This window comes from Zonotrichia leucophrys, chromosome 3, assembly GCF_028769735.1.
Source record: "Zonotrichia leucophrys gambelii isolate GWCS_2022_RI chromosome 3, RI_Zleu_2.0, whole genome shotgun sequence".
Taxonomy (NCBI): Eukaryota; Metazoa; Chordata; class Aves; order Passeriformes; family Passerellidae; genus Zonotrichia; species Zonotrichia leucophrys.
In genome coordinates this window covers 112,563,817-112,634,396 of record NC_088172.1, presented here as the reverse complement: position 1 = coordinate 112,634,396, position 70,580 = coordinate 112,563,817, and the positions used below count along the sequence as shown (strand labels likewise).

Sequence of the window (70,580 nt, the reverse complement as noted above, 5' to 3'; positions counted from 1 at the left end):
TGTTTCCACCTGGCCAAATATAATGTGCTGTCTGCTGTGGAATTTTAAGATCTCCTACTGTTTCTTCCAGATCTAGGCTGCCTAAAAATCTTCATTACATAAGGTTTTTTTTAATAAATCTGTATTATTTAAGCACAGCTGAGAAGTTAAAATAGTTCAGTCCTCAAAGCCCACAGGACTGGGAAAGGCCCATGAAACTATTTTAATTTAGGCACAGTTTTATCAATAGAAATCTGTTTAAACACTAAACCAGAGACAAACAACAAAATCATGGTTTCTTCTCCCTGGTACCAAGGGGAAAACAATTAATGTAATAAAATATGATGAACTCAAATCCTTATCACCTGATCTGAATCCTTCTTTAGGCTCCCTAAAGCTGCCCCAGAGCAGCCCACGCAGGCAGGCTGATGTGGAGCTCAGGCAACAAGCCAGCCACAAAGCCTGGCTTTGAACTTCCAGATGTGGCTCCTTCCCTCCTCAAAAACTGTCCCAGCTTCCACAACACACAGCTGAGAACAGCCATCCTGGTTTAAAGGGCTGAGAACATCCACCCTGGTTTAAAGGGCTGGGAACATCCACCCTGGTTTAAAGGGCTGAGAACATCCACCTTGGTTTAAAGGGCTGAGAACATCCACCCTGGTTTAAAGGGGTCCTAACTCAGAACATCCACCTTGGTTTAAAGAGCTCCTAAATGAACACATCCACCTTGGTTTAAAGGGCTCCTAACTCAGAACATCCACCCTGGTTTAAAGGGGTCCTAACTGAGAACATCCACCTTGGTTTAAAGAGCTCCTAAATGAACACATCCACCTTGGTTTAAAGGGCTGCCTAACTCAGAACATTCACCCTGGCTTGAAGAACTCAGAACATCCACCTTGGCTAGATGAACTCCTAATTCAGAACACCCACCCTGGTTTAAAGAGCTCCCAACTGAATACACCCACCTTGATTTAAAGGGCTGCACAACTCAGAACATCCACCTTGGTTTAAGGGGCTGCCTAACTCAGAACATCCACCCTAGTTTAAAGGGCTGCACAACTCAGAACAAATCCACTTTGGTATAAATGGCTCCTAACTGAACACACCCACCTTGGTTTAAAGGGCTCCTAACCCCCACCCAACTCAGAACATCCACCTTGGTTTAAAGGGCTGAGAACATTCATCTTGGTTTAAAGGGTTCCTAACTCAGAACATCCACCTTGGTTTAAAGGGCTGAGAACATTCATCTTGGTTTAAAGGGTTCCTAACTCACAACATCCACCTTGGTTTAAAGGGCTCCTACTTGAATACACCCACTCTGATTTAAAGGGCTGCACAAGTGAACACATCCACCCAACTGAGAACATCCACCCTGGTTTAAAGGGCTGAGAACATCCAGCTTGGTTTAAAGGGCTCCAAACTAAACACATCCACCTTGGTCTAAAGAGCTGCACAACTGAACACATCCATTTTGGTTTAAAGGGCTCCACAACTGAACACATCCACCAAACTGAGAACATCCACCTTGGTTTAAAGGGCTGCTTAACTCAGAGCATCCACCCTGGTTTAAAGGGCTGACCAACTCAGAACAAACCCCTTGGTTTAAAGGGCTGCCTAACTCACAACTCCTTCCTAGGTCCCCTACTCAGCACTCCCTAAAACATGCACTGCTCTTGGGTCCTGGGATAAAGCAGAGGCCTGGCTGCATCAGCTGCACCCCAGCCAACACAAAAAGCCATTTACTGCTCCAAAAAACTGCTCCAAAGCCAGGGAGCCTGGGACAATGCTGGCAGGGCTGCAGCATTCAGCACCACGGGAAGTGCAGTGAACAATGAGGGTGTCCCACAGAGCTCACAGGAGGCCCTGCATGTGTCCCCTTAAATACAGGATTGTGGAACTGTCAGAGCCAGCTCTGGCAGCCCAGCCTGGGAGCTGCTCCCTTGGCACTGACTGGTTTGAGTGGGAAGGGACCTGAAAGCTCAGCCAGTGCCACCCCTGGGTCCCTGGCAGTGCCCAAGGCCAGGCTGGGGCTTGGAGCAGCCTGGGACAGTGGAAAGTGTCCCTGCCATGGCAGCAGGGTGGAATTCAATGCTGTTTAAAGCTCTTTCCCACCCAAAACATTCCATAATTCTATGATTCACCTTCCCCAGACGAGGGATGTGTTGCACAACAAACAGAATTCTGGAGGAATTTGAAACGGAGGATTCCATCTTTTTACATGATTCCATATTTCCACATGTCCAGCACATAACAGAAATAGCAGGAGTCACTGCTTCACAGCACAAGTTTGTCATCAGTGAAAAATGTCAGTATCAGTTTAGTGAGTGTCAGAAAGAGGCAATCAGTCTTGTGAGTGTCAGAAACAGGCAGCTGAACATACAGAACACAAGATTTTAATGTCAACACCACAGTCAATCCCAACAGATCCCGTTACCTGAATCACACTGACTAGTCTCTCAGGGCAACTTCCACTTTCCTGGGCTCACTTCCTTCTTCAGACATTTAAACCACGACCTAAGGAGAGGCGAAGAACACCAAGTGAGCTGTGCCTGTGAGAAAGCAGCGGTTTGCCATGGAAAAACTACACTGCCTCATTTCACAGCCCCAGCACGGTGCTGCTTGTGCCCTGGCTGCTGCTCCCGTTAACTGCAGACCAGGGGAGCCTGCACATCCCGGGTCTCCCGTTAATTATAGATCACTGCAACCTGCACATCCCGAGTGTCCCGTTAATTACAGATCAGTGGAGCCTGCCCATTCCAGGTCTCCCGTTAATTACAAATCAGTGCAGCCTGCACATCCCGAGTCTCCCGTAAATTACAGAGCAATGCAGCCTGCACACCCGGATCCCCCGTTAACACCGAAGCAATGGAGCCTGCACACCCGGATCCCCCGTTAACACCGAAGCAATGGAGTCTGCACATCGCGGGTCTCCCGATAACACCAAAGCAACGCAGCCCACACATTGCGGCTGCCTGCCAGCAGCTGTTCCGCGGCCGGGAGGAACACCGGAGCACGGCCAAACCAGCGGCCGCCCTCCCCCAGCGCGGTGACCCGGCCCCGCTGGGCTCCCCCCGGCCCAGCCCCGCCGTTCCCCCCCGTACCTGAGCCGGTGCCGGGGCTGCCGCGGCTCCCGGGGCTCCAGGGGCGGCCGGGCCGCCTTAGCCGCCGCCGCGCTCCAACGGTCCCGGCCGCCGCCGCGCGGCGCCCCGGCCAATCAGGGCCCGCCTCCGCCGGGGGCGCGCGGCCCCCCACCAATCCGAGCCCGCCCGGCCCCGCCTTCTCGCGCCTCTCAGCCAATCGGCGGCCAGCGCCGCCTGGCGCGCTCCCGCCTCCGCCACAGCGCGCCCGCGCCGCGCGGCGCTCACCCCGGGGCGCGGCGGGACTGCGCAGGCGCAGCGCGAGCAGCCCAGGGGCGGCCCCGCCCCCGGCCCGCCCTGAGGGGCTGCGGCCGCTTGAGGGGAGAGAGGGGGGCGGAGCGATGGCTGGGGCTGCGCTGAGGCTCCGTCAGCCGTGGGTCTCCTCACAGCCATCCCTCAGCTATGGCTGTCCCTCAGCAGCATCCGCTCCGCACCGTGTTCTATGGCTGTCCCTCAGCAGCATCCGCTCCGCACCGCGTTAGCCATGGGCTCCCTCACAGCCATCCCTCAGCCGTGGCTGTCCCTCAGCACCATCCCCCAGCACTGTGTCAGCCATGGCCGTCCCTTCACAGCCATCCCTCAGCACCGTGTCAGCCATGGCTGTCCCTCACAGCTCAGTACCGTGTCATGACTGCCCCTCATCACCATCCCTCAGCACCGTGTCAGCCATGGCTGTCCCTCAGCACCATTCCTCAGCACTATGTCAGCCTTGGGTCCCGTCACAGCCATCCCTCAGCACCGTGTCAGCCATGAGGCCCCTCACAGCCATCCCTCAGCCATGGCTGTCCCTCAGCACCATCTGCTCACCACTGTTTCAGCTAGGGGTCCTCTCACAGCCATCCCTTAGCACTGTGTCAGCCATCACTGTCCCTCAGCACTGTGGCTGCCATGGCTGTCCCTCACAGCTGTGAACAAACTGCCGTCCCCTCAGCATCCAGCCACAGCCATCGAAGAGCTCCATCCCCTCAGCTCCCAGGGCTGGAGCTCCTCTGCCATGGAGCCAGGCTGGCAGAGCTGGGAATGTTCAGGCTGGAGAAGGATCCAGGGAGATCCTGGAGCCACTGCCAGAGCCTGAAGGGGCTCCAGGAGAGCTGCAGAGAGACTGAGGACAAGGCATGGAGGGACAGACACAGGGAATGGCTCCCACTGCCAGAGGGCAGGGCTGGACGGGATCTTGGGAATGAGGAATTGTTCCCTGGCAGGGTGGGCAGGCCCTGGCACAGGGTGCCCACCCTGGATCCTTGGCAGTGCCCAAAGCCAGGCGGGACACTGGGACACCCTGGGACAGTGGGAGGTGTCCCTGCCATGGCAGGGGTGGCACTAGATGGGCTCTGAGGCCCCTTCCCACCCAACCCATTCCGTGGATCGCTGTTTCTATGGGCTGTGAGGGCAGCTCAGGCTCGTACAGACTGTGCCCCTGCAGGAGTGTCCCCTGTGCCAGGGAGGCTGTCACAGCTCCTGCCATGTCCCACAGCTCCTCGGCCAGCAGTGTTTCCAGTGAGGGCATCCCCTGCTCCATGCTGTGACCATCCCTGTGGATATCAGCATTCCCTGGGCACCGGGGCTGTCCCTGCTCGCCTTGCTGGCAGCAGCACCGATGCCGGCAGCGTTTCCTGAGCAGGATCCGGCAGGACGGGCCCTGTTCCAGGCTCTCTGTCCCCTCATGTGCAAATGTCACAGCTCCTCCTGCACAGCGCGGTCTGTGCCTGTTCCGGCTGTGGAGGAGAGGAGGAGCCGCTAGGAGCGGGAGGGAATGCTTTGGCAGGGAATAGCAAGCGAGAGGGGAAATTGCCGCTGCAGCTGCTGCTGTGGCGATGCTCATTGCGAGCGGCGCCAGTGACGGGGCTCGGAATTCCGAATTTGTCCCGGAATTCCGGAGCCAAGCGCACGGGTGGCAGTGGGGCCGAGTGAGGGAGGTGATTCCTGCTGGCTGCGTTTCCACCCCAAAGGCAGCAGCAGTCAAAGCGGCATTTGGAAAAGCCGTCTGCCGTGGGCTGCAGGGACAAGTGCTGCAACCTGCAAAAACACCAGATGGTGCCATGGCCTCGCTTATTTGCTCAGGCTTCCCCTCCTCTGTGGGCTGTGCCCATCCTCCTTCTTCCCAAGGGTCCCAGGGGAATTCGGCCTGGCTAGAAAAAAAGAAGTTTTACTTACTGAACAACGTGACAGAGCCGTTAATTAGTCACACGGATTAAAAAGAATAAATTACAGCCTAGTGATGCCGCCAAGATGCCACCTGAGGGCTGGGGTGGATTATTCCCACTGGCAGGTCTCCAACCCCCTCCATACTTAAAATACAGAATTGTTGATACTTTTAATGAATTCAGGGAAAAGAAATCCCAAGCTCTTGCACGTTCCTCAGTGCTGCTGATTTTACTGAGTTGTTAAGTGCACTCAGAGTTTTCCTGTCAGAAATCAGGTGAGTTGGTCACACATCTGTTTCCCCACATCCCTCCATTTTAAGGGTGATCAAGTTCCTGTCACTTGATACAGGTTTCTTCCCGTTTCTTTCTTTGCCCCAAATCTACAGTTCCATGCCCCTCAAGTGTTTTGGGACCCCAAGAATTGAGGGATCTGCAGAATTTATTAAGGCTAAGGAATAAACCAACATTTTCCCCTTAAAATATGCCAAAAGAAAATTTAACCGATACCCACAGCTTGTAAAGCCAGGCAAGTGAGGGGAAGGAAGAAGGAAATCCCTGAAAAGCCTCAGCAGGACCCAAGGCCATGGCCCCAGATGGTTTTGGTGAGCAGAAGATGGACCATGACGGGGGAGCATTTGTCCAGTGCCAAGGCGTTGGATCCTTTGTCCACCCACCCACCAGCACCCAAACCCACGGGGAAGAAGGTGGAGAAGAAGGTGAAGAAGAAGGTGAAGAAGAAGGTGAAGAAGGTGAGGAGAAGAATAAAGTAAAGAAGAAGGAGAAGAAGGTGAGGAAGAAGAAGAATAAGGTAAAGAAGAAGGTGAAGAAGAAGGAGCAGCCACTGCCCTAAAACCTCCATCTTGCTTTATATATATTACTGCGTTCTAAAACCCCAAGCTCTAAGTTTTCCACCCTGTGACATCCACACACTTCTATTCAAAGTCCTCACCTGTAATCCCAGGGCTCTCAATCAATTCTGGAAGCTTCTCCACAGCCTCAGGTCAAATGCAGTGCTCTCTTGAGGGTCTTACAAGAGGAATTACAAGATCCTACATTCATTTCCAAAGAGGGCATGGTGGGAGGAAGAGGAGCAGAATCCCTGGCAGGACGTGAGCCACAGGCAAGGATTTTGTCTGGTGCCATGTCCTGAGGGCACGGATATTCCAGTGCCAGGCTGGGAATGGGCTGTTGGGAGCAGCCCTGGATCCCCCTCTGAGACACTAAGGTGGACTTTTATACATATATATATTTATTTATATATAAAAAATATATATATATGTATCCACATGTGTCCCCCAGGGATTGTGTTCATGTAAATAATGATTGGTTTGCATTCCTTTCTGGAGGAGGAGAGAATTGATGGACTGTTGGTCCAATCCAGGGCCACTTTTGGAATTTATTAATATTAAATTTATTCAAATATTTATTAATATTAAATTTATTCAAATATTAATATTTGCATTTATTTATATTGGGGTCAAGCAATAAACTTCCCTTCTTTTCCCTTGGAGGTTCCAGTGTGCATTATTGGGAGCTGAAGCACAGGAGGGACAGCCCTTCACAGCCCCTGTGCAATGGGGAAGGATTCACTGACTGATGAATGGAAATAGAGATTGGCTTTTACAAATAAACCTTGGGTTTGCTGATAAATGAAACTGGACATTGAAAGATGAAAGAAACAATTGGGAAAACCCCTAAATTCTGTAAGAATTAAAAATTAAAAGGGAAGGTTATACATTAGAGGGAAGTCTCTGGTGTCAGGTGTTTTGGGAAGTCTGAACCTCTCAGGTAGCTCAGAAATGGGGAAAGAGAGAAGGGAAATGTGGCTGGGAAATTGGGATAAAAAGGATGCTGCGTCCTCCAAAAATTGGAGAGACCCCAGGGGAATGCCCATGGCCTCTCCCTTTATTCAGACAAAGTAAAAGGACTCCCGTGTGTGTCTCCTTTTTGGACACGAACCTCTGGTGTTTGTGGATTGATTTTCCTAACACGGAGCTGTGTCTGCTCCCAGAGCCCCCTCTGGTGCCACTCACTCTGGTGCCACCCAGACGGATGCACCTCTGCAGGAAGATTGGCACCAGCAGCCCTGCAGAGCGAGAAATCCCCCAGCTGGAGCTCCCTTGACAGCACCGGTGGATGTTTGGTCAAAGTGTGGATTCCATAGCTGGGAGCTCTTTTCCAACCTGAATGATTCCATGGAGATCCCACCCATTTATCATTTATCATTTATCATTTACCCCCACCCACCCTGGAGCACACCCAGGTGCTGGTCTGGAGCAGGGGCTGTGGCAGCTTTGGCTGTGTGGAGCTGCTGGAAAATCCCAGGAAATGAGGAAATCAGAACAATTTAAGCTCTCCAACTGCCACAGCCTTCCCCAAACCCTCACTCTGGGTTTGTGCTTCCCTGCAGAGCTCCCACCCGCTCTCCCCTCACGCTCCTTTCCCTCGTTTTTGTGTTTTTAAACATTATTACATCTCAGATCCAACCAGCTCAAATACTTTTTAATACATTGAAAATGTAAAATAAAGCATATACGAAGTACATACAGTATATATATACACATATTTCAAATACTTAAAATTCTTATGTAAAATATGATTTTTTTTTCTATATTATTTGTGTAAAAATACATTTTCAAATGGTGTCACCTCGATTTTGCTGTACAGACCCTCAAGCCCAATCGAAGTCCCTTTTAAAAAGGCAAAAGACAAAGGTTTAGGATTTTTTGGAACTACGTTTACAGGCCTGTTGTCCACACAGGAAAAGCCTCTGGGAAACAGTATTGGATTGCTTGTTTGTGAGAATTCCCGTTTTTATTGCATGAACGGCAGGAACGGAGCCGGTTCAGTTGTGCTGCAGTGACCCCGCTGGCCTGGCCGAGGGACAGCCCCGGTACCCTGTCACCACCCAGAACCCCTCCTTTGCCTGCTCCTTTCACATACTAAAATATATATATTATTTAAAATATATTACTGTAAGCTCTCCGACTCTAAGCGTTAAAAACCACCCAGGGCTGCTCGCTCCCGGCACCAGCTCCTGTCCCCTGTGCCCTGTGCCCGTGTCACACGGGCAGCCGGCAGCGCTCTGCCCATCCCTGCAATTACCTGCGATAATTAATCAATTAATCAATCAATCAATCAATCAATCAGCAAAGCGATGCCGCCACGGCCCCGCCGCCTCCCACATCCCCGCTGTGGGAAAGCCCGGCCCCGCTCTCCGCCCCTCGCACGGAGCCTCCCGGAGGGGAGAAAGCCCAGAGCCGCTCCCGATCCACGCCCTGCCACGGAGGGACTGGGCTGCCTCCCCTGAGGGGCCCTCCCGAGGAACCCTCCTGAAAAACCCTCCTGAGGAACCCTCCTGAAGGTTCCTCCTGAGGAACCCTCCTGAAAAACCCTCCTGAAGGTTCCTCCTGAGGATCCCTCCTGAAGGTCTCTCCTGAAAGTCCCTCCCAGTAACGACCTGACCAGGAACTGCTGCTCCAGCAGCTGTTTTGTGCAACCAAAATAAAAAATAATTCCACCTCCCCAACCAGTGCAACTGCTTGGAAGCTCCTCCTTCCTGTAAATTCCCGGAGGGAAAGTCAAATTCCACATCAAATTCCTTCCCTTGCTGCCCACCTGGCTCAGAAGCTGAACCCCCAGAGCCCTGTCCGTGGGTTTGGGGCATTGCTCAGGCTCTAATTCCAGTTCTGTGTCCTGAAAAGGGAAAGCGAAACCTCCTCCCTCGCCAGGTTCCCTTCCCTGCCACACACACCCTGACATCAGGCTTTGGAAATCCTGGATTTTTGATGCCACCGTTCCCTGCAGTGCCAATAAACCCATTGCTGGGGGACCAAAGTTGAATGGTCTAAACTCTGTCACGACATCCCTTTATTGTAAACCCCGTGTGGAGGCGCATTTAGTGTGGATGGGGAGGAGCCCAGCAGTGGGACAGGCAGGTCCCACCCCAGGAACCCCACAAAGCCAGAATCCCACACAGAACTTCCCGGGCTTTGTCCCCATTGCGGGGTTATCACACCCAGCCCCTGACCCCAAACAACCCCCTCACACCCAGTGCCCTCTGCTCACCCTCAGATGCCCCCCAGGCTGCACCAGGAGCGTGCTCAGACCTCAGTGGGCACTGAGAAATTGATTTCCTTCACAAGAAACGGAAGAAAAGTAGCCCAAGCTAAGTGTTGGTCCATGAAATGGAACTAAGGCACTGACAGGTGCAAACTCCCGAACCACCAGCACCACCCTCCCCTGGCCAGTGCCAGCCTGGGTCACCAGCCTGCTCCTCCTGGATGGCACAGCCAGATGGGCACATTCCCATGGGATGGCTCTGGGAATGGCACCCCTGCACTGCCAGGGACGGGCACAGCAAACCCACACTCAGCAAGGGCACCAGGGAAACCCAGCAGGAGGAAGCAGCCGGGCAGGGATGGTTTGGGCAGTGCCAGGGGAGCTCTGAAGAGCCTTTCCAGCAGCAGCTGAACGCCTGTGAGAGCTCAGGCTCACAGCTCCCTCCTCATCCTCTGCTTCCTCCTCTGCAGCAGCCTGGAAAATCAGCCTGAGAGGAGCCAAGGACAGACCAGAACTGACCCAAGCGTGCACAGAAACCTCTCACCCTCCTCCGAGAATGACTGTCAGCTGCAGGTTGGCCTCTGCCAGGCTGTGCCAGCCCAGGACTAGCAGGGAGGAGTGGGCAGATGCTGCTCCCAGCTCCAAACCAGCCCACGCTGCCTCCTCCCTCCCCAGGTTTACAGAAATGCAGGATTTCCTCTTCCAAGCAAGAGCTGGAAGTGGGAAACAGCAGGAACTGGCACAGGCAGGGGATTCTTGGGTTCCCCCACCACCGCCACGGCTGGGAGATGCTCGTGGGGACAATTTTGTGCAATGTTTAGATTTAAAAATCGAGTTAATTTCTAATCCTTAAATGCTCCTCACCAGGGGATCCTGAGCAGAGATGTTGAGTCACTCAGTGGGGTCACTGCTCTGCAGTGAATTCCAGCTGGCACAACCAGAGCAGGCGATGCTGAGCCCCTGCTGCTCCAGAGGCAGGCAGGGAAACGCTCCTGTGCCACAGGACCCAGGCTGGAACTCCCTTTTCCTTGGCAGCAACACCTAAATCACAGAGCCATGGAATATCTGTGCTGGAACGGCCCCACAGGAACCATCCAGTGCCACCCTGACCCTGCACTGACACCCCAACAACCCCACCCTGTGTGTGACAGCCGTGTCAGACACCCCAACAACACCACCCTGTGCACCCCAACAATCCCACCGTGTGCCTGTCAGACACCCCAACAATCCCACCCTGTGCCTGACAGCCGTGTCAGACACCCCAACAATCCCACCCTGTGCCTTGTCCAAAGGCTCCTGGAGCTCTGGCAGCCCTGGGCACCTCCTGTTCCTTGGAATACTCCCCAGGAATTGTTTTGCTCCCCACCACCAGTGCTGGGCTCCCAGGGAGAAGGGAGGGGAGCACAAGTACAAAGGACAGGGAAGGGAAGGCTGAGCACCCCTGCACCTCTCAGCTGCCCCACTGCTGGGGGAATATTGCTTCAGCTTAAAAAGGCCTTTGGATTAAAAGTGAATTCAGTGCTTTTCCATCAAAACATCCAGAGCTCTGTTCCCTGACCAGGATGCAGCGAGGCCCCCTCACCCTCACCCTCCCTGGGTGATTTGTGCTCCATCAGCACCCTCAGAACACGGGGCCTCTGTGCTTTCATTTCCCTCAGTGCAAGTGGAGGCAGCCAGGAGCTGTCAGGGAGCACAGAGCCACCAGCACGTCCCCAGTGAGCCCTGAGGGGCTGCCCAGCACCCTGAGCTCAGCCCAATTTGGTTTCTCAAACACAAAGAGCCACCCAAGGAGGCCCATCAGACACTCAAGTGCCTTCCCCTACACCCAGCAAATACAAAATCTTGGATAGAAACTGGAGATGTCTGACCATGGGGGTGTTTGGATGAGAACAAAACGCTGCCCAGAGCATGGCAGGAGCCAGGGTGACACTTTGTGCCCATCACCTGGCCCTGTGTCCCAGGAACAGCTGGCTCTGGGCTGTGGGATGGCATCTCCAGCCCTGGGAATGCCCAGCAGAGCAGATTCCTGTCTGGGAATGCCCAGCAGAGCAGATTCCTGCCAGCCCTGGGAATGCCCAGGAGAGCAGATTCCTGTCTGGGAATGCCCAGGAGAGCAGATTCCTGCCAGCCCTGGGAATGCCCAGGAGAGCAGATTCCTGCCAGCCCTGGGAATGCCCAGCAGAGCAGATTCCTGCCAGCCCTGGGAATGCCCAGGAGAGCAGATTCCTGCCAGCCCTGGGAATGCCCAGCAGAGCAGATTCCTGCCATCCCTGGGAATGCCCAGCAGAGCAGATTCCTGCAATCCCTGGGAATGCCCAGCAGAGCAGATTCCTGCCATCCCTGGGAATGCCCAGCAGAGCAGATTCCTGTCTGGGAATGCCCAGCAGAGCAGATTCCTGCCAGCCCTGGGAATGCCCAGCAGAGCAGATTCCTGCCAGCCCTGGGAATGCCCAGGAGAGCAGATTCCTGCCAGTTCTGGGAATGCCCAGCAGAGCAGATTCCTGCCATCCCTGGGAATGCCCAGCAGAGCAGATTCCTGCAATCCCTGGGAATGCCCAGGAGAGCAGATTCCTGCCAGCCCCAGGAATGCCCAGGAGAGCAGATCCCTGCAATCCCTGGGAATGCCAGGAGAGCAGATCCCTGCCATCCCTGGGAATGCCCAGGAGAGCAGATTCCTGTCTGGGAATGCCCAGCAGAGCAGATTCCTGCCAATCTTGGGAATGCCCAGCAGAGCAGATCCCTGCCAATCTTGGGAATGCCCAGCAGAGCAGATTCCTGTCTGGGAATGCCCAGCAGAGCAGATTCCTGTCTGGGAATGCCCAGCAGAGCAGATTCCTGCCAGCCCTGGGAATGCCCAGCAGAGCAGATTCCTGCCAGTTCTGGGAATGCCCAGCAGAGCAGATTCCTGTCTGGGAATGCCCAGGAGAGCAGATTCCTGTCTGGGAATGCCCAGGAGAGCAGATTCCTGCCAGTTCTGGGAATGCCCAGCAGAGCAGATTCCTGTCTGGGAATGCCCAGGAGAGCAGATTCCTGCCAGCCCTGGGAATGCCCAGGAGAGCAGATTCCTGCCAGCCCTGGGAATGCCCAGCAGAGCAGATTCCTGTCTGGGAATGCCCAGGAGAGCAGATTCCTGCCAATCTTGGGAATGCCCAGGAGAGCAGATTCCTGTCTGGGAATGCCCAGCAGAGCAGATTCCTGTCTGGGAATGCCCAGGAGAGCAGATTCCTGCCAGCCCTGGGAATGCCCAGGAGAGCAGATTCCTGCCAGCCCTGGGAATGCCCAGCAGAGCAGATTCCTGCCAATCTTGGGAATGCCCAGCAGAGCAGATTCCTGCCAGCCCTGGGAATGCCCAGCAGAGCAGATTCCTGTCTGGGAATGCCCAGCAGAGCAGATTCCTGCCAATCTTGGGAATGCCCAGGAGAGCAGATTCCTGTCTGGGAATGCCCAGGAGAGCAGATTCCTGCCTGGGAATGCCCAGGAGAGCAGATTCCTGCCAGCCCTGGGAATGCCCAGCAGAGCAGATTCCTGCCAGGACTGAGCTGCTCTGGTCACTGCCATGGCCAGCCCAGCTCCTGCAGCAGCACACCTGGGATCCCTCAGCTGGGACACTGGGAGAGGGGATCTGCAAACCAGGAACCCCAGCCTGCACTGCACAGCCCAGGGGCCTCTGGAACAGAGGGAAAGGCTGGCACGGCACCAGCTCCAGGGATCTGAACCTGCTCAGGGCTCCGGCCTCACCGCACACAGCTGGACCCGGATGATCCCATTCCCTCTGCCAGGAGAAAACCAACAACGGGCTGTGGGATCTCCATGGGGAGAGCAGAGCTCAGCAAACGTGCTCAGAGCAGGCTGGGGTTACTGGAACTGCAGTACAAGTCAAACACTCTATCTCCTAAAAGATTGAAAAAATATCTTTAAACAAAATAATGTGGCGTATTTACAGAATTCCTTAAGTGCAAACTCTTGTCACGATTCACGTAGTCGAGCGCGATTTCGACTCCCTGTACAAGAAGGTGCTCTTTCGTTAATGAAAGAAGGACTCTAGCTCTGGATTCCTGATTCGGTAACGCGTCTCTTGTGCAAGGCAGTAAAATTCCTGTTTCTTCCCAAGATTCTCCTGACGGCAGCCCCCGAGGGGGCCGTGCTGCTCCCCGTTACCGCACCACGAGGCAGGAGACGCAGAGCTTGGAGGGGCCGATGCAGTCGTCATGGCAGAAGGCACCGCAGCCCTTGCACATGATCATGGCTTTCAACCTGCAGTAACATTTGGAAGGGGGATCCTCCATGGCGCCGTCCTCGGCGAACGCCTGCACCGGCAGGCTCTGCCCGTGGCCGCCGGAGCTCACGGCCTGCCCGGCGGGGATGGTGGTGACGGTCACCGAGAAGGACATGACGTTGCCCATGGAGCTGCCCAGCTGGCTGCACTCGCCCACCAGCGAGCCCTGGCCCACCATGTCGGGCGAGGTGGAGACGTTGATGGTGCCACTGTAGCTGCCGGGCAGCTTCGGGGGGTGCGGGGCAGGGAGCAGCGGGGGCTGGGATGGGTCTGGGGGCCCAAAGAGCTCCGTGCCACCGTGGCCCTTGCCCCTCATGGCGTGGGCCATCTGCTCCTGCGCTGCCTGCAGCAGGTCCCGGGCCAGCGCGGTGCCATCCAAGGCTGGCACCTTCTCCTGGGCAGCCTTGGGCTCTGCGGGGCCGTGCGAGCCCTGCTCCTTCTCCCCGTGCCCCGCCCGTGGCTCCTCCTTGACGCTGCCGTGCTCCCGTTCGTCCCCGGAGCTCTCATCGTCCGCGTCCTCCTCGCTGCTGCTGCTGCTGCCGCCCTGGCCCTCGCCCAGCTCTGCCCCGGCGCCCTCGGCGGGGCTGCCCAGCCCCAGGCGGGGCTCGGTGCCCAGGGAGGAGCCTCTCCTCAGGCTCTCCGAGCCGCGGCCGTACGTGGAGATGTTGAGCAGGTAGTGGCCGGACATGGCAGGCTTGCACGTCCTCCTGCCCGTGAAGCCCAGCATGAATCTCTGCCTGGTGGAGCCGCTCTCCACCGGGAAACCTGAGTGCGGGAGGGTCAGCTGCGAGGGCTGCAGCACGGGCAGCACGTTCTGCCTCTGCACCCTCTTGATCAGAGTCTGCAGGATCTGCTCCTGGGTGGATTTGCTCAGCGCCTCGTGGTGCTGCTCGGGCGCGGGCTCCTTTCCCGAGGGCAGCGGGAAGGTCCTTGCGATGTGAGGCAGGGGCCTGCTCTGGCAGAAGATCTTGCCCAGCTGCTGCGGGGGCACAGCCGATGCTCTGTCCCCCGCCTCGGCGCCGTTCCCCGCCGCCCCCTTCTCTTCCTGAGGAGCCGCCGGGCCGCTTTTCACTTCTGCTTTGGTCAGCGCCTTGGGCAGGATCTGCTCCAGAGGGACGCTCTTGCCCTGGAGCAGCTGCGTGACCAAAGGGTTGTTGGCAGGAATGCTGGAGCTCGCTCGGGGAGGGGATTTAAGGCTGGCTGCTACCGAGGAGCTGCTGGAGGCCGGGCCTCCGGGGCCCGTGGGTGGCAGCGGGGACACCAGAGGGGACGGAGGTTTGCCTTTGGGGAGGTCACGGCCGCTCCCGTTGCGGGCCGGGGCAGGAGGGGCCACACTGGGGGTGTCCGGGGTGGCCGTGCCCCGCGGAGGGCTCGGCGCGGCCCCAGCTCCGTTCCCTAGCGCCGGGGCTGCCGCGGGGGCCGCTCCTGGCTGTAGTTGTGCTCCAGGAGGATGGCGAGCAGCTCCCGGCTCCGCCTGCTGGCCCTGCACCTGCGAGCGGGGCCCGGGGCCGTGCGGAAGGAACCTTCTCGAACCTCCCCCGCTTCCAGTTCCTGCCAGTTCCAGCGCCTTGGCTCCAGCTGCGGCTTGGGGGGCTCCGCCGGGGTCTCTCCCGTCTCCTCCCCTGCCCGGGGGTCTCCCCCCGCCCGGGCCGGGCCCTGGCACGGCCCCTCCGGCCGAGGCTGCGGCGGCTGCGGCTGCTGCCCTCTGAGCCTTGGCCTGCTGCGCCCTGGCCTTGATGTCGGCCAAGGTCCTGGCCCCTGTCCTGCCAGGACTGCCGAGGGACAGCGGGAAGCACGGCCTGGGAGAGACCTGGCCCGCGGGAAATGGCATCGGCGAGATTCTGGACACGGGAATCTGCAAGAGAGCGGGAGAAAAGCACGGCTGAGACACGGGAACACCTGACCCGGGAGAAAAGCACACGGGAACACCTGACCAGGAGAAAAGCACAGCTGAGACACAGGAACACCTGATCCGAGAGAAAAGCACAGCTGAGACACAGGAACACCTGACTGGGCTGAGACACGGGAACACCTGACCAGGAGAAAAGCACGGCTGAGACACGGAAACACCTGACCAGGAGAGAAAGCACAGCTGAGACACAGGAACACCTGACCCAGGAGAAAAGCACAGCTGAGACACAGGAACACCTGAACAAGAGAAAAGCACAGCTGAGACACGGGAACACCTGACCAGGAGAAAAGGACACGGGAACACCTGACCAGGAGAAAAGCACAGCTGAGACACAGGAACACCTGACCCAGGAGAAAAGCACAGCTGAGACACAGGAACACCTGACCCAGGGCACAGCTGAGACACAGGAACACCTGACCCAGGAGAAAAGCACAGCTGAGACACAGGAACACCTGAACAAGAGAAAAGCACAGCTGAGACACAGGAACACCTGACCAGGAGAAAAGCACAGCTGAGACACAGGAACACCTGACCAGGAGAAAAGCACAGCTGAGACACGGGAACACCTGACCAGGAGAAAAGCACAGCTGAGACACGGGAACATCTGAGCAGGAGAAAAGCACAGGTGAGACACGGGAACACCTGACCAGGAGAAAAGCACAGCTGAGACACGGGAACACCTGAACAGGAGAAAAGCACAGCTGAGACACGGGAACACCTGACCAGGAGAAAAGCACAGCTGAGACACGGGAACACCTGACCCAGGAGAAAAGCACGGCTGAGACACAGGAACACCTGACCCAGGAGAAAAGCACGGCTGAGACACAGGAACACCTGACCCAGGAGAAAAGCACAGGTGAGACACAGGAACACCTGACCCAGGAGAAAAGCACAGGTGAGACACAGGAACACCCAACCCGGGAGAAAAGCACAGGTGAGACACGGGAACACCTGACCAGGAGAAAAACACGGCTGAGACACGGGAACACCTGACCAGGAGAAAAACACGGCTGAGACACGGGAACACCCAACCCAGGAGAAAAGCACAGCTGAGACACGGGAACACCCAACCCAGGAGAAAAGCACAGCTGAGACACAGGAACACCTGACCCAGGAGAAAAGCACAGCTGAGACACAGGAACACCTGACCCAGGAGAAAAGCACAGGTGAGACACAGGAACACCTGACCAGGTAAAAGCACGGCTGAGACACAGGAACACCTGACCCAGGAGAAAAGCACAGCTGAGACACAGGAACACCTGACCCAGGAGAAAAGCACAGCTGAGACACAGGAACACCTGACCCAGGAGAAAAGCACAGGTGAGACACAGGAACACCCAACCAGGAGAAAAGCACAGATGAGACACGGGAACATCTGACCCAGGAGAAAGGCACAGCTAAAACACGGGAACATCTGACCAGGAGAAAAGCACGGCTGAGACACAGGAACACCTGACCAGGAGAAAAGCACGGCTGAGACACAGGAACACCCAACCAGGAGAAAAGCACAGCTGAGACACAGGAACACCTGACCCAGGAGAAAAGCACAGCTGAGACACAGGAACACCCAACCCAGGAGAAAAGCACAGCTGAGACACGGGAACACCTGACCAGGAGAAAAGCACAGCTGAGACACGGGAACACCTGACCAGGAGAAAAGCACAGCTGAGACACAGGAACACCTGACCAGGAGAAAAGCACAGCTGAGACACGGGAACACCTGACCAGGAGAAAAGCACAGGTGAGACACCCAACCCACAGGTTGGTGTTTGCACTTTGGTCTGAGAGAACTGGTGCAGAAATCCCTTTGGAGAAACCTCTCCTGTCCCTGCCTTGAGACAAGAAACGTGTCTGGCCCTTGGATGCCTCCCAGGCAGTTTTGGGGCGCTGCAAACCCCGTGGCTCTCAGTGGTGTCACAGACACATTTTATGGAAAATCCTTTCCTTAGGATTTGTTCTCCTGAGAAGCTGAGAGGCCTCAGGAACAAAATGTGAACAATGGTTATCTGCTGCTGTGGGATGCAACAGGTGCATCTGGGATTGGTCTCATGTGGTTGTTTCTAATTAATGGCCAATCACAGTCAGCTGGCTCACTGAGCCACAAGCCTTTGTTATTCATTCTTTCTTTTTCTATTCTTAGCCAGCCTTCTGATGAAATCCTTTCTTTTATTCTTTTAGTATAGTTATAATATAATATATATGATAAAATAATAAATCAGCCTTCTGGCACATGGAGTCAGATTCTCTTCCCTCATGCTGGGAGCCCTGTGAACACGGGCACACAGCCCCACAGGCCAGACTGCAGTGCTGCCAGGGGCTCTGCCTGTCCCCCCAGTGTGTGTGCTGGCTGCAGGGGAGCCTGGCTGGCCCCTGTGGCCCTGGGTGTCCCCAGGCTCCTGTCCTTTGTCACCACAGCCCTGCAGAGCCCTCCCTGTGTGCAGCACGGCACGGCAGGAGCTGTGGCAGGGACGGGCTGGGCTCTGAGGGCATTTCCACCCCCCTGAATGTGCAGTTTGGGGTTCAGAGCCCCAGGGGAGCCCTGGGGGAGGCCTGGCTGTGGCTGCGTCCCTGCTGGGCTCACCTTGAGCGGGGGCACCCGCGGCACCGCCGGCCCCGTGCTGGGAAAGGGCTGCCTGCGAAAGGCCTGGGGCTGCTGCTGCTGCTGGTGGTGCTGGCAGGGCTCAGCCACACGGGGCTTCTTCTCAGGGCTGCCTGGAGCCTCCTCCCTGCTCTCCAGCTTCCTCTTGTGGGCCTCCACCCCGACCTCCATGGCCTCGCTCCCGGGGGGCTTCTTCTCCTCTTTCTCCTTCTTCTCCTTCTCCGCCGTGGCTGCCGCAGGGCTCTGCGCCTTGGCCGCTGCCCCGCCGGCCTCGGGGCTCTTTGGTTTGCTTGGGGCACCCAGAGATTCCTTCCCTGGCGCCTCCTTGGCCGCCCCAGGCTTCCTCTGCTCCTCTGCCCCGTGGCTGGAGGCGCTGGGGGGTTTTGGGGGCAGCGTTTCTCTCTCCCGGCCCGGCCCTGCTCTCTCGTTGGTTCTCGCCGCTCGCCGCTCCGGGGACACCTCGGGCTTGGCTGCCTTGGGCTGTGGCTCCTCTCTGGCCTCCTCTCCTGCTTTCCTGGCGGCTCCTGGGGCTGCCTGGGGCTCCGGGGGCGCTGTGGGTGTGCTCTGCTCCCGCCGTGGGGCCGCGGGGCTGCGGGGCCGGCCCGGCTCGGCCGCCTCGGGCTGCGCTGTCAGGCGCTCCGACTCCTCGGGGCTCAGCCCGGAGCTGCCAAGGAAAACACAGATCCTGCTTTGTAAAACACCCCTGCAAACCCATCCCCTCCTCGGGAAACGGGGGCTGGATTCTGTAAATAAACTCCCTAAAGAGATGTCTCACACACCCAGCTCTGTACCACCAGCACTGAGAACCTTCCCTACTGACAATCCTTGCACAGGAAACAGAAATGAGCATCAGAGACTGAAAGCAGCTAAATGCAATACATGGAACACTGGGCAGCTCCAGACACCAATTTCCAGGTTGCACACCCAAAGGGTTTGGCCAACAGTGAATATTTCCCTGTGTGAGCCCCCAGTGCCCCCTCTGCAGCTCACAGGGTGACACTGGCAGGAGGGGACACTGAGAAGGAAAGGTCCCACCACCCCTTCAGGAGGAACATGGGATCCCATTCCCACAGAGATGTCTGGGAAAGGTTTCTCCTTCTGGATTAGTTCATCCATCCCTCTCAGTGATTTGTCAAATTGGGTTTTTTTTTTTCCCCAAACATAACCCTGTGAAGGTCAGGTGAATCTGTGGATTGGTTCCCCCACTGATGAAGCTCCTGCTGAGCTGCACTCCCAGCCTGGTGTATCCCTGTAGTTGTTCCTACAACCTGTAGGGACACCCACAGCATCCCAACCACACCATGGAATGCCAGGAATGCCCCCAAGGCTCTGGAGGGTTAAAACACCCAGGATGAATGGGGGGCACAGTGGCTGGCAGGGTTAGAACAACCCCAGAGCTGGCACAGGGCAGGGTTAGAAATCCCTGGTCAGTTATTTACACCTGTGTGCTCCTTCCTTCTCAGCAACTCAGAAACCTCCAAATCCTCCCTGAACCCCAAAGGATGGGAAACCTCTGAAGCAAGAGGAGGTAGAGAGTGAAAGCTTGGCAGATTTGGTGTGGGTCTGGACATGTGGGAATGCAGGTCCTGACCCTGGGCTGGCTCCAAGCAAGGAGGGGAAGAGGAGAGACATCCCAGGACACCCTGCAGTGGATAAAGGGTGACAAACCTCCCTCCTGACCCAGATCCTGCTGCCATTTCCCCATTTCCTGGAACCAGCAGAAGCCAGGAACCTCCCTGAGGCTCCAGGGAACCCAATGTCCATGGATGGACACCCCAGAACCCAGCTGAGCCCTCACCTCTGCCCGTAGTAGCTCTCAAAGAAGTGCTCCTTCCACAGCTCCACCTTCTTCTCCTTCTCGATCTCCTGCCGGATGCGGAGCTGCATTTCTGGGGTGAACTCTCCTGGGGATGCAGAGGGGAATTCTCAGCCAGGGAAGGGCTGGGAAACAGGGCAGGGACCCAGCTGGGTGTCCCAGGAGCCCTGACAGCCCAGGCTGCTGCTCCACTGGAATGGGGCAGCCCAGGGAACGGAGCTGGGAAGGGAATGGAGCTGGAAGGGAATGGAGCTGGGAAGGGAATGGAGCCCCAGGAGGGGCTGAGGGAGCTGGGAAGGGAATGGAGCCCCAGGAGAGGCTGAGGGAGCTGGGAAGGGGCTCAGCCTGGAGAAAAGGAGGCTCAGGGGGGACCTTGTGGCTCTGCACAAGTCCCTGACAGGAGGGGACAGCCAGGGAACAGGGACAGGACAAGGGGAAATGGCCTGGTCAGGCTTGGAAGGGCCTCACCACCCTCCCAGGGAGGAATTTCCCCAATTTCCATGCAAACACCCAAAGGGATGGCTCAGAGCACCCCATGCCCTGCTCTGGAACAGAATTTCCCTTCTCTGCCCCCCAGCAGTGTCTGTGTTTAGGAGCCACAACCCCAGAGTGCCCCAGCTCTACTGTCACTTCAGATTTTAAACATTTCTCCTTCTTTTCTCATATTTTCCAGAGATTTCTTGTGTCAGTTTAACACAGAATTCCTCCTGCAGCCTCCTCCCACCCTGAATCCCCCCAGCTACGAGCAGCGAGTCCCTGCAGAGCTGCAGCTTCTCCAGGGGACCCTGGAGACCCCTCCAGCCCCTCCTCAGCTGATCCTGGGGCTCCCCCAGCCCCTGCCCAGTTGGGGGGTCCCGGGCAGGCCTTACCTTCTGACAGCCTCTCCTTCCAGCCCTGAGCGGCCGAGGTGAAGAACTCGTTGTTGAGCGCGGAGCTGCTGAGCTTCATCAGCCCGTCAGGGCCCACCTGGGGGGACACAGCATGGTCACCTGCTGGCCACAGCCTGGTCACTGCCTGGTCACTGCCTTGGTCACCTGCTGGCCACAGCCTGGTCACTGCCTTGGTCACCTGCTGGCCACAGCCTGGTCATAGCCTGGTCACTGCCTTGGTCACCTGCTGGCCACAGACTGGTCACAGCCTGGTCACCTGCTGGCCACTGCCTTGGTCACCTGCTGGCCACATCCCCTTGCCCACAGCCCTGGTCACCTGCTGGCCACAGGCCGGTCACAGCCCTGGTCACCTGCTGGCCACAACCTGGTCACAGCCCTGACCATAGCCCAGTCACCTGCTGGCCACAGCCTGGTCACTGCCTGGTCACAGCCTGGTCACTGCCTTGGTCACCTGCTGGCCACAGCCTGGTCACAGCCTGGTCACCTGCTGGTCACAGCCTGGTCACTGCCTGGTCACCTGCTGGCCACAGCCTGCTCACAGCCTGGTCACTGCCTTGGTCACCTGCTGGTCACCTGCTGGCCACAACCTGGTCACAGCCTGCTCACAGCCTGGTCACAACAACCTGGTCACCTTCTGGCCACTGCCTTGGTCACCTGCTGGCCACATCCCCTTGCCCACAGCCCTGATCACCTGCTGGCCACATGATGGCCACTGCCCCATGTCACCTGCTGGCCACCTGATGGCCACAGCCTGGTCACAGACTGCTCACCTGCTGGCCACTACCCTGGTAACCTGCTGGCCACATGATGGCCACTGCCCTGGTCACCTGCTGGTCACAGCCCTGGCCAGCTCCCGGCCACAGCCCCATGTCACCTGGTGGCCAGAGCTCATGCCACAGTCCTGGTCACCTATTAGCCACAGCCCTGTCACCTCCTGGCCACCTGCTGGCCACAGCCCGGTCACCTGCTGGCCACAAACTGGCCACAGCCCTGGTCACAGCCTGGTCACCTGCTGGCCACTACCCTGGTCACCTGCTGGCCACATGATGGCCACAGCCCTGTCACCTGCTGGCCACAGCCCTGGTGTGCTGGGCCATGCCTGGAGCAGGGGAGCAGCTTTATTGTCCAGCTCTGTGGGGACCAGGATTTTGTCACACAGCTGGACAAAGCAAAGCCTCAGAGGGGCACACTGAAAACGTGCTGCTGTTTCAGAGGGGCACACTAAAAATGTGGTCCTGGGGGAGGTTTATTTCTCCCAACAATTCTGGAGCATTTGGGAACACTCCCACCAGCCCAGCCACAATGTCCAGCCTGGCCTTGGGCACTGCCAGGGATGCAGGGTGGGCACCCTGTGCCAGGGCCTGCCCACCCTGCCAGGGAACAATTCCTCATTGCCAATATCCCATCCAGCCCTGCCCTCTGGCACTGGGAGCCATTCCCTGGGTCTGTCCCTCCATCCCTGTCCCCAGTCCCTCTGCAGCTCTCCTGGAGCCCCTTCAGGCCCTGGCGGGTCCTGAACAATGACAATGATTATTAGATGACTATTATTATTATTATCATTATCATTATTATCATTGTTATGTGACCATGAGGTCACCCAAAGGTGGATTGGCTCTCCCTGCCCCTGTGCCCCTCTGCCCACAGGTACAACAGGATCAGGACCCTCCACCTGGCATCCTCCCTGCCTGCCCCAGAGCCCTGCAGGGTGGGACAGCCCAGGTGAGTGTGTGCCTGTGTGGGACAGCCCAGGTGAGTTCTGTACCTGTGTGGGACAGCCCAGGTGAGTGTGTGCCTGTGTGGGACAGCCCAGGTGAGTGCTGTACCTGGGACAGCCCAGGTGAGTGTGTGCCTGTGTGGGACAGCCCAGGTGAGTTCTGTACCTGTGTGGGGCAGCCCAGGTTAGTGTGTGCCTGTGTGGGACAGCCCAGGTGAGTTCTGTACCTGTGTGGGCTGCCCAGGTGAGTGCTGTACCTGGGACAGCCCAGGTGAGTGTGTACCTGTGTGGGACAGCCCAGGTGAGTGTGTGCCTGTGTGGGACAGCCCAGGTGAGTGTGTACCTGTGTGGGACAGCCCAGGTGAGTTCTGTACCTGTGTGGGACAGCCCAGGTGAGTGTGTGCCTGTGTGGGACAGCCCAGGTGAGTGTGTGGGACAGCCCAGGTGAGTTCTGTACCTGTGTGGGACAGCCCAGGTGAGTGTGTGCCTGTGTGGGACAGCCCAGGTGAGTGTGTGCCTGTGTGGGACAGCCCAGGTGAGTGCTGTACCTGTGTGGGACAGCCCAGGTGAGTGTGTGCCTGTGTGGGACAGCCCAGGTGAGTGTGTGCCTGTGTGGGACAGCCCAGGTGAGTTCTGTACCTGGGACAGCCCAGGTGAGTGTGTGCCTGTGTGGGACAGCCCAGGTGAGTGTGTGCCTGTGTGGGACAGCCCAGGTGAGTGCTGTACCTTGACAGCCCAGCCCAGGTGAGTGTGTACCTGGGACAGCCCAGGTTAGTGCTGTGCCTGTGTGTGACAGCCCAGGTGAGTGTGTACCTGGAACAGCCCAGGTGAGTTTGTACCTGTGTGGGACAGCCCAGGTGAGTGTGTGCCTGTGTGGGACAGCCCAGGTGAGTGTGTACCTGGAACAGCCCAGGTGAGTGCTGTACCTGTGTGGGACAGCCCAGGTGAGTGTGTGCCTGTGTGGGACAGCCCAGGTGAGTGTGTGCCTGTGTGGGACAGCCCAGGTGAGTTCTGTACCTGTGTGGGACAGCCCAGGTGAGTGTGTACCTGGGACAGCCCAGGTGAGTGTGTACCTGGGACAGCCCAGGTGAGTGTGTACCTGTGTGGGACAGCCCAGGTGAGTGCTGTACCTGGGACAGCCCAGGTGAGTGTGTGCCTGTGTGGGACAGCCCAGGTGAGTGCTGTACCTGGGACAGCCCAGGTGAGTGTGTGCCTGTGTGGGACAGCCCAGGTGAGTGCTGTACCTGGGACAGCCCAGGTGAGTGTGTGCCTGTGTGGGACAGCCCAGGTGAGTGTGTACCTGTGTGGGACAGCCCAGGTGAGTGTGTAGCTGGAGCAGCCCAGGTGAGTGCTGTGCCTGTGTGGGACAGCCCAGGTGAGTGCTGTACCTTGACAGCCCAGCCCAGGTGAGTGTGTACCTGGAGCAGCCCAGCCCAGGTGAGTTCTGTACCTGGTGCAGCCCAGCCCAGGTGAGTTGTGTACCTTGACAGCCCAGCCCAGGTGAGTGTGTACCTGGAGCAGCCCAGCCCAGGTGAGTGTGTAGCTGGAGCAGCCCAGGTGAGTGCTGTACCTGGTGCAGCCCAGCCCAGGTGAGTGTGTGCCTGTGTGGGACAGCCCAGGTGAGTGTGTACCTGGTGCAGCCCAGCCCAGGTGAGTGCTGTACCTGGAGCAGCCCAGCCCAGGTGACCATACCTGTCTGTCCACGTCGGGCAGCAGCAGCAGCAGGCGCTGCTGGCCCTCGGCAGGCAGCAGGCTGAAGGTGTGCTTGTTGATCAGGGCCCTCAGGTTGGTGTTCACCAGGATGGAGTCCGGCGTCTCCACGTCGATCTCGGCACAGCGCGCTCGCTTCAGCTGCCCTGGGGAGCACAGCACAACACACCTGGTCAGCCTCACCCATCCTCACCTGGAGCAGCACAGCACACCTGGGCAGCCTCACCTGCCCTGCCCTGGGAGCTGTCCCAGTGCTCCCTGCACCTCTGCACACAGGTGGAATACCTGTCACACTGGGGTTTCCCTCATGCCTCGGGTGTGAGACCTCGTGAGAGGGCATCCATTTCTTTGGGACCATTTTGGGTTCACCTGGGTGCAGCCCTGGCTGGGCTCTTGTGCTGCCCAAGGTGGATCCATGCAGGAGATCCTTTCAATAACTCCCTGCTTTATTCTTTAGTTTTTCTGTTTTTCCCATTCTGTGCTGCTTTGGTGAGTGGGTCTGGGTTTGATACCAGGGCATGCTGAGCTCTGGGCACAGAGCAGGGACACAAAACAATTCCTGCTCCAGCTGGGCACCAAGGACAGATGATCCAAATCTCAGCCCAGGAGCACAAACAGGAGAGAGAAAAACAAGGATGGGACTGCAGGGGCTAAAGCTGGAATGGGACAATGAACTGCAAGGTGCAAATGGAGCAGAACTGATCACAGTGACAGACCCTGTGCCTGGCTGTGCATTTTGGGGCCATTTTGGTTCACCTTGGGTTCATTTTGGGGCCATTTTGGTTCATCTTGGGTTCATTTTGGGACCATTTTGGTTCATCTTGGGTGCATCCCGGGCTGGGCTCTTGTGGATCCATGCAGGAGATCCTTTCAATCAATCCCTGCTTTATTCTGTAGCTCTGCCCAGCCCCTGCTCCAGCCCAGCCTGCCCAAGGCATCACCCCAAACACAACCCTGTGAAGGTCTGGTGGATCCATGGATGGGTTCCCCACACAAGTTCTCAGGAGCTGCAGGAGCTGAGCCCCTGCCATGTCCCCTCCACGCTGTCCTGCTGTCCCCTGTGCCCCTCGTGCCCAGCACTGGGGCTGCTGCCCCCTTCCCACGAGCATAATCCTGGCTCAGCCAGCTCTGGATTAACCAGCCCAACCCTTCATCTAAATCTGGAAGTGATGGGCACATGCCAGCCCTGGCAATGGGCACATCCCAACCCTGGCAATGGGCACATCCCAGCCCTGGCAATGGGCACATCCCTGGCAATGGGCACATCCCAGCCCTGGCAATGGGCACATCCCCAGCCCTGGCAATGGGCACATCCCAACCCTGGCAATGGGCACATCCCTGGCAATGGGCACATCCCAACCCTGGCAATGGGCACATCCCAGCCCTGGCAATGGGCACATCCTGGCAATGGGCACATCCCCAACCCTGGCAATGGGCACATCCCAACCCTGGCAATGGGCACATCCCAGCCCTGGCAATGGGCACATCCCAACCCTGGCAATGGGCACATCCCAGCCCTGGCAATGGGCACATCCCAGCCCTGGCAATGGGCACATCCCAACCCTGGCAATGGGCACATCCCAGCCCTGGCAATGGGCACATCCCAACCCTGGCAATGGGCACATCCTGGCAATGGGCACATCCCAACCCTGGCAATGGGCACATCCCAAACATGGCAATGGGCACATCCCAGCCCTGGCAATGGGCACATCCCAAACCCTGGCAATGGGCACATCCCAACCCTGGCAATGGGCACATCCTGGCAATGGGCACATCCCAACCCTGGCAATGGGCACATCCCAACCCTGGCAATGGGCACATCCCAACCCTGGCAATGGGCACATCCCAGGCCTGGCAATGGGCACATTCCCACATCCCCACCCTGGCAGAGCTCCAGGAGCCCCTGGACAGCCAGGGATGCCAGGGTGGGATTGTTGGCATCACCTGGGCAGCAGCAGGAGCTGAACTCCATCACCCTTGGGGGTTTCTCCCCCTCAGGACATTCCATCCCTCTGTAGGAAAATCCCCACATTCCCCAGGGTCAGTCCCACCCTTGTAAAATGTGACAGGAACCAGCAAGGTTGGGAGGGCTCAGAAAGCTCCAGGAAAGGGCTGGGAGCCAAATCCCAGCATGGAGACCCAGGGAGGAATTTCCTTTCCCTTAGAGTCTGTAATTACATTAAACCCCACAAATAATGCAGGTCCAACAACTGGGAATCCCAGGAGAGGCCCAGCTGGGAAGGGCTGATCTGAGGATGGAATTGGGAATTATTTATCCCAATTCCAACAGCCTGGCAGCCCCTCCCAGGGTCCCTCAGCAGTGCAATGAGCTCACTCCACTCCTTTCTGCTGGTCTGGGATTTGCCCTGGCTCTGGAGCAGCCAAAGCTCTGGGAAAGCAGGAGAAGCAGGGATGGAAGCAGGAGAAGCAGGGATGGAAGCAGGAGAAGCAGGGATGGAAGCAGGGATGGAAGCAGGGATGGAAGCAGGAGAAGCAGGGATGGAAGCAGAAGCAGGGATGGAAGCAGGAGAAGCAGGGATGGAAGCAGGAGAAGCAGGGATGGAAGCAGGAGAAGCAGGGATGGAAGCAGAAGCAGGGAATGGAAGCAGGAGAAGCAGGGATGGAAGCAGCAGAAGCAGGGATGGAAGCAGCAGAAGCAGGGATGGAAGCAGCAGAAGCAGGGATGGAAGCAGAAGCAGGGATGGAAGCAGAAGCAGGGATGGAAGCAGGAGAAGCAGGGATGGAAGCAGAAGCAGGGATGGAAGCAGGAGAAGCAGGGATGGAAGCAGCAGAAGCAGGAGAAGCAGGAGAAGCAGCAGAAGCAGGGGCTCCATCTCTTACGTGCATGCAGCCGGTCAGATCTGGGGAAGGGCTTCTTGGGCAGCCCTGGCAGGGAGTTCTCCAGCTTCACCGAGGGCGAGGAGCTGCACGTGGAGTTTGGGGGGCTGCTGGAATGTCCATCTGTCTGCTTCCCTTCCCAACCTGCCAGAGAGGGACACATGGAACAGGGGCATGCACAGGGGAACCCTGCAGGAGCATCATCCTGAGGGGATGGAGCTCCCAGAGCCAGCCCTGCAGCCCCAGCACAGAAATTCCTGAGCTCCTGGAGCTCCCAGAGCCAGCCCTGCAGCTCCAGCACAGAAATTCCTGAGCTCCTGGAGCTCCAGCACAGCCATCCCTGAGGGGATGGAGCTCCCAGAGCCATCCCTGAGCTCCTGGAGCTCCAGCACAGCCATCCCTGAGCTCCTGGAGCTCCTGGAGCTCCAGCACAGCCATTCCTGAGGGGATGGAGCTCCCAGAGCCAGCCCTGCAGCTCCAGCACAGAAATTCCTGAGCTCCTGGAGCTCCAGCACAGCCATTCCTGAGGGGATGGAGCCCCAGCAGAGCCATTCCTGAGCTCCTGGAGCTCCAGCACAGCCATTCCTGAGGGGATGGAGCTCCAGAGCCAGCCATGCAGCCCCAGCAGCTCCAGCACAGCCATCCCTGAGCTCCAGCAGTGCCAGCACAGCCATCCCTGAGCTCCTGCAGCTCCCAGAGCCAGCCCTGCAGCTCCTGGAGCCCCAGCAGAGCCATTCCTGAGCTCCTGGAGCTCCAGCACAGCCATTCCTGAGGGGATGCAGCTCCAGCACAGCCATCCCTGAGCTCCTGCAGCCCCAGCACAGCCATTCCTGAGCTCCTGGAGCTCCAGCACAGCCATCCCTGAGCTCCTGCAGCTCCAGCACAGCCATTCCTGAGCTCCTGGAGCTCCAGCACAGCCATCCCTGAGCTCCTGGAGCTCCAGCACAGCCATCCCTGAGCTCCTGCAGCTCCAGCACAGCCATCCCTGAGCTCCTGCAGCTCCAGCACAGCCATTCCTGAGCTCCTGGAGCTCCAGCAGTGCCAGCACACCATCCCTGAGCTCCTGGAGGGCTCCTGCCCAGCAGCTGAGTGCAGGAGATCCCCTGGAGCCACCAGGACAGCCCAAACCAAAGGCATGGACAGGCACATCCCACATTTCCCAGTTAATCCCAGTTCATTTCCCATCTCATCTGACCCAGCCATGGTCCCATTCACACTTCCAGAGCTCCTGGCAGGGAGATCTCTCCAAACCTGCCCTGTCCTTGCTGAACCTCACCCCTGCCCTGCAGCTTCTGTCCCTGGGGAACTCCTCTTCTTCCCAGGGCTCAGTTTCCCATCCTGATTCTTCTCCCTCCCTTCCCTCCCTCACAGAAGCTCTTCCAACTCTGAATAAACCCCCTGAAGTTGTACAAGTTGTTCTCTCCTTCCATCAATTTGAACAGTGACACTGGGAATTGCCCTGGCTTGGACTGGGGACACTGGGACTGGAATGGGGACACTGGGAATGGAATGGGGAGACTGGGAATGCCCTGGCTTGGAATGGGGACACTGGGACTGGAATGGGGACACTGGAATTGCCCTGGCTTGCAGAGGGACTGGCACAAATTGGAATGGGGACACTGGGAATGCCCTGGCTTGGAATGGGGACACTGGGACTGGAATGGGGACACTGGGAATTGCCTTGCCTTGGAATGGGGACACTGGGAATGCCCTGGCTTGGAATGGGGACACTGGGACTGGAATGGGGACACTGGGACTGGAATGGGGACACTGGGAATTGCCTTGCCTTGAAATGGGAATGCCCTGGCTTGGAGAGGGACTGGCACAAATTGGAATGGGGACACTGGGAATGCCCTGGCTTGGACTGGGGACACTGGGACTGGAATGGGGACACTGGGAATGGACTGGAATGGGGACACTGGAATTGCCCTGGCTTGCAGAGGGACTGGCACAAGCTGGACGTGTGCCCCAGCCCAGCTGCCTGCAGGGAATGGGGCTGGAATGCTGAGCCCTGCCAGGCACTGAGTCTGCCCCAAGCCAGGGAATTCCAGAGGTGCCAGGGAATTCCAGAGGTGCCAGAGAATTCCAGAGGTGCCAGGGAATTGGGCAGGTGCCAGGGAATTCCAGAGGTGCCAGAGAATTCCAGAGGTGCCAGGGAATTCCAGAGGTGCCAGGGAACTGGGCAGGTGCCAGGGAATTGGGCAGGTGCCAGGGAACTTGGCAGGTACCAGGGAATTCCAGAAGTGCCAGGGAATTGGGCAAGAGCCAGGAAATTTGGCAGGTGCCAGGGAATTGCAGATGTGCCGGGGAATTGCACAGGTGCCAGGGAATTGGGCAGGTGCCAGGGAACTCCAGTGGTGCCAGGGAATTCCAGAGGTGCCAGGGAATAGCAGAGGTGCCAGGGAATTGCAGAGGTGCCAGGGAATAGCAGAGGTGCCAGGGAATAGCAGAGGTGCCAGGGAATTGCAGAGGTGCCAGGGAATTGCAGAGGTGCCAGGAAATTCAGTTACTCTGGAAAGAAATCAGGGAAGGCTGGCTGGAATAAGCACCAAGAATTTGGGACCCCATGGAAAACCTGGTGCTGGCAGGGAGCCCCTGACCTCACTGCTCCCTGACACCACCAATCCTGGAAACCCCTCAGGGATCTCCCAGGTGGGGACAGGACATGGAACCCACCCTGAAGGATGAGGAGCTTCAGAAAACTTCAAATCCAGGAGAAACTCCTGAATATAAACACCAGGAGAAATCCCAAATATAAACACCAGGAGAAACTCCCAAATATAAACACCAGGAGAAATCCCAAATATAAACACCAGGAGAAACTCCCAAATATAAACACCAGGAGAAATCCCAAATATAAACACCAGGAGAAATCCCAAATATAAACACCAGGAGAAATCCCAGATATAAACACCAGGAGAAATCCCAAATATAAACACCAGGAGAAATCCCAAATATAAACACCAGGAGAAATCCCAGGACAGAAACATTGGGAGAACTCCCAGAACAAAACAGAAATAGAGAGAACCCAAAATAGAAATAACCAGGAGAAACTCCCAAACATAAACACCAGGAGAAACTCCCAGCTATAAATACCAGGAGAGCACTGGGAGCAGCCTGGAACCAGCCAAAGGCACAGCCAGAGCCATCCCAGAGACTGCCAAGGTGCCTCCAAAATCCAACCAGGATCATCCAAGATCCATCCAAGATCCATCCAAAAACCATCCAAGATGATCATTCAAGATCCAGCCAAGACCCATCCAAAATCCATCCAAGATCATCCAAGATCCATTCAAAATCCATTCAAGATCATCCAAGATCCATCCAAGATGATCATTCAAGATCCATCCAAGATCCATTCAAGATCCATCCAAGATCCATCCAAGATCCAGCCAAGATCCATCCAAAATCCCCATTCAAGATCATCCAAGATCCATTCAAAATCCATCCAAGATCCATCCAAGACCCTTCCTAAATCCAGCCAAGATCCCTCCAAAATCCATCCAAGATCATCATTCAAGATCCATTCAAGATCATCCAAAATCCATCCAAAATCGATCCAAGATCCAGCCAAAATCCATTCAAGATCCATCTAAGATCATCCAAGATCCATTCAAGATGCATCCGAGGTCTGTCCTTACAGTCACAGCTATCCAAGATCCATCCAAGACCCTTCCCAAATCCAGCCAAGATCCATCCAAAATGCATCCATTCAAAAACCATCCAAGATGATCATTCAAGATCATCCAAGATCATTCAAGATCCATCCAAGATAATTCAAGATCATCCAAGATCCATCCAAGACACTTCCCAAATCCAGCCAAGATCCCTCCAAAATCCATTCAAGATCCCTCCAAAATCCATCCAACGTCTGTTCTTACAGTCACAGCTATCCAAGACCATCCAAGGCCCTTCCCAAATCCAGCCAAAATCCAAAATCCAGCCAAGATCCAGCCAAGATCCAGCCAAGATCTATCCAAGATCCAGCCAAGATCCATTCAAGACCCCTCCTAAATCCAGCCAAGATCCATCCAAGATGATCATTCAAGATCTATCCAAGATCCATCCAAGATCCATCCAAGACCCCTCCTAAATCCAGCCAAGATCCATCCAAGATCCATCCAAGATCTATTCAAGATCCATCCAAGACCCTTCCTAAATCCAGCCAAGATCCATCCAAGACCCCTCCTAAATCCAGCCAAGATCCATCCAAGATCCCTCCAAGATCCATCCCAGGTCTTTCCCTACCCGGTGCCTCCCTCACAGCCCCAACCCCTGGGGCAGCAGCTGAAGGTGCCCCAAGCCCCAAGGCTGCAGCTGAAGGCTCCAGAGCCCAGAGGAAGGCACAGAAAGGAGCAGCTGCCCCTGCACCCGCCCTGGCAGTGCCCACACGTACCTGACCTCCCGGGGGTGGCCTTGGCCTTGAGCAGGACGTGCTGGCCGGAGGGCAGGGCCATGCCCGGCCCCATGCCCGGCCCCATGCCCGCCCGGCACTGCTGCTGCTGCTGCTGCTGCTTCTGCTGCTGCTGCTTCAGGGCCTGCAGGGACACACAGAGGGTCAGACCCCACAGGGGACACACAGAGGGACAGACAGACACAGGGCACACAGAGGGACAGACACACCAGGGGACACACAGAGGGACAGACACACACAGGGGACACACAGAGGGACAGACACACACAGGGACACACAGAGGGTCAGACCCCACAGGGGACACACAGAGGGACAGACACACACAGGGCACACAGAGGGACAGACACACACAGGGCACACAGAGGGACAGACACACACAGGGACACACAGAGGGTCAGAAACCCCACAGGGGACACACAGAGGGACAGACAGCCCAGGGGACACAGAGGGACAGACACACACAGGGACACACAGAGGGACAGACACACACAGGGACACACAGAGGGACAGACACACACAGGGACACACAGAGGGACAGACACACACAGGGGACACACAGAGGGACAGACACACACAGGGACACACAGAGGGACAGACACACACAGGGGACACACAGAGGGTCAGACCCCACAGGGGGCACAGAGGGACAGACACACACAGGGGACACAGAGGGACAGACACACACAGGGGACACAGAGGGACAGACACACACAGGGGACACACAGAGGGTCAGACACACACAGGGGACACACAGGGGACAGACACACACAGGGGCACACAGAGGGACAGACACACACAGGGGACACACAGAGGGACAGACACACACAGGGGACACAGAGGGACAGACACACACAGGGGACACAGAGGGACAGACACACACAGGGGACACACAGAGGGACAGACACACACAGGGGACACAGAGGGACAGACACACACAGGGGACACACAGAGGGACAGACACACACAGGGGACACACAGAGGGACAGACACACACAGGGGACACAGAGGGACAGACACACACAGGGGACACAGAGGGACAGACACACACAGGGGACACACAGAGGGACAGACACACACAGGGGACACACAGAGGGACAGACACACACAGGGGACACACAGAGGGACAGACACACACAGGGACACACAGAGGGACAGACACACACAGGGACACACAGAGGGACAGACACACACAGGGACAAACAGAGGGACAGACACACACAGGGGACACACAGAGGGACAGACACACACAGGGGACACACAGAGGGACAGAAACCCCACAGGGGGCACACAGAGGGACAGACACACACAGGGGACACACAGAGGGTCAGAAACCCCACAGGGGACACACAGAGGGACAGACACACACAGGGGACACAGAGGGACAGACACACACAGGACACACAGAGGGACAGACACACACACAGGGACACACAGAGGGACAGACACACACAGGGGACACAGGGACAGACACACACAGAGGGCACACAGAGGGACAGACACACACAGGACACACAGAGGGACAGACACACACAGGACACACAGAGGGACAGACACACACAGGACACACAGAGGGACAGACACACACAGGACACACAGAGGGACAGACACACACAGGGGCACACAGAGGGACAGACACACACAGGGGACACAGAGGGACAGACACACACAGGGCACAGGAATCACCCACCCCATAGCCTGGGGGGCACAGGGATCAGCCACCCCACAGCTTGGGGGGCACAGCAGTGGGCACAGAGCACAGGGCCTGCCCACCCTGCCAGGGAACAATTCCTCATTCCCAGTATCCCATCCAGCCCTGCCCTCTGGCACTGGGAGCCATTCCCTGGGTCTGTCCCTCCATCCCTGTCCCCAGTCCCTCTGCAGCTCTCCTGGAGCCCCTTCAGGCCCTGGCAGTGGCTCCAGGATGTGCCCACAGCTCAGTTTGTCCCTTGAACCCCCCAGATTTGCCCCCCACAGGATTTGTGTGCTGAGGATCAGGAGCCCAGCCCGGAGCCATGGAATTCCTGCTCTCCTTCCTCCTCCTGTCCATGGAATTCCTGCTTCCCTTCCTCCCTCTCCAGACTCCATGGAATTCCTGCTCTCCTTTCTCTTTTTCCAGACTCTCTGTCCATGGAATTCCTGCTCCCCTTCCTTCTCCTCCAGACTCTCTGTCTATGGAATTCCTGCTCTCCTTCCTCCTCCTGTCCATGGAATACCTGCCCTCTTTCCTTTCTCTTTTTCCAGATTTTCTGTCCATGGAATTCCTGCCCTCCTTCCTTCTCCAGAGTCCATGGAATTCCTGCCCTCTTTCCTTTCTCTTTTTCCAGACTCTCTATCCATGGAATTCCTGTCTTCCTTCCTCCTCCTCCAGAGTTCATGGAATTCCTGCTCTCCTCCCTTCTCCCGCCCATGGAATTCCTGCTCTTCTTCCTCCTCCTGCCCATGGAATTCCTGCTCTCCTTCCTTCTCCTGTCCATGGAATTCCTGCCCTCCTTCCTCCTCCTGTCCATGGAATTCCTGCTCTCCTTCCTTCTCCTGCCCATGGAATTCCTGCCCTCCTTCCCTCCATGTGGACGTGCAGCCCCCATGGAATTCTCTGGGGGGGAATTTTTGCCCCCCAGGGGATGAATTCACTGCCAAGGCCAAATTTACCAACCCCATTTCCCAGGAAGTGATGGGATCTCATCACAGGACTGGGGGGAAAAAAACACATTTTACAGCCTCTCTCTACAGCTATAATTTAGAAATTATAATTTAAATGTGTTATTTTTGGGGAAATTGTAACTTGAGGGAAAAAGGAGCAGAAGAGCAGAGGGTTCCCAGGGGCAGGGACTCCATCCCTGCAGGGAAACTGAGGCACTGACCTGCTTGAGGGCCTTCTTGCTGTGCTTCTGGGAGGAGGAGAGGCCCTTGGCCGGGATGGACGGGGACGGGCAGCCGGGCTGCGGGGAGCCCGCGGGCGGCAGGCGCGACGGCACTGCGGGGAATAAACATAAATATAAATGTAAATACAAATACAAATATAAATATAAATGTAAATGTAAATATAGATGTAAATGTAAATGTAAATGTAAATGTAAATGTAAATATAAATATAAATATATAAACACAGGAACTCGACCTCCAGCCTGCATTTACCAAATAGACAATAACTAAAATAAATATAAATATAAAATAAATATAAATATAAATATAATATTAGAAATAGTATATAAATCTAACCATAAATATAAATATAAATATAAATATAAATATAAATATAAATATAAATATAAATATAAATATAAATATAAATATAAATATAAATATAAATATAAATACGCAGGAACTCGACCTCCAGCTTGCATTTACCAAATAGACAATAATTAAAATAAATATTAAAAAATAATAAAATAAATATAAAATAAATATAAATATAATTATGATAGTATAAATATAATATAAATCTAACTATAACTATAACTATAAATATAAAAATAAAAATATAAGCAGGAACTCAACCTCCAGCTTGCGTTTACCAAATAGACAATAATTAAAATAAAAGTAAAAAATTATAAAATAAATATAAAATAAATATAAATACAATTATGATAGTATAAATATAATATAAATCTAACCATAAATATAAATATAAATGTAAATGAAAATATAAATATAAATATAAATATATACGCAGGAACTCAACCTCCAGCTTGCATTTACCAAATAGACAATAATTAAAATAAATATACAAAATTATAAAATAAATATAAAATAAATATGAATATAATTATAATATTATAAATATAATATAAATATAATCATAAATATAAATATAAATATAAATATAAATATAGATGTAAATGTAAATGTAAATATAAATATAAAAGCAGGAACTCAACCTCCAGCTTGCGTTTACCAAATAGACAATAATTAAAATGAATATTAAAAATTAATAAAATAAATAGAAAATAAATATAAATATAATTATAATATTATAAATATAATATAAATCTAACCATAAATATAAATATAAATATAAAGTAAATATAAAAATATAAGCAGGAACTCAACCTCCAGCTTGCGTTTACCAAATAGACAATAATTAAAATAAATATAAAAAATTAATAAAATAAATATAAAATAAATATAAATATATTTATAATATTATAAATATACTATAAATCTAACCATAAATATAAATGTAAATGTAAATGTAAATATAAATACAAATATAAATATAAATATATACGCAGGAACTCGACCTCCAGCTTGCGTTTACCAAATAGACAATAATTAAAATAAATATAAAAAATTAATAAAATAAATATAAAATAAATATAAATATAATTATAATATTATAAATATAATAAAAATATAACCATAAATATGAATATGAATATAAAATTATAAGCAGGAACTCAACCTCCAGCTTGCATTTACCAAATAGACAATAACTAAAATAAATATACAAAATTATAAAATAAATATAAAATAAATATGAATATAATTATAATATTATAAATATAATATAAATCTAACCATAAATATAAATATAAATATAAATGTAAATGTAAATATAAATATAAATACAAATATAAATATATACGCAGGAACTCGACCTCCAGCTTGTGTTTACCAAATAGACAATAATTAAAATAAATATTAAAAATAATAAAATAACTAGAAAATAAATATAAATATAATTATAATATTATAAATATAATATAAATCTAACCATAAATATAAATATAAATATAACTATAAATATAAATATAAATATAAATATAAATATAAATATAAATATAAATATAAATATAAACGCAGGAACTCAACCTCCAGCTTGCATTTACCAAATAGACAATAATTAAAATAAATATAAAAAAATTATAAAATAAATATAAAATAAATATAAATATAATTATAATATTATAAATATTATATAAATCTAACCATAAATATAAATATAAAATATATAAATATAAGCAGGAATTCAACCTCCAGCTTGTGTTTACCAAATAGACAATAATTAAAAGAAATATTTAAAAAATTAATAAAATAAATATAAATATAATTATATTATAAATATAAATCTAACAATAAATATAAATAAAAATATAAATGTAACTATAACTATAAATACCAAATGTAAATAAATTATAAATTGTAAATAAAGATATATAAAATTGAATGTAAATATAAATGTGTAAATATAGATACAAATATAATTATAATTAAAAATATAACACAATGAATATAACATTATAAATGTAAATACAAATGTAAATGTATATATAGATATAAAAGCCATAAGTATAAATATAAATATAAACAGAAATAAGTAGTAAATGTAATTAAAATACTATGTAAATAAGAAAGAACTGTTATTCCTACTCCCATATCTTTGCCTGAGAGCAAGATTAAACAATTATAATAATTAAACAAATCATAAGCAAAGTATAATAATTCAATAATTATAATCTGTTTATAATTATATAATTATGATAATTTTATAATTTATACGATTATAAATAATTGTATAATTTTATAATAAATATAATTCATAACATTATAATATTTAATATTATAAAATATAATTATTTATTAAAGAAGTTTTAATAATTTCATTAATAATTATTAATAATAACTATAAGCAAATTATAATATTTTCATAACTATAATTTGCTTATTATTTATAACAATTATAACAATTTTATAATCATCTATAAAACAACAAATAAGTTTATATATTTTAAAATAAAATATAATAATTTGTAACATTATAATAATTATAATATAATATAATATAATATAATATAATATAATATAATATAATATAATATAATATAATATAATATAATATAATATAATATAATATAATATAATATAATATAATATAATATAATATAATATAATATAATATAACATTATATTATATTATATTTTAATTATATTATTAATAATAATTATTATGAACAAACCTTTCCCTTTCCTCTCCCCACACAGAACTCACCTTTCCTTCCCTCTCCCCACACAGAACTCACCTTTCCCTCTCCCCACACAGAACTCACCTTTCCTTCTCCTCTCCCCACACAGAACTCACCTTTCCTTCTCCCCACACAGAACTCACCTTTCCTTCTCTCCCCACACAGAACTCACCTTTCCCTCTCCCCACACAGAACTCACCTTTCCTTCTCTCCCCACACAGAACTCACCTTTCCTTCTCTCCCCACACAGAACTCACCTTTCCTTCTCTCCCCACACAGAACTCACCTTTCCTTCTCTCCCCACACAGAACTCACCTTTCCTTCTCTCCCCACACAGAACTCACCTTTCCCTCTCCCCACACAGAACTCACCTTTCCTTCTCTCCCCACACAGAACTCACCTTTCCTTCTCCTCTCCCCACACAGAACTCACCTTTCCTTTCCTTCTCCCCACACAGAACTCACCTTTCCTTTCCCTCTCCCCACACAGAACTCACCTTTCCTTTCCCTCTCCCCACACAGAACTCACCTTTCCTTCTCCCCACACAGAACTCACCTTTCCCTCTGCCCACACAGAACTCACCTTTCCCTCTCCCCACACAGAACTCACCTTTCCCTTTCCTCTCCCCACACAGAACTCACCTTTCCTTCTCTCCCCACACAGAACTCACCTTTCCTTCTCTCCCCACACAGAACTCACCTTTCCTTCTCTCCCCACACAGAACTCACCTTTCCCTCTCCTCTCCCCACACAGAACTCACCTTTCCTTCTCTCCCCACACAGAACTCACCTTTCCTTCTCTCCCCACACAGAACTCACCTTTCCTTTCCCTCTGCCCACACAGAACTCACCTTTCCTTCTCCCCACACAGAACTCACCTTTCCTTCTCCCCACACAGAACTCACCTTTCCTCTCCTCTCCCCACACAGAACTCACCTTTCCTTCTCCCCACACAGAACTCACCTTTCCCTTCCCTCTCCCCACCCAGAACTCACCTTTCCTTTTCCACCTGCTCTTCCTCCTGTCCTTGGCGGCGCAGCCGTCGCTGCTGGAGCTGCTGTGCTCCGAGCTCTGCGAGTCCGAGTGGCCATCGCTGCTCTCCTCCGAGCCCTCCGACAGCTCCTTCAGCCCATCTGGGATGTCCTTCTGCCAGGGGACACGACAGAGCCACACCAGGGTCACCCCAGGGACAGGGGCAAACCCCAAAAACAGAGGGGTTTGTTCACCAAATTCACCCTTTGAATTTGGTGCCCACCCTGTCCCTGGCACTCCCCCTGAGGGTGTGCAGGTGCCCATTTTGCCCCTGGCACTCACCCCAAGGGTGTGCAGGTGCCCGCCCTGCCCCTGGCACTCACCCTGAGGGTGTAGGTGCCCATTTTGCCCCGGCACTCACCCTGAGGGTGTGCAGGTGCCCACCCTGCCCCTGGCACTCCCCCTGAGGGTGTGCAGGTGCCCATTTTGCCCCTGGCACTCACCCAGGGTGTGCAGGTGCCCATTTGCCCCTGGCATCCCCCCGAGGGTGTGTAGGCGCCATTTTCCCCGGCACTCACCCTCAGGGTGTGTAGGTGCCGTTTGCCCTGGCACTCCCCCTGAGCATGTGCAGGTGCCCACCCTGCCCCTGGCACTCCCCCTGAGGGTGTGCAGGTGCCCACCCTGCCCCTGGCACTCCCCCTGAGGGTGTGTAGGTGCCCATTTTGCCCCTGGCACTCCCCCTGATAATGTGTAGGTGCCCACCCTGCCCCTGGCACTCACCCTGAGGGTTTAGGTGCCCATTTTGCCCCTGGCACTCCCCCTGAGGTGTGCAGGTGCCCATTTTGCCCTGGCACTCACCCTGAAGATGTGCAGGTGCCCATTTTGCCCTGGCACTCCCCCTGAGGGTGTGTAGGTGCCCACCCTGTCCCTGGCACCCACCCTGAGGATGTGCAGGTGCCCATTTTGCCCCTGGCACTCACCCTGAGGGTGTGCAGGTGCCCATTTTGCCCCTGGCACTCCCCCTGAGGGTGTGTAGGTGCCCGCCCTGCCCCTGGCACTCACCTTGAGGGTGTAGACGCCCATCCTGCCGGGCACCTTGTAGAAGATGCCCTCCTCCCCGCGGGAGTTGGTGTGCAGCATGGCATTCAGGCAGGCCAGGGGGGACGTCCCGCTGCGAGAGAGAGACCCCATGGGTGAGTGTGCCCACGGCACCCCCGGGCAGCCCCACAGCCCAGAGCAAGCCCCAAATTCCAGATCCAGCCCCAAAACCCAGATCCAGCCCCAAAACCCAGATCCAGCCCCACAGCCCAGAGCCAGCCCCACAATCCAGATCTGACCCCACAGACCTGATCAGCCCAGCCTGACCAATCCACAGTGGGCAGGAGGCCAAATCACCAATCAGATCCAGCCCACAGCCTGATCCAGCCCACAGCCCCAGCTGATCACCCCACAGCCCAGATCAGCCCAAGCCAGCCGCCACAGCCCTGATCCAATCCCACAGTGGGCAGGAGGCCCAAATCCGACCCCAAATCCCAGATCCAGCCCCACAGCCCAGCCCCGGCCCCACAGCCCAGATCACACCCCACAATCCAGATCTGACCCCACAGCCCAGATCCAGCCCCACAGCCCAGATCCAGCCCCACAGCCCTGATCCAATCCCACAGTGGGCAGGAGGCCCAAATCCGACCCCAAATCCCAGATCCAGCCCCACAGCCCAGCCCCAGCCCCACAGCCCAGAGCAAGCCCCAAATTCCAGATCCAGCCCCACAGCCCTGATCCAGCCCCACAGCTCAGATCCAGCCCCAAAACCCAGATCCAGCCCCACAGCCCTGACCCAATCCCACAGTGGGCAGGAGGCCCAAATCCGACCCCAAATCCCAGCCCCAGCCCCACAGCCCGTCCCGGCCCCACAGCCCAGAGCAAGCCCCAAACCCAGATCTGACCCACAGACCGATCCAGCCCACAACCAGCCGACCCAGACCCACAGTGGGCAGGAGGCCAATCCAGCCCCCACAATCCCAATCCAGCACCCACAGCCCAGACTGCCCCCAGACCAGACAGCCCAAATTCCCAGATCCAGCCCACACAGGCCCAGATCCAGCCCCATAACCCTAGCAATCCAGCCCACAATCCAGATCACCCATGCCCAATCTACCCACAGCTCCCAGACCACAGCTCAGGGACCCCAGCCCAATCCAACCCCACAGCACAGATCGACCCCATCACAGCCCACAAACACCTGATCTGCCCCACACCAGATCCACCCCACAGCCCAGATCTCACCCCACAGCCCAGGCCCCCAGCCCCCAGCCCAGCCCCACAGCCCATATCTGACCCCACAGCCCAGCCCAGCCCTGCTCGCAGGGAATGCAAGTTGCAGCGGCACAAGCAGCAATAGGGGAAGCAGTGCAGGGCTGCTGCAGCCCAGGCCAAAAGCAACCAAAAACCCCCTGCAAGGTTCCTCTGACAGACCCCAAAGCAGCCCCAGCTCTGGGGGAGGCTCGGGGCAGCTCTGGGGTGAGCTGAGGATGGGCTCCAGAAGGATTCAGAGTTGTGTTGGTTTTTTTTTTTTCCCAAAAACCACCCAAGTTCTGCTGGAATTGGGGTTGTGGGGTAACAAATGGGGACTAAGGGTGCAATTCCCCCTGGGAAGGGGGAGCTCCCCAATCCCAACCAGATCCATCTTCCCACCAGGGCTGCAGGGGTTTGGGGTTTTGGTTGGCTTTTAACCCATCCTGCTGCAGGCAGGAGCAGCTGAGCTGTGTGCCCAGGGAGGGACAGAGGGACCAAAAAATGGACACAGAACATCTAACTGGGCACAGGGACCTCAAGCTGGACACAGGGACCTCCAAATTGGACACAGAACCTCCAAATTGGACACAGGGACCTCAAATTTGACACAGGAACCCCAAACTGTACACAGAACCCCAAACTGGATTTTTATTTTATTGCCCTTTCACCTGATTTTTTTAATTTTATTGTCCTTTCTCCTGATTCTGGATTTTACTGCCCTTTCTCCTGATTTTCTTGGATTTTATTGCCCTTTCTACTGATTTTTAAAAAAAATTATTGCCCTTTTTCCTGTTTTCTTTTTATTTCATTGCCCTTTCTCCTGATTTTTTAAAATTTCATTGCCCTTTCTCCTCATTTTGGATTTTATTGCCCTTTCTCCTGATTTTTTTGGATTTCATTGCCCTTTCTCCTCATTTTTAATTTTATTGCCCTTTCCCCTGATTTTTAATTTTATTGCCTTTTCTCCTGATTTTTTAAAAATTTTATTGCCTTTTATCCTGATTTTTAAATTGCCCTTTCTCTGGATTTTTTTGGATTTCATTGCCCTTTCTCCTGATTTTTTTGGATTTGATTGCCCTTTCTCCTCATTTTTTATTTTATTGCCCTTTCTCCTCATTTTGGATTTCATTGCCCTTTCTCCTGATTTTTTTTTTTTTTTTTATTGCCCTTTCTCTTGGTTTTTTTTAAATTTCATTGCCCTTTCTCCTGATTTTTTTGATTTTATTGCCCTTTTTCCTGATCTTTTTTTATTTTATTGCTCTTTCTCCTGATTTTTTTTTTTTTATTTCATTGTCCTTTCTCCTGATTTTTAATTTTTAATTTTATTGCCCTTTCTCCTCATTTTGGATTTTATTGCCTTTTCTCCTGATTTTTTAAAAATTTTATTGCCTTTTATCCTGATTTTTAAATTGCCCTTTCTCTGAATTTTTTTTTTATTTCATTGTCCTTTCTCCTGATTTTTAATTTTTAATTTTATTGCCCTTTCTCCTCATTTTGGATTTTATTGCCTTTTCTCCTGATTTTTTAAAAATATTCTTTAGCTCTGCCCAGCCCCTGCTCCAGCTCAGCATTCCCAAGGCACCAAGGGAAGCTCCAGACAAACCTCACTGCCTGGATCCCATTGCCACAGGCACTCAGGGGACAAATTCCCACTTTTCCCTTTGGAGCATCCCCTGTTTCCCCCCATCTCCTGAGAGCCAGGAGCTCTCTGCTGAGGGTGCAGCCACCCCCAGTGCCAGGGCTGGCAGTGCCAGGGCCGGCAGTGCCAGGGCTGGCAGTGCCAGGGCTGGCAGTGCCAGGAGCAGCACAGGGGCAGGGTTAGGGAGGCAGCTCCTGTGCCAGGGTCACATTCCCCAACATGCAGCAGCCCCAAAGCAGCACAAAGCCCACATGCAAAGGCAGCCCCAGGGACAGGGACAGGGACAGGGAGGAGCTGCCAAGCCCCAGGGTTCCCAGCTGGAAGCACAGCGTTACACCGGGGTTACACCGGGGTTACTCCCAGGAGCAGGCTCTGGGCTAGGGAATGGCAAAGGAGGGGGGTGTTAGCAGAGGAGGAGCTCTGGTCTTACCTTCTGCAGGTGGAGTGCAGCCCAAAAAAAGGAGAGAAACACCCCTTTAACAACTTCAGCAAAACAGTGGATCATCAATGCACACACACCTCCCTCCCTCCTCCCTCCCTTCCAGCAGAACCACATCCCAGGGGTTTGGGATCCCAGGGGAGGCAGGATACACCTGCCAGGTGCCTCCTTGCACATCCCAGGGTTTGGGATCCCAGGGTTTGGGATCCCAGGGGAGACAGGATACACCTGCCAGGTGCCTCCCTTTCCAGAAGAACCACATCCTGGGGTTTGGGATCCCAGGGGGAGCAGGAAGGATACACCTGCCAGGTGCCTCCCTGCACATCCCAGGGTTTGGGGTCCCAGGGTTTGGGATCCCAAGGGAGATAGGATACACCTGCCAGGTGTCTCCTTGCACATCCCAGGGTTTGGGATCCCAAGGGAGACAGGATACACCTGCCAGGTGCCTCCCTGCACATCCCAGGGGTTGGGGTCCCAGGAGACAGGGGATCAGGGACAGGGGCACCTGCCAGGTGTCCCCATAACAGCTCCCGTGTGGAACCTCCTGCCACCTTCACCTGGGGATGAACTCCATGGAAGCCAGGTGAGCCCTGGGGATGTGACCCCCTGTGTAGGAACACCATGGAGTAGGAACTTACTCACTCCTTGTCCCCCCTCTCTGCCCTGCTCCCAGCTCAGCACTGCACCCCAAACTCCCAGTGGAATGCAGCAGGAGCTTCCTTAGCCCAGGGGTGACCCATGGGCTCCCCAGGAATGGAAACCAGTGCCCATCTTGGCTGGCACACCAGGATTTTGGGGTTCCTGGAGTGACCCAGAGCACCTCAGTGCCTCATTCTGCACCCCAAGGGAGATCTCTGCCTGCACACCAGGATTTCGGGGTTCCCCAGAGCACCTCAGTGCCTCACTGTGCACCAGCAGCACCCCCAGAGGGATCTTGGCTGGCACATCAGGATTTTGGGGTTCCTGAAGCTCCTGAGTGCCCCTAGAACACCTCAGTGCCTCACTCTGCACCCCAAGGGAGATCTCTGCTGGCACACCAGGATTTTGGGGTTCCTGGAGCTGCTGGGTGACTCCAGGACACCTCAGTGTCTCACTGTGCACCAGCAGCACCCCAAAGGGAATCTCTGCTGGCACACCAGGATTTTGGGGTTCCTGGAATGTCCCCAGGACACCTCAGTGCCTCACTCTGCACCCTGAGGGGGATCTCTGCCTGCACACCAGGATTTTGGGGTTCCTGAAGCTCCTGAGTGCCCCTAGAACACCTCAGTGCCTCACTCTGCACCCCAAGGGAGATCTCTGCTGGCACACCAGGATTTTGGGGTTCCTGGAGTGCCCCAGGACACCTCAGTGCCTCATTCTGTACCAGCAGCACCCCAAAGGGGATCTCTGCTGGCACACCAGGATTTTGGGGTTCCCCAGAGCACCTCAGTGTCTCACTGTGCACCAGCAGCACCCCCAGAGGGATCTTGGCTGGCACACCAGGATTTTGGGGTTCCTGGAGCACCCCCAGAGCAGGAATGGGTGCAGCATCACAGGGAGATGCAGTTCAGGAGCCACACAACCCCTGAGATCTTCTCCTGGAGAGCCCAGCAGAAACCTGGGGATGGGGATCAGTGTGGAGCTCAGCACAAAGCTCTCAGAACACGCTGAACCCGACTAATTAACAGCTCTAATTAAAGATCTGTCAGCAGGACCTCATGTGAGCTGCAGGAACATCAGAGAGTGGCCCAGGAGCAGTCCTGGCTGACCAGTCCATCTCCAGGCTGACCAGTGAGCTCCAGGCTGACCAGTCCATCTCCAGGCTGACCAGTCCATCTCCAGGCTGACCAGTCCATCTCCAGGCTGACCAGTGAGCTCCAGGCTGACTGAACTACAGTTGGTGAATTTGAATTAACACTATTTAGTTCAACACTATTCAGTCTAACACTATTCAGTTTAGTTTAACACTAGTTTAACAATGTTTAGTTTAACACTCGTTTAACACTATCTAGTTTAACACTTTAGTTTAATTTAACACTATCTAGTTTAGTTTAACACTATTTAGTTTAACACTATTTAGTTTAGTTTAACACTATCTAGTTTAACACTATTTAGTTTAGTTTAACACTATCTAGTTTAACACTATCTAGTTTAGTTTAACACTATCTAGTTTAACACTATCTAGTTTAGTTTAACACTATTCCGTTTAGTTTAATAGTATCTAGTTTAACACTATTTAGTTTAGTTTAGCACTATCTAGTTTAGTTTAACACTATTTAAGTTTAACACTATTCAGTTTAGTTTAACACTATCTAGTTTAACACTATTTAGTTTAACATCACCTAGTTTAACACTATCCAGTTCAGTTTAACACTACCCAGTTCAGTTTAACACTACCCAGTTCAGTTTAACACTACCCAGTTCAGTTTAACCTGTTTAGTTCAGTTTAACACCATCCAGTTCAGTTTAACACTACCCAGTTCAGTTTAACACTACCCAGTTCAGTTTAACACCATCCAGTTCAGTTTAACACTACCCAGTTCAGTTTAACCTGTTTAGTTCAGTTTAACACTATCCAGTTTATCCAGTTCAGTTTAACACCATCCAGTTCAGTTTAACCTGTTTAGTTCAGTTTAACACTACCCAGTTCAGTTTAACACTATCCAGTTCAGTTTAACACTACCCAGTTCAGTTTAACACCATCCAGTTCAGTTTAACACTACCCAGTTCAGTTTAACACTACCCAGTTCAGTTTAACCTGTTTAGTTCAGTTTAACACTACCCAGTTCAGTTTAACACTACCCAGTTCAGTTTAACACTACCCAGTTCAGTTTAACACTACCCAGTTCAGTTTAACCTGTTTAGTTCAGTTTAACACTACCCAGTTCAGTTTAACACTACCCAGTTCAGTTTAACACTACCCAGTTCAGTTTAACCTGTTTAGTTCAGTTTAACGCTGTTTAGTTTAACACTACCCAGTTCAGTTTAACACTACCCAGTTCAGTTTAACACTATCCAGTTCAGTTTAACACTACCCAGTTCAGTTTAACACTACCCAGTTCAGTTTAACACCATCCAGTTCAGTTTAACACTACCCAGTTCAGTTTAACACTACCCAGTTCAGTTTAACCTGTTTAGTTCAGTTTAACACTACCCAGTTCAGTTTAACACTACCCAGTTCAGTTTAACACTATCCAGTTCAGTTTAACACTATCCAGTTCAGTTTAACACTACCCAGTTCAGTTTAACGCTGTTTAGTCTGAAGAGATACTTTGCACTTCCCACGGATTACTGCTGCTCACAGATCCCTGGGAGAGCTGGTTCCCTGCAGGATTCCAGGAGTCTGGAATTGCAGCAGCTCAGGAGCTGCTCCATGCCCAGAGCAGATGGGTTCCATGGAGCTGCATCCCACCAGGCTGCCAGCAATGTCCCTAAGGAATAACCACACACCCACACAGGCAACACAAGGGAGAACAGCACCAAAAATCCAGTTTGCCATGTGAGAATCTTTAACTGAGGTGGCTCTGTTACTCTCTGGGTAACTCTTAGGTCAAACTGAGCATTCACTTATTTTTTAAAGCAGAAATTAATTTTTTTTTATGTTTCCTTCAGTCCCTGAAGCCCCTGACCAGGGCTGGGTTACCCTATAAAGGACCTGCAGCCAAGTTCTTTTTTTTTTAATCCTTATATCCTATAAAGGAGCTGCAGCCAGGTCCTTTATTTTATCCTACAAAGGAGCTGCAGCCAAGTCCTTTATTTTATCCTATAAAGGAGCTGCAGCCAAGCCCTTTTTTTATTTTCTATAAAGGAGCTGCAGCCAGGTCCTTTATTTTATCCTGTAAAGGAGCTGCAGCGAGGTCCTTTACTTTATCCTATAAAGGACCTGCAGCCAAGTTCTTTTTTTTTAATCCTTATATCCTACAAAGGAGCTGCAGCCAGGTCCTTTATTTTATCCTATAAAGGAGCTGCAGCCAGGTCCTTTATTTTATCCTACAAAGGAGCTGCAGCCAGGTCCTTTATTTTATCCTACAAAGGAACTGCAGCCAGGTCCTTTATTTTATCCTATAAAGGAGCTGCAGCCAGGTCCTTTATTTTATCCTACAAAGGACCTGCAGCCAGGTCCTTTATTTTATCCTATAAAGGAACTGCAGCCAGGTCCTTTATTTTATCCTATAAAGGAGCTGCAGCCAAGCCCTTTTTTTATTTTCTATAAAGGAGCTGCAGCCAGGTCCTTTATTTTATCCTATAAAGGACCTGCAGCCAGGTCCTTTATTTTATCCTGTACAGGAGCTGCAGCCAGGTCCTTTATTTTATCCTATAAAGGACCTGCAGCCAGGTCCTTTATTTTATCCTACAAAGGACCTGCAGCCAGGTCCTTTATTTTATCCTACAAAGGAGCTGCAGCCAGGTCCTTTATTTTATCCTATAAAGGAGCTGCAGCCAGGTCCTTTATTTTATCCTACAAAGGAGCTGCAGCCAAGCCCTGCACACCTGGGAATCAGGGATGCTCTTACCCAGCTCAGTGGGGAAAAGCACTTGGGAGCTGTTTACAAACAGGACCCAGACTCCAAACCTGGAATATTTCAGCCCCAAAACTCCTCAGGAGCTGGGAGTTAACAGCAAACTGGTTAACACCAAGCTGGAAGCAGAGCACCAGAGGGTTTTCCTGCTTTACTCAACTCACCTGATTTCCTTAAGTCCTTCTTTCTGGATAACTTGAAGGATCTCTTTATGGCTCATGGGTGTGTTGGGATATTTCTCCAGGACCTGGCAAGAAAGAGGAGATTGAGAGGAAGTTATTCCTTTGCATTCTGATTTTACATCTGATTTTACATTTAATTTTACACAAAATTTTCATTTAATGGCAGTTATTCCTTTGTATTCTGAATTTACATTTAACTGCACCAAAACCTCTATTTTAGGTATTTATTACTTTTATTTATGTCACAGTCTCACAGCAGTGAGTTCTGCAGTTCTTCACTAACAAGGCACAAAATGACCAACTATCTCTTGTACAAGGTCTTTTAAGGCTAAATTATCTAATTAAGAAATTACTTTCACTTTTAGCTGAATAACTGATCCCTCAAAGTTCGCAGGGTGGGCTTTTCTGTCCAGGTACAAAATACCACCCAAACCCATGGAAAAGAAGGTAAAGAAGGAGAAGAAGGTGAGGAAGATGAAGGTGAGGAAGGAGAAGGAGAAGAACCAAGTAAAGAAGAAGGAGAAGAAGAAGGTGAGGAAGGAGAAGACTGAGAAGAACAAGGTAAAGAAGGAGAAGAAGGTGAGGAAGAAGAAGGTGAGGAAGGAGAGGAGAAGAACAAAGTAAAGAAGGAGAAGAAGAAGGTGGTGAGGGAGAAGAAGGAAGAAGAACAAATAAAGAAGGACAAGAAGAATGTGAGGAAGGAGAAGGTAAAGGAGAAGAACAAAGTAAAGAAGAAGGAGAAGAAGAAGGTGAGGAAGGAGAAGAATGAGAAGAACAAGGTAAAGAAGAAGAAGGTGAGGAAGGAGAAGAAGGTGAAGAAGGAGAAGAAAAAGGAGAAGAAGATGAGGAAGAAGAAGAAAGTGGTGAGGGACAAGAAGGAGAAGAACAAAGTAAAGAAGAAGAAGGAGAAGAAGGTAAAGAAGGAGCAGCCTCCACCCTAAAACCTCCATCCTGCCCCATATTTATTACCATATTCTAAACCCCAAACTCTTGAGTTTTCCACCCTGTGACATCACACACTTGTACCCAACTCCACACCCACAATCCCAGTGCTCTCAATCAATTCTGGAAGCTTCTCCACGGCCTCAGGTCAAATGCAGTGCTGTCCTGGGGGTCAGAGTGTGTCAGCACAGAAAGTCTGAAATTCTCAGCACAGAAAGCCTGAAACTCTCAGCACCCACCGCCCCAGCAAGGGGCTGTTTGAAACGCTCTGCACACACCGAGTTCCCAACTCTGGCCCCCAAAATGGGTTTTTTGTTGAATGCCCCAGCAGCAGCCCTGCCGCAGCCCCCGGGGTCCCTGGGCTGCTCCCGGGGCTCAGGCAGGCAGGGCTGCAGCTGCAGGGAGCTGCTGCAGCAGGCAGATGCCACTCACCACACGTCACCGGGATATTTCAGGACATTTCAGGCCATATTCGTGCTGGGGAGGGGGATGGGCAGGAAATGCCTCGTTTCCGCCTTAATCATCAGCTCTGACCCGAGCCCACACATCGAAGGCCAGGCCTGACTTAGGCTCAGCACAAACCCGGGGGGACTCTGCAGAAGGACAGGAGCAGTTCCCACTCCTCTCTCGAGCAGAACCCCCAGCCCGGTGAAGGCTGAGTTCCACCAGGGAACTGCAGCTCCATTTCTGTCTCTACACCTGTGCCAGGTGTTAACCCTTCCATGCCCAGCAGGGTGAGGCTGCACAGCTCTGGCCTCCTGCCACCCCCATCTGGATCCCTGCAAACCCTGCTGGGCTGCCCTGGGAAGGTCACAGGGCAACATCAACCCTCTGCCAGCTGTCCCTGCTCTCCAGGACATTCCTGGAACCACAGAATCCTTTAGATTGGAAAAGCCCTTGCAGATCAGCAAGTCCAACTCATTCCCCAGCACTGCCAAGGCCACCGCTGTCCCATGTCCCCAAGTGCCACATCCACAGGGCTTTGAAATCCTTCCAGGGATGAGCACCCCAAACCTCCCAGACATGGACAGCCCTTTTCAGGTGGGAATTATTCCAAATATCCAATGTGAGCCTGCCCTGGCCCAGCCTGAGGCCATTTCCCCTTGTCCTGTCCCTGTTCCCTGGCTGTGCCCTCCTGTCAGGGACTTGTGCAGAGCCACAAGGTCCCCCCTGAGCCTCCTTTTCTCCAGGCTGAGCCCCTTCCCAGCTCCCTCAGCCTCTCCTGGGGCTCCATTCCCTTCCCAGCTCCCTCAGCCTCTCCTGGGGCTCCATTCCCTTCCCAGCTCCCTCAGCCCCTCCTGGGGCTCCATTCCCTTCCCAGCTCCCTCAGCCCCTCCTGGGGCTCCATTCCCTTCCCAGCTCCCTCACCCCCTCCTGGGGCTCCATTCCCTTCCCAGCTCCCTCAGCCCCTCCTGGGGCTCCATTCCTTTCCCAGCTCCCTCAGCCCCTCCTGGGGCTCCATTCCCTTCCCAGCTCCCTCAGCCCCTCCTGGGCCTCCATTCCCTTCCCAGCTCCCTCAGCCCCTCCTGGGGCTCCATTCCCTTCCCAGCTCCCTCAGCCCCTCCTGGGGCTCCATTCCCTTCCCAGCTCCCTCAGCCCCTCCTGGGGCTCCATTCCCTTCCCAGCTCCCTCAGCCCCTCCTGGGGCTCCATTCCCTTCCCTGGACATTCTCCAGCCCCTCCTGGTCTCTCTTGCCCTAAGTGTCCCCATGATGGGCTCAGGATGGGTTTCCAAAAGTCAGATGGCTCCCTGAACCCCCAAAGACAGAGATGGCTCCTGAACCCCTAAAACCCACAGAGAGAGGGTTCCCAGAACCCCAAGGCACACAGATGGCTTTCAGAACCCCCAAAGCACACAACAGATGGTTCTCTGAACCCCCAAAGCACACAGGTGGATCCCAGAATCCCCAAACACACAGAGAGATGGTTCTCAGAACTTCCAAATCACACAGATGAATCCCTGAACCCCTAAAGCACACAGATGGCTCCCAGAACCCCCAAACACAGAGACAGATTGTTCCCTGAACCCCCAAAGAACACAACAGACAGATCCCTGAACCCCCAAAGCACACAGATGGCTTTCAGAACCCCCAAAGCACACAGAGAGATGGTTCCCAGAACCCCCAAAGTGCAGATGGATCCCAGAACCCCCAAAGCACACAACAGATGGTTCTAGAACCCCCAAAGGACACAACAGACAGATCCCTGAACCCCCAAAGCATATACATGGCTCCCTGAACCCCTAAAACACAGAGAGATGGATCCCTGAACCCCCAAAGCACACAGATGGCTCCTTTAAACCCCTAAAACCCACAGAGAGAGGGTTCCCTGAACCCCCAAAGTACACAGATGGCTCCCTTGAATCCCTAAAACACACAGATAGATGGTTCCAAAACCTCCAAAGCACACAGAGATGGCTCCCAGAACCCCCAAAACACACAGAGAGGTGGTTCCCAGAACCCCAAAGCACACAAATGGCTCCCTGAACCCCCAAAGCACACAAATGGGTTGCAGAACCCTCACAGCACACAGATGGCTCTCTGAATCCCCAAAGCACACAGAGAGGTGGTTCCCAGAACCCCAAAGCACACAAATGGCTCCCTGAACCCCCAAAGCACACAGAGAGAGGGTTCCCAGAACCCCAAAGCACACAAATGGCTTGCAGAACCCCCAAAGCACACAAATGGCTTGCAGAACCCCCAAAGCACACAAATGACTCCCTGAACCCCCAAAGCACACAGATGGCTCCCTAAACCCCCAAAGCACACAGATGGGTTGCAGAACCCTCACAGCACACAGATGGCTCTCTGAACCCCCAAAGCACACAGGTGGTTCCCTGAACCCCCAAAGCACAAAGATGCCTCTCTGAACCCCCAAAGCACACAGATGGCTCTCTGAACCCCCAAAGCACACCAATCTCAGAGCTCAGAGCCCATCACCACCCTGATCCTGGCGCCTTTCCCACCCTCCATGGCCCTGTGCTCCCCCAGTCCTGGCTGGCTGGGGCTCTGCCAGCCCGGGATCAGAGCTCCTTGTGCTGGGCAAGGCCAGAGCAGGTGCCAGCCCAGCCCAGCGTGCCCTGCCCTGCCAGCAGCCTCTCTGTGCTCTCCAGGAAATGTTCCACACCAGACAAACAAAGCAGCTCACACTCCTGCTGCCACCCAGGCTGCTCCGGGAGAACCAGGAACGAGGATTAAAGAGACTCTCAACAAAACAGATGCACCTCTAAAGAACTGATACACCTCAAGCAGCTTCTCCCCTCTCCTGTGCCCTTTTAATCCCATATCAGATCTTTCACCCGAGTCATTTTTAGCCACTGGGTGTAAAGAAATAAAATCCTTCTTTAGCCACTGTGTGTAAAGAAATAAAATCCTACAGAGTCTGAGAGGAAACTCAGCTCTGGCCAACTGAGCCAAGCTCACTGTCAATGAAAGAGCTGACCACACTCCTGCTGCATTTGGGAAAGCTCTGGGAGATGCATTTGGGAAAGCTCTGAGTGATGCATTTGGGAAAGCTCTGGGAGATGCATTTAGGAAAGCTCTGAGAGATGCATTTGGGAAAGCTCTGGGAGATGCATTTGGGAAAGCTCTGAGAGATGCATTTAGGAAATCTCTGAGTGATCCATTTGGGAAAGCTCTGAGTGATGCAAGTGCTGCCCACATAAACCTGGATCATGCCAGTGTTCACAATTAAAACCTGTGTTTGAAGTGGTTGGGGTTTTCTGGAGGTGTTTTTATCAGCCCATCAAGGTTTAATGGGGTTGTTTGGGGGTGTTTTTATCAGCCCATCAAGGTTTAATCCAGAGATCCTCCACAGCTGGATGTGAAGGAGAACCTCAGCCCATGAAAGCTTTGGCAAAAATGCACTTTGGAATTTGTCCTATTGGTTATTCCCTTATGCAAAGAGGGATTTAAAACTGATGTTATAAACACAAGCAGCACTTCCACTCGTGTTCCTTGCTGGAAATAGACCCTAAACTTCCTGAATCCACGAATGCACAGCAGCTGAGCAGCTCCCACCTGGCTCAGACAAGCTCTGCAAGGCCAGGCAGCAAAACCTGATCATCTGGTTCCACCTCAGCCTCACATCCAGGAGGGAATTCCAGCTGCAGCCACCATGGAGATGGGAGAAGCTGCCCATCTGCTGCCAGCAGGGCATCACCCTGCAATGCCAGCCTGGCACACTAGCGGGTCAGCCCTAAAAAGCCCCAGTGGATGTGAAATTGCTGCTCAGTCACCCCCAGAAAACACAACAGGAGCCCCAGGGGGATGAAGGACTTGACCCAGATTGCAGGATCTGCTCCACTCATCCCATTAGGCAAATGCTGGCCAGGAATTAGGCAGAAAGGAGGTCAGGGAGGGATGGACAATCCTGTGGCATCAGGAGCCAGGTGCCACTAAAGGGCACATTTCACACTGAGCTGGCACAGGGCTGGCAAGGGGCTGGAGCAGCAGGGGAGGGAGATCCCAGAGCCACCTCCTTCCCTGGGGACAAGGACAGGAACCTGCTCATCTGACAGATCCCACAGCCACCTCCTTCCTTGGGGACATCCCTGCCCAGCTGGGAGATCCCAGAGCCACCTCCTTCCCTGGGGACATCCCTGTCCAACTGGGAGATCCCAGAGCCACCTCCTTCCTTGGGGACAAGGACAGGAACCTGCTCAGCTGGGAGATCCCAGAGCCACCTCCTTCCCTGGGGACATCCCTGTCCAACTGGGAGATCCCAGAGCCACCTCCTTCCTTGGGGACAAGGACAGGAACCTGCTCAGCTGGGAGATCCCAGAGCCACCTCCTTCCTTGGGGACAAGGACAGGAACCTGCTCAGCTGGGAGATCCCAGAGCCACCTCCTTCCCTGGGGACAAGGACAGGAACCTGCTCAGCTGGGAGATCCCAGAGCCACCTCCTTCCTTGGGGACAAGGACAGGAACCTGCTCAGCTGGGAGATCCCAGAGCCACCTCCCTCCTTGGGGACATCCTGCCAGCTGGAGATCCCAGAGCCACCTCCTATCTTGGGGACATCCCTGTCCATCTGACAGATCCCAGAGCCACCTCCCTCCTTGGGGACAAGGACAGGAACCTGCTCAGCTGGGAGATCCCAGAGCCACCTCCTTCCCTGGGGACAAGGACAGGAACCTGCTCAAATGGGAGATCCCAGAGTCACCTCCTTCCTTGGGGACATCCCTGCTCAAATGAGAGATCCCAGAGCCACCTCCTTCCCTGGGGACATGGACAGGAACCTGCTCATCTGACAGATCCCAGAGCCACCTCCTTCCTTGGGGACATCCCTGCTCATCTGACAGATCCCAGAGCCACCTCCTTCCCTGGGGACAAGGACAGGAACCTGCCCAGCTGGGAGATCCCAGAGCCACCTCCCTCCTTGGGGACATCCCTGTCCAACTGGGAGATCCCAGAGCCACCTCCCTCCTTGGGGACAAGGACAGGAACCTGCCCAGCTGGGAGATCCCAGAGCCACCTCCTTCCCTGGGGACATCCCTGTCCAACTGGGCCATCCCAGAGCCACCTCCTTCCTTGGGGACAAGGACAGGAACCTGCTCATCTGACAGATCCCAGAGCCACCTCCCTCCTTGGGGACATCCCTGCCCAACTGGGAGATCCCAGAGCCACCTCCCTCCTTGGGGACAAGGACAGGAACCTGCCCAGCTGGGAGATCCCAGAGCCACCTCCTTCCTTGGGGACATCCCTGCCCAACCCTCGCTGTCCCAATGTCCTGCCAGGGATCCAGGGGCAGCCCCAGCTGCTCGGGGCACCCTCCCAAGGAACAATTCCCAATTCCCAATATCCCATCCATCCCTGCCCTCTAAACTTTCTGATTTCTGATGTTTCAGTTCAAGTATCTCTCCACAAGGACACTGAGGTGCTTCTTCAATTTCTGGATCAGTGGAAAACTTGTCCAACCAGAAGGCTCCATGAGCATTCTGAACCTGCCCTGGGCTCCCACCAGCTTCCAAACCTCCTCCAGCTCCTGTGTGGAGAATAAACAGCTCCAGAGAATCACAGGATATCCTGAGCTGGAAGAGACCCACAGGAATCCAGCCCAGCTCCTCAGTTTGAAAAAATCCCAGCAGGGTTAACCAGCCCCAAAGGCCAGGAGAGGTTTGCTGGCTAGGAGGGATTTTGTGGGGAAAAGCAGGAGTGACCCCCTACAAAAGCACTCAAAGCTTCTGGCCTGGGAGCTTACAACCCTGAATTCACATCCTTAGATTTACAACCCTGAATTCACACCCCTGAATTCACATCCTTAAATTCACATGCCTACATTCACATCCCTGAATTCACATCCCTAAATTTACAACCCTAAATTCACATCCCTGAATTCACATCCCTAAATTTACACTCCTGAATTCACATCCCTAAATTTACACTCCTGAACTCACATCCCTGAATATACAACCCTGAATTCACATCCCTGAATTCCCATCCCTAAATTCACACCCCCAAATTCACATCCCTGAATTCACACCCTTGAATTCACATCCCTGAACTCACACCCCTGAATTCACATCCCTAAATTCACAACCCTGAATTCACACCCCTGAATTCACATCCTTAAATTCACATCCCTACATTCACATCCCTGAATTCACATCCCTAAATTTACAACCCTAAATTCACACTAACCTATAATTCACAACCTGAATTACACCCTGAATTCACATCTATCACACCTGAATTCAACCCTGAATTCACACCTAAATTCAATCCCTGAATTCCCACCCTGAATTCACATCCACTGAAATTCACACCCTGAATTCACACCCTAATTCACCAAACCCTGAATTCCACCCTAAATTAATCCCATAATTCACATCCCTAAATTCACATCCCTAAATTCCAACCCTAAATTCACATCTCTGAATTCACATCCCTAACACATCCCTGATCATCCAACATCCTGAATTCACATCCCGAATCTACACCCCCTGAGCTCACCCGCTAGCCAGATAAACTGGAACAGCTCCAAGGTGGGGCTGGAGTAGAACACCAGGAACAAGGTGGGGATGAGGTGGGAGAGGGATTTATTAGGGGCACTAACAGTGTGGCCTTTCCCAAAAACCCCTCTGTGCCATCCCTGAAGGTTTGAGAATGTACAGGGGATCTAAAAGTGAATTATCTGTCACCCTGCTCTTCTAAGCCTTGTGATGTTTACATTCTTGTGAAGAACTTTCTCACACATTTTCTGCAAATAACTTATTGTTTTACATTCTTTTCTGGAGGAGGAGACATTTGATGGATTCTTGGTTTGTCCAGTGTCACTGCAGAGGTGGCACTGTCACCCTCCAATCCAGGGTTGTTTCTGAAAATCTATAAATGTTGGAGTCAGAAATTAAACTGTCCTTTTTCCCTTGGAGATTCCAGCGTTCCTGTTGATTTATTTAATTAATTTAATAAAGAATTACCAGCAAGAGATAATTATCAGTTGTAATTATTATTCCTAAGACTTTCACCACTCCTGGCTGTGCACTCAGGCTGCCCCCCAGCACAGGAGTTTGGGGTTCACACACAGCAGAGCTGCAGCACTGCCCTGCCACTGAGCTGTTTTTTCTACAGCTTCAGATCAAATACAGCATTTTCTTGTGGGTCTGTGCCCTTCAGCACAGAAAATTTAAAATTCTCAGCATCCAGGACTCCAACACTCTTTACCCTCCACTCTGACTCCTCCAAACAGAGCCAGAGAAGCAGAAAAACGGAAAATGATAGAAAAAGCAAATCTAGACCTCAAGCATTGTGGTGTGCCTGGGAGCAGCTGCCAGTGAGGACCAGCCCATACTGGGGCTGCACAATTTGAATTTTCACAACATCACACCACCACCTCAGCCTGGGCCACACTGGGGGCTGCACAATCTGAATTTCCCTCTTTCCATAAACATGCCATGGGAAAACACAACCCCAGGGTTACCAGAGCCAGAAAAAGACCCAATGATTCTTCTGCTTCTGATGCAGAATCAGATGCAGGCACGTGAGAGCAGGATGAAGGAGAAAGCCTGAACCTCCCTGAACGCCACCGCCCTCCAAAGGGAGCTCAGAACCTTTCCATGAGAGACTGGGCAGAGCTCAGAACCATTCCATTGCACAGAACTCAGAACCATTCCATTGGACAGAACTCAGAACCATTCCATGAGAGACTGGACAGAACTCAGAACCATTCCATTGGACAGAACCCAAAACCATTCCATGAAATATTGGACAGAACTCAGAACCATTCCATTGGACAGAACTCAAAACCATTCCATGAGAGATTGGACAGAACTCAAAACCATTCCATGAAATATTGGACAGAACTCAGAACCATTCCATTGGACAGAACTCAAAACCATTCCATGAGAGACTGGACAGAACTCAGAACCATTCCATGAGAGACTGGACAGAACTCAAAACTGTTCCATTGGACAGAACTCGAAACGACTCCATGATAGAATGGTCAGAACTCAAAATAATTCCATGAAATATTGGACAGAGCTCAGAACCATGCTATGAAATATTGGACAGAACCATTCCATGAGAGATTGGACAGAACTCAAAACCATTCCCTGAAATATTGGACAGAACCCAAAACTATTCTATGACAGACTGGACAGAACTCAGAACCATTCCATTGGACAGAACTCAAAACCATTCCATGATAGAATGGTCAGAACTCAAAATAATTCCCTGAAATATTGGGCAGAACCCAAAACCATTCCATTGGACAGAACTCAGAACCATTCTATGAGAGACAGCCCCCTCTCCCTGCTCTGCACATCCCAGGGCTTTCCCAGCTGCTCTGCCACCCTGGCAAAGGTGGGCAGCCCTGCCAAGCCCAGAGCCAGCCCCTGGGGCAGCTGCTGAACTGCTGTGCTGCTAATTGGAGTTGTAATTACAATCAAAGCAGCCCCACCTATGAAAAACGGGCTTCACTGCCCATTCACTGCACCTGCACAGCCACAGCTGCAGGGGTGCATCTGCAGCATCTCAGAGCCCTGCACCAGGTTAAAATTCCCAGCAGGAGCAAAGGAACTTGGAAATGAGTGTTGCAAACAGCAGGCCAATAATGGGATTATTGTGACTGGAAGGAGGATTTTGCAGTCTGCTGCTTTGCTGCAGCCATCAGAGGGGATTACACTTCCCCCTCACCCTGCACAGGTTCTGTCTCCACACAGGAACCATTTCTAATCCTCCATTTGTGGGTTAGAGATGCCCAGGATGAGCTGAAAGCAGATTCCAGCTCACTGCAACTCCCAGGAGCAGAAGTGCAGGTGGCAGAGGATGAGGCTGAGCCCAGAGCTGCAATCTGGCTTTACTGGGAAGTGAGGGAATCCCAGAGTCCCTGAGGCTGAAAATCCCTCCAAAGCATCCAGTGCCAGCTGTGCCCAATGCCCACCCTGACCCCTGCCCAGGGCACCCAGTGCCACATCCACTGGGGATTATTTAGTAGATTTGAATTGTTCTGAATTGTGACATTCTGAATCTTCTGAGCCACCTCACCTGGCTGGTGCTGCTGGTGCCAGTTGGAAGGGAAACACAGAATCCCTGAGGTTGGGAAAGAGCTCACAGACATTGAATCCAACCTGTGCCCAATGCCCACCTTGTGCCCAGCCCAGGGCACTCAGTGCCACATCCAGGCCTTCCCTGGACACCTCCTCCTCCCTGGGCAGCCCCTGCCAAGGCCTGAGCACCCTTTCCATGCAGAAATTCCTCCTGGTGTCCACCCTGAGCCTGCCCTGGCCCAGCCTGAGGCCATTTCCCCTTGTCCTGTCCCTGTCCCCTGGCTGTCCCCTCCTGGCAGGGACTTGTGCAGAGCCACAAGGTCCCCCCTGAGCCTCCTTTTCTCCAGGCTGAGCCCCTTCCCAGCTCCCTCAGCCCCTCCTGGGGCTCCATTCCCTTCCCAGCTCCCTCAGCCTCTCCTGGGGCTCCATTCCCTTCCCAGCTCCCTCAGTCTCTCCTGGGGCTCCATTCCCTTCCCAGCTCCCTCAGCCCCTCCTGGGGCTCCATTCCCTTCCCAGCTCCATTCCCTTCCCAGGCTCCATTCCCTTCCCAGCTCCCTCAGCCTCTCCTGGGGCTCCATTCCCTTCCCAGCTCCCTCAGCCCCTCCTGGGGCTCCATTCCCTTCCCAGCTCCCTCAGCCCCTCCTGGGGCTCCATTCCCTTCCCAGCTCCCTCAGCCCCTCCTGGGGCTCCATTCCCTTCCCAGCTCCCTCAGCCTCTCCTGGGGCTCCATTCCCTTCCCAGCTCCCTCAGCCCCTCCTGGGGCTCCATTCCCTTCCCTGCTCCATCCCCTCCAGGTCTCTCCTGTCAGGTCTCCAGCACGCAGTTGGCGGCACCTGATTTTCCTGAAATCCTTCAGGAAAAGCTTGAAAAAAATTCAGGAAAAATCCCTCCTAGAGCTGCAGCTGCCTGGGGATGTGTGTGAGTGAGGAGTGAAGCAGAGTGCCCTTCTCCACGGACGCGTGCCAGGGTCTGTGCCAAGCCCTGCCCAGGCAGGAGCTGCTGCCCTGGAAGCAGTGCCAGGGTGATTCCCTGGCAGCACACACAGAGCTGTGCCAGAGCTGGGGCCACCACCTGCCCTGGCCTTCAGGAACCTCTGCAAAGGCATTTCACAGCTGGGACAGAGCAGCCCTCGCCTCAGCACCGTGTCTGCCTTGGAAATGCATCCTCAGCCACAGGCTGGGAACAGGGAAGGAGCTGTGATAATCCCCAGGGGCTAAAAACCAAACAAAGCACCACCAAAAAGCCCAACAGAGCAACAAAGATCCCTCCAGAAAAAAAAAAAAAAACAAAAAAAACAAAACAACAAAAAAACAGGAAGGCTTTACCAGCTTCAGGTATCAGCTCATTCTGCAAGCTGAGATTAACCCTGAACCTCCCTGAGATGTGTCAAACCCTGCCAGGCTCTCCAGGAGGAGCCTGCTGGGCTCCACAGCAGCCTCCAGACATTTCCCATGGAAAATAAGGGAGGAGAGAGAGCTGTGGAGAACAGGAGGCACCAAGGTGAGCAGAGGATGGAGCAGCTCTGCTGGAGGAAAGGCTGGGAGAGCTGGGATTGCTCACCTGGAGAAGGGAAAGCCCTGGGTGGCCTTGCAGGGCCTGAAGGGGTGAACAGGAAAGATGGAGAGAGAATTTACAGGGGATGGAGAAGGAGAAAAAGGGAAGGGATCCCACTGCCAGAGGGCAGGGAGGGATGGGATACTGGGAATGAGGAATTGTGCCCTGGCAAGGTGGGCAGGCCCTGGCACAGGGTGCCCATGGTGCCTCAGGTTTGGCTTTTCTGTTTTTCCCATTCTGTGCTGCTTTGGTGTGTGGGTCTGGGTTTGATACCAGGGCATGCTGAGCTCTGGGCACAGAGCAGGGACACAAAACAATTCCTGCTCCAGCTGGGCACCAAGGACAGATGATCCAAATCTCAGCCCAGGAGCACAAACAGGAGAGAGAAAAACAAGGATGGGACTGCAGGGGCTAAAGCTGGAATGGGACAATGAACTGCAAGGTGCAAATGGAGCAGAACTGATCACAGTGACAGACCCTGTGCCTGGGTGTGCATTTTGGGGCCATTTGGGTTCATCTTGGGTTCATTTTGGGCCCATTTTGGTTCATCTTGGGTTCATTTTGGGCCCATTTTGGTTCATCTTGGGTTCATTTTGGGACCATTTTGGTTCATCTTGGGTTCATTTTGGGACCATTTTGGTTCATCCTGGGTTCATTTTGGGACCATTTTGGGTTCATTTTGGGCCCATTTTGGTTCATCCTGGGTTCATTTTGGGGCCATTTTGGTTCATCTTGGGTTCATTTTGGGACCATTTTGGTTTCACCTGGGTGCAGGCCTGGCTGGGCTCTTGTGCTGCCCAAGGTGGATCCCTGCAGGAGATCCTTTGAATCAATCCCTGCTTTATTCTTTAGCTCTGCCCAGCCCCTGCTCCAGCCCAGCCTGCCCAAGGCATCAGCCAGAGCAGCTGTGGCTGCCCCTGGGTCCCTGGGCTAGGCTGGACACTGGGGTTGGGACAGTGGCAGTCATTCCTCATTCCTAATATCCCATCCAGCCCTGCCCTCTGGCACTGGCAGCCATTCCCTGTGTGCTGTCCCTCCATCCCTGTCCCCAGTCCCTCTGCAGCTCTGCTGGAGCCCCTTCAGGCCCTGCAGGGGCTCTGAGCTCTCCCTGGATCCTTCTCCCATCCAGGTGAGCACCCCCAGCTCTGCCAGCCTGGCTCCAGGCCTGGCACAGCTCTGGGTGCAGGATCACAACCTGAGCCTGCCCCAACTCCAGCCCTGGCACAGCCTGAACACAAACTGTGTGCTGCCATCCCCTCAACTGCCAGCAGCAGCTTTTGCCCTCTTGCAGGTGGGTTTGGAACTGTAAATCACCAAGTCCTGACCCAGCAGCAGTTTCCCCCTCCTGCAGGTGAATTTGGAGCTGCAGGACCCCAGCCCTGTCCCAGCACCTCCTGCAGGTGAATTTGGAGCTGCAGGACCCCAGCCCTGTCCCAGCACCTCCTGCAGGGGGGTTTGGGTGTGCAGGACCCCAGGCCTGTCCCAGCACCTCCTGCAGGTGAATTTGGAGCTGCAGGACCCCAGCCCTGTCCCAGCACCTCCTGCAGGTGAATTTGGAGCTGCAGGACCCCAGCCCTGTCCCAGCACCTCCTGCAGGTGAATTTGGAGCTGCAGGACCCCAGGCCCTGTCCCAGCACCTCCTGCAGGAGAATTTGGAGCTGCAGGACCCCAGCCCTGTCCCAGCACCTCCTGCAGGGGAGTTTGGAGCTGCAGGACCCAGCCCTGTCCAGCACCTCCTGCAGGTGAATTGGAGCTGCAGGACCCCAGGCCTGTCCCAGCACCTCCTGCAGGGGGTTTGGGTGTGCAGGACCCCAGCCCTGTCCCAGCACCTCCTGCAGGTGAATTTGGAGCTGCAGGACCCCAGCCCTGTCCCAGCAGGGGCAGCAGCCTGGCCCAGCTCAGTGCAGCTGCAGAGAGAGGCAGGAAATGAGAACAGGCTGTTTATCAACAGTGACTTCCTGCCCTCCTGGGGACCTTCCCTCACCTCCTGCTGCCCCAGTTTGCAGCCCCACAGCTCTCCAGAGCAGTTCCATGGAATTCCCTCCTCTCACCTCTGAGCTGAATTAATTAATTCAGTTAATTCAAGAATAATTCACCTCCATGTACTGCAGAACTGGAGGAGACTCAACCCCAAACTCCTGGCCAGGACTAAAGTGGAGCAAGAACAGATCAGCACCAGAAGTTAATTATAAAAAAACCCCAATGTTTTTGCTGGTTTAGCTGCCTCAACCACCTGTGAGCAGCAGTGCAGAGGTGAGAGAGCAGAAAATGCAGCTGGGATGGCCTGAGGCTGCTGTGCAGGGAGCTGGGGAGTTCCTCAGGACAAGCCTGCATGGAGAGCCAGGTCTGTGAGGAGCAGCTGAGGGAGCTGGGAAGGGAATGGAGCCCCAGGAGGGGCTGAGGGAGCTGGGAAGGGAATGGAGCCCCAGGAGGGGCTGAGGGAGCTGGGAAGGGAATGGAGCCCCAGGAGGGGCTGAGGGGGCTGGGGAGGGAATGGAGCCCCAGGAGGGGCTGAGGGAGCTGGGAAGGGAATGGAGCCCAGGAGGGGCTGAGGGAGCTGGGAAGGGAATGGAGCCCCAGGAGGGGCTGAGGGAGCTGGGAAGGGAATGGAGCCCCAGGAGAGGCTGAGGGAGCTGGGAAGGGAATGGAGCCCCAGGAGGGGCTGAGGGAGCTGGGAAGGGGCTCAGCCTGGAGAAAAGGAGGCTCAGGGGGGACCTTGTGGCTCTGCACAAGTCCCTGACAGGAGGGGACAGCCAGGGAACAGGGACAGGACAAGGGGAAATGGCCTCAGGCTGGGCCAGGGCAGGCTCAGGGTGGACACCAGGAGGAATTTCTGCATGGAAAGGGTGCTCAGGCCTTGGAACTGCCCAGGGAGGTTGGCAGTGCCCATCCCTGGAGGTGGCACCTGGATGTGGCACTGGGTGCTCTGGGCTGGGCACAAGGTGGGCATTGGGCACAGCTGGCACTGGGTGGGCTGGGAGGATTTTCCAGCCTGAATGATGCTGGGATTCTGTGAAGCTCCAGCAATCTCTGCCTGGAGCTGTTTGCAGTTCAGATCTCTGGGAATGACCTTCCTCAGGCACTCAGTGATAGTTTGGGGTCATTTTCAGCAGGAGGAGCCCCCAGGTCTCTGCCCTGCAGCAGCTGCTTGGACAAGGGGAAATGGGCTCAGGGCAGGCTCAGGGTGGGCACCAGGAGGAATTTCTGCATGGAAAGGGTGCTCAGGCCTTGGAACTGCTCAGGGAGGTTGGCAGTGCCCATCCCTGTGTCCTGATGTGGCACTGAGTGCCCTGGGCTGGGCACAAGGTGGGCATTGGGCACAGCTGGGCTGGGAAGGTTTTTCCAAGCTGGATCCTGGACAAGCAGAGCCCCAGGCCCAGCCCCTGCACCCCAGGGACCTTGGGGTGACCCCAGAGCTCAGTGAAGGAACCCCCACACAGAGGGGACACCTGGAGACATCCCTGAGCTTGGGGACAATTTCATGTCACCTTCCAAACGCAGAACAAATCTCCTGAGAGCTTTTACCTTCCCTAGCACAGCTTCACACCTTCCCTGCAAGCCCAGCACACAACCAGAACCCCAGGCAGGATTTCTGTCCCAAAACTTGGCCAAACCTGGGGAGTCTGGAGCTGCAGTTTGACCAGAGTGCCTGGCACTGCTGCTGAGCACACAGGGCTGCCAGAGCTGGGGTTTTGGCAGGGATTTGCTCATCCTTTCCTCCTTTTGCCCGGCTCTGGGCAAGGTGCAGCCTGCAGGGGGGAGAGGGCTCAGTGCAGAATAAGTTCAGCCCTTAAGTGGATTCTGGAGGGGCTCAGAGAGGCTGGAAAAGAGCTGATCCCACCTCTACCCTCTCCTGGAGACCCTGCCACTGCTCTTTCAAAACAAAATGTTAAAATTACACACAGAGCAACTGCCTGCAAGCCAGCAAATTATTTCTTAAATATCTCTACCTGCACTGAATCTCCTGAACACAGCAGCTCCCCTGATGCCTTTCACGCTGTAAACACGAGGTCCAAGTGAATTTATTTATTAAAACATCCCTTGCAAGTCCCAGCCGCAGGTTTCCATTTACATTCGCTCCCCAGGCAGCCTTTTCAAGTCTTGTTTGAACAGATCCCTCTTCCAGGAGGGTTCCCAAGCCCCAGCTCCTCCTCGCCGAGAGGGGGATTTATCCCGAGCTGGGAAGGGCGAGCGGAGCTCTCAGAGCTCAGCGTTTCGCACCTGTGGAGTTTTCCTCTCTCATTCCCGCCCCGTATTCCGAACTTCCCTTTTCTCCACCCTCCGTGCCCGGCCCAGGACAGCGACAAATTTTTGTACAGCTGGGACAGCGGGAGGTAAAAATTCACTTTTTACATGTGCAGCTCTGCTGAACGGGGGCAGCTCAGCACCTGAGCGTGTCGGAAATCACCGCAAACACCGAAAAACCACCGCAAACACCGAAAAACCCCCGGTGCCTCTCACTTGCTGGCAGCTCTGACTTCCCCCCTCGCTCTCCACAGCAAATCCAAGCGACAATCCCTCCCCCGCGCCGCTCCCCGGGGCAATCCCTGCCGGGAAGCACGGAGCAACCGGAGCCCAGGTCACAATAACCCGCCCGGTTCTGCAGGCGGCCGGGCAGGCCCCGCCGCCCCCCCGAGCCCCGGCGGGAGCGCCCCGACCCGCCCCGCGGCCTCCGACCCGCCCCGCGGCCCCCCCGCGCACCGTCCGGGCGGCCTCTGCCCAGGTCCTGCCCTTCTTCTTGCGGCCCTTCTCCCTCATGTCGGACGCGGCGGGGCTCGGGGCGCTCGGGGGGGTGTCGGGCGGGCGCGGCGGGCGGCGGGGCGGGGGTGGCGGCCCCTTAGAGGCGAGCGGCGCCGAGAGCGGCGGCCCCAGCGCCCGCCGCCGCCGCCATGTTGGCTCCGGCTGCGCACGGGCCGCGGTCATGTGACCCCGCCCGCCGGCCCCGCCCACGGAGCTGGGAGGGGGCGGGGCTTTGTGAAGCCACGCCCATCCCACAGTCCCCCGGCCGCGTTCCCGCCTCTCGGAGGGACGAGCAAAGATGGCGGCGGCGCCTGAGGCGGAGCGAAGATGGCGGTGGTGCTGCTCTGGTGTGGTGGTGGTGTGTCCTTCCCTGGCTGCCACCGACAACAGCTCCGCTGCCCCGCCGCCACCAAGTGCCACCGGCAGCCTCCGCTCCCTCCTCCGCGCTCGCCGCCGGTGCCCGCAGACTGCGCTGGCGCCATGGCTGAGGGAGAAAGATGGCGGCGGCTCCCTCAGAGCCTCAGCCGCGCCCTCAGCGCCCGGTGCCCGCCAGCTCGGCGGTGACACCGATGGTGGCGCCTCAAGAGTCAGAAATAGCGAATAATTCGCCCAGGGAGTCCTGGGGAATGGGCAGGGGTGTGAAACGGGGTCTTGGCTGTGGTTGAGACGGCCTCAAAGGAGGGAGGCTGAGCTCCCTCAAAGGGCCTTTGGTAAACTGTTGGGGTCTTCCTGTTGAGTGATGTCTGAAAACCGCCAACCGATTATTTTTAAAATTTAAATAGTTGAATAGTAATAAAATGGTTATAAAAATATTAATATAATTAGAGTAATAGAAATTTGGACAATTTGGATTAGGACAATACGAGACAATAAAAACAAAGAGTTACAGACCAGTCCGGGTACCTTTTTCTGGGCAAAATAAGCCTGAAAAAGGACACACGTTAACAGAGGATTAACCCTTCAAAACAATAACCTGTTGCATATTCATACACCTCATACATGATGCATAAATTCCATTCAAACACAGGATTCTGTCTGGGCAGTGTCAGCTCCTCCTGAACTCAACTGCATCTTCAGGGCCGAGTGAGGCAGGAAGAAATTTGTTTCTTCTGATAAGAGAGCAATAAATTCTTTTTCTCTGAAATATTTAGGTGTCCTGTGGATGCCATCTCAGTGAGAGTCCTTCCTCTTAAAAAAAATCTTACATAGGTTTGTTTCTATTTTAACATTATAACTTAAAACTATATTTAACACACTACTTAAGAAAATTGATACAGCCTAACTTTCTAACATAACACATATAATATTCATTTGAATATTTGCCAAAAGCCAATCATAAAATGTGCATTTTTCACAGTGTCTCTTGCCACCTGCTATGTTTCCTGTCACCTGGCTGGAGCCACACAGTGTAAATATGAGCATGGATGTGACTATTCACAAGTCCAGGGCAGCAGACAAGTCTTGCTTGGCACCAAACCTTTGGTGAATTTTGTTTAAAATGGAACGGGGGCACCTCCCCAGAGCCCCCAAAGGACTGACTCTGCTGCTGTCACTTGGGAAAACATTCCCAATAAAATTCAACCTCAGTTTCCATCCGAGGTTCAGTGAGAATCCCAGCTAGGCAGAGCACTGACTGTTCTTTTCATAGAGGCACAAATCCTGGAATGGTTTGGGTGGGAGGGGACCTCAAAACCCACCCAGTGCCACCCCTGCCATGGCAGGGACACCTCCCACTGTGCCAGGGTGCCCCAATGTCCAGCCTGGCCTTGGGCACTGCCAGGATGCAGGAGCAGCCACAGCTGTGACCAGATTCCCTCGCTGAAAGCCATCAAAGCCTGCAGGAAAATCACTGAGAAAAACGTAGGGACAGAAGTGCAGAAGCATTGGGGAGGAAAAGAGAGGAATTCTGGCTGTTTGTGCAGCTGCAGCAGTACAGGGGAAAGCCCACAGGGTGTCATGAGAGCGTCAGGGAACAACAAAAAAACCCAAAATAATCCCCAAACCCTCTCTGCACCAAAGGCTTCCCACTCAGCTTCTCTCTTGTGAGATGCACACAGAACATTCCTGGTGGCTGTGGCTCCCCTCCTGCTTTGAGAACCACTCAGCAATGAAAACATTTGGCCCTTTAGGAATTGTGTACAACCAATAAATCCCAGAGCACTTTACAAAGATGATAACAAGAGCAGCAGGAATCATGGAATATCCTGAGCTGGAAGGGACCCACAGGGATCATTCAGTGCAGCCCCAGACCCCCAACAACCCCACCCTGAGCATCCCCAGTGCTGCCCAAAGGCTCCTGGAGCTCTGGCAGCCTCAGGGCTGTGCCCAGGGAGCCTGGGCAGTGCCAGCACCCTCTGGGGAAAAACCTTTCACAATATCCAACCCAAACCAAGCTCCATCCAGCCTGGCCTTGGGCACTTCCAGGCACAGCTTCTCTGGGCAACCTAAGGTATAAATTTGAAATTCATGGCAGGAAAAGTACTATGAATTGTGCTAAGAAAGAAACAAAATAGTTGTAGTGAATTTATCCTAAATTTTCTAGATTTCAATACAAAATTACATTTTTTCTGAACTGCCAGCAGATGGGACAACCCTGCAAATAACCCTTCAAATCATATTCCTGTAATGGGGTTGAACATTGCCATAAAACCTGTGGTGCTCTGTAGGGCTGCAAGGGGAGGTTCTTCCAGGGAAACAAAGAGCTCTGGGATCTGAGGGGATCCAGGGGGTGTCCCCAGCCCTGCAAGCACAGCAGATGTTTGGGAGAAGCTGATGTGGCCCTGAGGAAGGAGCAAACAGCACAAGCCAGCCCAGGCAGGGCTGCAGACCCCCCTGGGTATGTTCTGAAGCTGGGCCATCAATATTCACGGCTGCAGGAGCTGGGGGGGACACAGGGAGCCAGGAACCCCCCTGGCCATGAGCCCAGCCCAGCAGCTGAGCCCCAGCATGAACCAGGCACTGCACAATGTGCAAGGGAAGAGATTCCCTGGATGCTGAGAATTTGAAACTTTCTGTGCTGAAGGGCACAGACCTGCAAAAAAAATACTGCACTTGACCTGAGGCCTTGGAAAAGATTTACAAAATGGATTTCCAAAAAGATTTTCAAAATGGATTTCCAGAATGAGAGCGCTGGATTACAGGTGAAAGAGTTGGTTAGAACTGTGTGATATCACAGGGTGGAAAACTTAAGAGTTTGGGGTTTTAGAATGTAGTAATAAATATGGGGCAAGATGGAGGTTTTAGGGTGGAGGCTGCTCCTTCTTCTTCACCTTCTTCTCCATGGGTTTGGGTGGTATTTTGTATTTGGACAGAAAAGCCCACCCTGCAGACTTTGGGGGATCAGTTATTGGGTTAAAAGTGAAAATAATTTAGGTGTCATTTCTTAATTGGATGGTTTAACCTTGTAGGGAAAGACAGTTGGCAATTTTGTAGCTTGTTAGGAGAATGCTGCAGAACTCACAACTTGTAACAGAGATAGGAAATAATGAACAACTGAGTCTGAACATGAAATTCCATCTGGAGAGCTTCAACCCTGACCTTGACAGAGGCACAAAAAAGAAGCTGGGAGCATTTCTGGTCTTGGCAGACCATGACCTCTGCTTCCCAGGTGGAAATCACCCTTTTTCTTTCACATTTTCACATCATTCCTGTTGATTTTTACAAAACCATCACAAATGCCATTCCTGGTTGGAAAGCAGGGCTTTCCCCAGCAGGAAAATCCCCAGGAGAACAAATCCCCTTTGTCTCTGCCTCCCTATGACCTGTTTCCCTTGGAATAATCCCATTGTTAGCTCCACTCAGGCCTCTCCTCAGGGAGGGTGTCAGAGTTTCACCAAAATCCCTCATTCTGTCCCTCACACCTGCAGGGTTTTGTGTTCCAGCTGAGCATGGAGCTGCTGTGGTGACATTTGGTGGCATTTGGTGGCATTTGCTTTGGGCCAGCCCACCTTGGTTGTTCACACGTTCCCCTGCCAGGATTTCAGGTGGATTTTGTTGATCCCTTCAGTCCTTTCAGGGGGTGAAGTTAAATTGAGCAGAGAACCCCTCAGGTTCCCCTTTCCCCATTTTAAAGACATCCCTCATGTTTATCCTGTTCCTGTTCATCCTGTCCTGTTTGGACACTCAGCCTCTTCTCTGTGACAGCTCAGACCCCTCACTGGCAGCTCTGAGGCCACTCCACCAAATTCCCTCTGAGAGTTCAATCTGACCTGGCTGATGTGGGGACATCCAGTGCCTCTGAGGGACATTTCATCTTTCCTTTTCTTCCCTCAGTCCCTTTCCAGTGGCATTTATTGTGACTCACCTGATCAAAGTGACCTTTTCCATGAGAAACAGAACAAATCTCTGCCTGCCTGCAATCACAGACTCCTCTGGGCTGGAGACCACTGAGCCCAACCATGTCCCCAGCAGGGACCCTTGTCCCCAAGTGCCACATCCACAGGGCTTCCACTCCCTCTGCTGTGGCCAGCCTCGGAGCTGGGAATTAAACTGCCAGAGGGAATTGGGAATTGTTCCTGGCAGGGTGGGCAGGCCCTGGCACAGCTGGGGCTGCCCCTGGATCCCTGGCAGTGCCCAAGGCCAGGCTGGACACTGGCACACCCTGGCACAGTGGGAGGTGTCCCTGCCATGGCAGGGGTGGCACTGGGGGGCTCTGAGGTCCTTTCCCAACCCAACCCAACCCAATCTATGCCTTTGCCATGTTTTTTCCATCTCTCCCTTTTCCATCTCTCCCTTTTCCATCTCCCTTCCATCTCCTTTCCATCTCCCTTTTCCATCCCTTTCCACCTCCCTTTCTCCATCTCCCCTTTTCCAGTCCTTTTCCATCTCCACCTTTCCCCTTTTCCATCCCCCTTTTCCATCTCCCCCTTTCCCATCTCCCACCTCCCCTGTCCATCCCCAGCCCAGCTGTGTCCGTGTGCTGCCCAGGCTTGCCCATTCCCGGGCCTCTCCCTGGTGACCAATCGCCCCAGCCCGGGAACAAAGAGTGCTGGCCAGAAGGGTGCGGAGGCAGGGAGTGGCGAAGGAGGAAGGAAGTGGCGGAAGGAGGAAGGAAGTGAGGAAGTGGGAAGAGAGGAAGGAAGAGGAATGGCGGAAGGAAGGAGGAAGGAAGGAAGGAAGGAGGAAGGAAGAGGAAGGAAGGAGGAAGGAAGGAAGGGAAGGAAGGAAGGAAGGAAGGAAGGAGGAAGGAAGGAAGGAAGGAAGGAAGGAAGGAAGGAAGGAAGTGCGGAAGGAAGGAAGGAAGTGAGAGAAGGAAGGAAGGAAGAATGGCAGGAAGGAAGGAAGGAAAGGAAGAAGGAAGGAAGGAAGGAAGGAAGGAAGAAGGAAGGAAGTGGCGGAAGGAAGGAAAGTGGCGGAAGGAAGGAGGGTGGCGGAAGGAAGAGGCAAGGAAGGAAGGAAGTGGCGAGGAAGGAAGGAGTGGAAGGAAGGAAGGAAGGAAGTGGCGGAAGGAAGGAAGGAAGTGGGAAGGAAGGAAGGAATGGCGGAAGGAAGGAAGATGGCGGAAGGAAGGAAGGAGGAAGGAAGGGGAAGGAAGGGAAGGGAAGGAAGGAAGGAAGGAGAGGAAGGAAGGAAGGAAGGAAGGAAGGAAGGAAGGAAGGAAGGAAGGAAGGAAGGAAGGAAGGAAGGAAGGAAGGAAGGAAGGAAGGAAGGAAGGAAGGAAGGAAGGAAGGAAGGAAGGAAGGAAGGAAGGAAGGAGGGAAGGAAGGAAGGAAGGAAGGACTCCAGGGATCCTCGCTCCCTCCCGCGCCAGCTGCTCGGGGCTCGGCCGGGCTAAGGAGGCGGCGGAGGCCGGGCACTGATGCTCATTCATTCCTTTATTGTGTCCTGGCCATCCCGGAGGGCGCTCCCAGCGCCGGCTCGAAGCTACATTACAGCACAGTGAGGAGCGTCCATCCCGCCAGGAACGGCCTCTCTCCCGACACTATGTATAATATATATATATTTATAATATGTCCTGTATAGTCCTATGTATAGAGTGACAAGGATGGGCCACCAGACAGTAAACTTTTGATTTCTAAATAAATCACCAGAGCAACAGGCACGAAAATTTGGTCCTAATCGAGGCCCTCACCTTGTCCATGAACCCGCGACAGACCCGCACCCCCCTCCCCGCGGAAAAACGGCCAAACCTGAACCCCAAAAGAACAGTTCAACAACAACGAAAGGAAGCCCCGGCGCAGCCCCCGGCCCCGCTGGGACACACGGACAGCGGGACACACGGACAGCGAGCGGCACCGACGGCCCGAGCGCTGCCGGGCTGGGCTGGGACAGCTCCCGAGGAGCAGGGAGGGCTCGGGAGCGGCTCTTGGTGCTGGAAGTGCCTCATCCCATCCCTGCGATGGCGATTCCCACCCTCGCCTTGTGCTCTGCTGGAAGGGCTCCAGA

The 70,580-nt window shown here is 53.4% G+C and overlaps 3 protein-coding genes across 8 annotated transcripts in view; all 3 read right to left on the bottom strand.

Annotated features, from left to right (window-relative positions):
* The window catches only part of DTNB (dystrobrevin beta), a 152,107-nt gene extending 148,906 nt beyond the window's left edge, over nt 1–3,201 (bottom strand). For all 5 annotated transcript variants that reach the window (XM_064710003.1, XM_064710002.1, XM_064710005.1 and 2 more), the window contains exons 1-2: nt 3,081–3,201; nt 2,414–2,493 (exon numbers count right to left, since the gene is read on the bottom strand). The gene's annotated coding sequence lies outside the window, so the exon portion shown is untranslated. The remainder of the gene's footprint in view (nt 1–2,413; nt 2,494–3,080) is intronic.
* Nucleotides 3,202–12,827: 9,626 nt separating this feature from the next.
* ASXL2 (ASXL transcriptional regulator 2) lies at nt 12,828–64,260 on the bottom strand. 2 transcript variants are annotated; one of them, XM_064709987.1, is made up of 12 exons: nt 64,158–64,260; nt 47,459–47,541; nt 39,488–39,596; nt 38,449–38,599; nt 34,353–34,465; nt 31,474–31,615; nt 27,081–27,221; nt 24,222–24,385; nt 20,795–20,891; nt 19,908–20,013; nt 18,092–18,773; nt 12,828–15,453 (listed from the first exon to the last, which is right to left on the bottom strand). In XM_064709987.1, exons 1-12 carry the CDS (start codon nt 64,212–64,214, stop codon nt 13,477–13,479), a joined length of 3,822 nt encoding a protein of 1,273 aa, XP_064566057.1. In that variant the 5' UTR covers nt 64,215–64,260; the 3' UTR covers nt 12,828–13,476. The 2 variants fall into 2 exon arrangements, with proteins under 2 accessions (XP_064566057.1, XP_064566058.1); XM_064709988.1 differs by lacking the exons at nt 47,459–47,541; nt 64,158–64,260 and adding an exon at nt 42,787–42,802.
* A 5,731-nt stretch (nt 64,261–69,991) lies between these two features.
* Nucleotides 69,992–70,580, bottom strand: part of KIF3C (kinesin family member 3C) — a 21,449-nt gene continuing 20,860 nt past the window's right edge. The window contains exon 8 of the mRNA XM_064709986.1: nt 69,992–70,580. This exon is cut by the window's right edge and continues 3,596 nt beyond it. The gene's annotated coding sequence lies outside the window, so the exon portion shown is untranslated.

Bases quoted from the DNA above. Each gene is read 5' to 3' on its own strand.
- ASXL2 (XM_064709987.1), bottom strand. From the start codon at position 64,214: ATGAGGGAGAAGGGCCGCAAGAAGAAGGGCAGGACCTGGGCAGAGGCC. The intron at 47,542-64,157 runs GTGCGCGGGGGG...CTTTCTTGCCAG, and splicing joins GGGCAGAGGCCGCCCGGACG to GTCCTGGAGAAATATCCCAA. The intron at 34,466-38,448 runs GTGAGTTCTGGG...TATTCCCCGCAG, and splicing joins GAGCAGGTGGAAAAGGAAAG to TGCCGTCGCGCCTGCCGCCC.